The sequence below is a fragment of the Zea mays genome, chromosome 3 (genome assembly GCF_902167145.1).
Source record: "Zea mays cultivar B73 chromosome 3, Zm-B73-REFERENCE-NAM-5.0, whole genome shotgun sequence".
Classification (NCBI taxonomy): domain Eukaryota; kingdom Viridiplantae; phylum Streptophyta; class Magnoliopsida; order Poales; family Poaceae; genus Zea; species Zea mays.
This window is the reverse complement of record NC_050098.1, coordinates 14,879,943-14,951,856: the sequence shown is the minus strand read 5'-3', so window position 1 is coordinate 14,951,856 and position 71,914 is coordinate 14,879,943. Positions and strand designations below refer to the sequence as shown.

The 71,914-nt window shown below is 43.6% G+C and overlaps 5 protein-coding genes across 7 annotated transcripts; all 5 read left to right on the top strand.

Moving 5' to 3' along the window:
* Positions 1-18,774: 18,774 nt before the first annotated feature.
* Positions 18,775-19,355, top strand: LOC100278092 (uncharacterized). The gene has a single exon (XM_008675463.3). It carries the CDS (start codon positions 18,896-18,898, stop codon positions 19,118-19,120), a length of 225 nt encoding a protein of 74 aa, XP_008673685.1. The 5' UTR covers positions 18,775-18,895; the 3' UTR covers positions 19,121-19,355.
* An 18,846-nt stretch (positions 19,356-38,201) lies between these two features.
* LOC103649728 (L10-interacting MYB domain-containing protein-like) lies at positions 38,202-40,199 on the top strand. The gene is made up of 3 exons (XM_020550667.1): positions 38,202-38,211; positions 39,334-39,654; positions 39,733-40,199. Exons 2-3 carry the CDS (start codon positions 39,334-39,336, stop codon positions 40,171-40,173), a joined length of 762 nt encoding a protein of 253 aa, XP_020406256.1. The 5' UTR covers positions 38,202-38,211; the 3' UTR covers positions 40,174-40,199.
* Positions 40,200-45,127: 4,928 nt separating this feature from the next.
* On the top strand, positions 45,128-45,612 carry LOC100276036 (uncharacterized). The gene has a single exon (XM_008675460.2). It carries the CDS (start codon positions 45,170-45,172, stop codon positions 45,404-45,406), a length of 237 nt encoding a protein of 78 aa, XP_008673682.1. The 5' UTR covers positions 45,128-45,169; the 3' UTR covers positions 45,407-45,612.
* A 4,638-nt stretch (positions 45,613-50,250) lies between these two features.
* LOC118476633 (uncharacterized) lies at positions 50,251-55,782 on the top strand. The gene is made up of 2 exons (XM_035966149.1): positions 50,251-55,074; positions 55,361-55,782. The coding sequence occupies exon 1, from the start codon at positions 50,690-50,692 to the stop codon at positions 52,550-52,552; it is 1,863 nt and encodes a 620-aa protein (XP_035822042.1). The 5' UTR covers positions 50,251-50,689; the 3' UTR covers positions 52,553-55,074; positions 55,361-55,782.
* An 809-nt stretch (positions 55,783-56,591) lies between these two features.
* Positions 56,592-59,310, top strand: LOC100382374 (uncharacterized). 3 transcript variants are annotated; one of them, XM_020549854.3, is made up of 4 exons: positions 56,592-57,233; positions 57,382-57,402; positions 57,463-57,780; positions 58,273-59,310. In XM_020549854.3, exons 1-4 carry the CDS (start codon positions 57,204-57,206, stop codon positions 58,744-58,746), a joined length of 843 nt encoding a protein of 280 aa, XP_020405443.1. In that variant the 5' UTR covers positions 56,592-57,203; the 3' UTR covers positions 58,747-59,310. The 3 variants fall into 3 exon arrangements, with proteins under 3 accessions (XP_020405443.1, XP_020405444.1, NP_001168590.1); XM_020549855.3 differs by lacking the exon at positions 57,382-57,402 and having other exon boundaries at positions 56,737-57,233; NM_001175119.1 differs by lacking the exon at positions 57,382-57,402 and having other exon boundaries at positions 57,119-57,233; positions 57,442-57,780; positions 58,273-59,266.
* The last annotated feature ends 12,604 nt before the right edge of the window (positions 59,311-71,914 follow it).

Here is a 71,914-nt window from a genome sequence, read left to right as displayed (position 1 = left end):
CGGCGAGGGCGCGGCGGCGGTGAGGGCGCGGCGGCGGCGCGTGTGAGTGAGGAGAGTGAGAGAGTGAGGAAGAAAGCGCTGACCGTTTGGTATGTACGCGTGCTTTGCCGAGTGCCCGTGATCCGGCACTCGGCAAAGTTTTTTAATTTTAAAATACGCTTTGCCGAGTGTCAACCAGCTGACACTCGGCAAAGACTCTTTCACTATTCTTTGTCGAGTGTTACCCAGCTGACACTCAGCAAAGCCTACTTTGTCGAGTGTCAACCAGCTGACACTCAACAAAGTACATTTGTATTTTTTTTATTTTCCCAACCAAATTTTTTGTGGTGTGTTCCTACACTACGTAGACCTACATGTACCATTTTGGGATAATTATAGCTGTGTTTTCAATAGCTAGTAGATTTAGTTCATTTATTTGGATTTCTTCGGAAAATTCAGATTTGAACTGCAGGTCACTCGAAACTTGGAAAACCGTGCATGCAAAAATGATATCCATGCTACTTAGCACAAGTTACGACCGATTTCAGGAGCGGACCGGAAACTTCGAGCACCATGCTCACTCAACATGGCTGTGAACTTGCCATCCAGGTGTTTAAAATTTGTATAAAACACAAACAAAGTCAGAAAATCATGAAACCTGTCCACGTGTCATGATATCATATGTAGAGGCTGTGATAAAAATTTGAAAAAGTTTCGAGAAAGTTGTGAGACATTATGTGTAGAAACCTAAGAGAACTACTGTAGCATCCCAAAAATTCAAATCTTGAAATTTTCTCAAACTCGCTCTAAATTCAAAATAAATTTCAAATTTCATTTCAAAATGTTTGTTTGCGAGTTGATATCAACAAATAAAATATAGTGGTCTATATTCTCTCCAAAATCCTCCTCAAAATATCCTACAAATATTTCTCCGGTGATCCCCCTCAAATTCTTTCCAGAAATACTGTCCAGATATTTCCCTAGTAACCCCCTCAAGTTCTTTCCAGAAATATTGCCCAGATATTCCACTCATATATCTCCAAGTATTTTCTTCCTGAGAAATACCTTCCGAATCATTTTTGAAGTCCCCACAAATATTTTCTTTATAACTTTCCTCATGCTCATACGTATACGTATGCCTCCAGTGTCATACGGTGAGCTCTACAAGCTAATTACACTCATATAAGACAAATCCATGCTAATCTCCCACTAATCCTCTCATCCTCCCCCTAATCCTCTCATCCCTCCCCCTAATCCCCCACCATGGCTATAAATAGAGGGGCAAGGGCCTCCTCTCATCCCACCCAAGCCATTTCATGGCAACTCTCTTCCCCCACACACCCACTCCATGTTCCACACAAGCACACACTAGCACAAGGATTGTTCGGTCGTTCTTCGATCGTTCGTCCCCCTGTTCTTAGATTGTTCGTTCGTTCGTCCGATCGTTCGATCGTTCGTCCGATCGTTCATGATTTGTTCGTCTGTTCATCCAATCGTTCGATCGTTCGTCCAAATAATCTTTTCCGTGTCGTTATGGTGCCAAAATTCCGATCGTTCGTTCGTTCGATCATTCGATCGTTCATCGTTCGTTCATAGTTCCTATTCATTGTTCATCGTTCGTTCATAGTTCTTATTCATCGTTCATCGTTCATTCATAGTCCCTATTCATCGTTCATCCAGATAATCTTTATCCTGCCGTTATGCTGCCGAAATTCCGATCGTTCGTTCGTCTGATCATTCGATCGTTCGTCTGTTCGTTCATAGTTCCTATTCATCGTTCATCGTTCGTTCATAGCCACTATTCATCGTTTATCGTTCGTTCATATGAACTATTCACATCACTATTTACCATTACTATTCACCATCACTATTCATCATTACTATTCACCATTACTATTCATCATTATTACTATTCATCGTTCGTCCGATCGCCCCCAAATTTCAACTACTCATCCATCATGCTGTCCAGTCCACCTAAGACCTGCCAGACTAATATTTCAGTCATACGAACTCCGTGACTATGATTTTCCTTCCAGTAGGGAACTTCCCATCTGGTCACCCATCCTAGGTTTCTCCAAGTTGAGCATGCTTAACTTTGAGATTCCTTCGAACCAGGCTTCCAAACTCAGATTCCAATAATTCTTGTTTCTAAATTCTTATCGAATTATTCCCTATACAACCATGTCATCCCTTAAGCATTGTTCATATTCTAGAAAACTCCAAAAATACTCTTGTCCCATATTCTGCCTATAACTCTCCTGTTCATACTAAGTCAGACGATTCATTCGTCACTATTCTCACCAACAGTGAACTTGAAAGGGAAATGTGCCCTTGGGCCATTTCTATAAGATTTTGGTGATTAAGTGCTCAACACAAATGCTTTGAGTGATATTTGTGCCAAAGACTCAAGAAGTGCAAATCAAGATTAAAGGTATGTTTCTAGACTTAGTACATTGTTTTGAAGACTAATGTATTATGTCTAAGTGCTAGAAACAGGAGAAATCATTTTGGAGAAAAGTTGGCTATGTACAACAAGAAGGCTGCTCGGTCTGGGTGCACCGGACTGTCCGGTGGTGCACCGGACAATGTCCGGTGTGCCAGGACCAGTCCCGATGAACATCCTACTCTCGGGTCTCGACGGCGGCGTACGGTTATAAATCACCAGACTGTTCGGTGGTGCACCGGACTGTCCGGTGAGTCATCTGCAGCGAAGTCGCCGCTCTCGGGAAACAGTCAACAACGTACGGCTAAAATTCACCGGACTGTCCGGTGGTGCACCGGACTGTCCGGTGAGCCAACGGTCGACTGCGCCAACGGTCGACCTCGCAATCCGCGCGTGACGCGTGGCCGAGCCAACGGTCAGATGGGGGCACCAGACTGTCCGGTGTGCACCGGACAGTGTCCGGTGCGCCAACGGCTCCAAATCTTCAACGGTCGGCTGCGCCAATTTAGGAAAGCAATCTACACCGGACAGTGAACAGTTGATGTCCGGTGGTGCACCAGACTTTCCGGTGCGCCACCCGACAGAAGGCAAGAATTGCCTTCCTGGATTGCTTCCAACGGCTCCTAGCTGCCTTGGGGCTATAAAAGGGACCCCTTGGCACATGGAGGAGTACACCAAGCATACTTTGAGCAATCTTAATCTCTTACACTCCGTCTTTGCGCACTCGATTGATATTCTTAGTGATTTGAACTCTGTTCTAGTGGTAAACTTGTTGCAATTCATTCGAGCTCAAGTCTTGGCCGTGTGTGTGCGTATTGCTGTGGATTTGTGTGTGTTGCTTCCCTCCCTTACTCTAGTGCTTTCACTTTGATCCTCATTGTAAGGGCGAGAGACTCCAAGTTGTGGAAATTCCTTGCAAACGGGAAAGAGTAAAGAAAGAAGAACACAGTGGTATTCAAGTTGATCATTGGATCACTTGAAAGGGGTTGAGTGCAACCCTCGTCCATTGGGATGCTACAACGTGGAGGTAGACAAGTGTTGGACTTGTTGAACCACGGGATAACTCGCGTGTCTCTTGTGATTGCTTTTTGTGTGATTGTTGTGATTCTCAAGAGCTCGCTTTATAGTCACTTGGCATTATCTCTCTAACACTTAACCAAGTTTGTGGCTATAAGTTTTAAGTTTTTACAAGATCAACTATTGACCCCCCTCTAGGTGCTCTCAATTGGTATCAGAGCCGTTCTCTTCACGAAAGGGACTAATCGCCCGAAGAGATGGATCCTAAGGGAAAAGGGATGATGATCAATGACAAGGAGAAGGAGTCCTTCCTCAATGAGCCAAAAGACGACAAGCCCACTGACTCGGGCTCAAGTCACAAGAAGAAGGACAGGAAGAAGAAAAGACGCATTAAGAAGATAGTCTACTACGACAGTGACGAGTCCTCTTCTTCCCAAAGAGACGACGACGACAACGAGAAAAAGAAAACGGTCAACTCAAACTTTTCTTTTGATTATTCTCGAATTCCACAAAATTCCAATGCTCATTTGCTTTCCATTCCTCTTGGCAAACCTCCACACTTTGATGGAGAGGACTACGGATTTTGGAGTCACAAAATGCGTAGTCACTTATTCTCTCTTCATCCAAGTATATGGGAGATAGTAGAAAATGGAATGCAATTTGATAGTACAGATAATCCCATGTTTATCAATGAACAAATTCACAAAAATGCACAAGCTACCACTGTTCTTTTAGCATCCTTGTGCAGGGAAGAGTATCATAAGGTGAGCGGCTTGGATAACGCCAAGCAGATTTGGGACACCCTCAAGATCTCGCATGAGGGGAACGACGTCACCATGATCACCAAGATGGAGTTGGTGGAGGGTGAACTAGGAAGGTTCGCAATGATCAGGGGGGAGGAGCCAACCCAAACGTACAACAGGCTCAAGAACCTGGTCAACAAAATAAGGAGTTATGGAAGCACGAGATGGACGAACCATGACGTCGTCCGGCTTATTCTAAGGTCCTTCACTGTCCTTGATCCTCATCTTGTAAACTCTATTTGTGAAAATCCTAGGTACACCAAGATGACGCTCGAGGAAATACTCGGAAAGTTTGTAAGCGGGCGAATGATGATCAAGGAGGCGAGATATGTTGATGAGGCGTTGAATGGCCCAATGCCAATCCACGAGCCTCAAACCGTTGCTCTCAAGGCAACAAGTAGCAGGGAGGTGCTACCTAGCAAAGTGGCGCAAGTTGAGGCGGTCGGGCTTAACGAGGAAGAAATGGCTCTCATCATCAAGCGCTTCAAGACGGCGCTAAAAGGTCGCAAGGAGCATCCCAACAAGAGCAAGACGAAGGGAAAACGCTTCTGCTTTAAATGTGGTAAGTATGGTCATTTCATAGCAAATTGTCCTGACAATACTAATGACCAGGAACAAGAGAAAGGCGAGAAGAGGGAAAAGAAGAAGGCCTACAAGAAGGCGAAGGGCAGGCACACCTCGGCAAAGAGTGGGACTCGGATTGTTCATCGTCCGACTCCAACAACGAAGGACTCGTCGCCTCGGCCTTCAACAAGCCGTCGTTGTTCCCCAACAAGCGCAATACGTGTCTAATGGCAAAGGAAAAGAAGGTAAACACTAGAGAAACTCCCAAGTACTCTACTTCTAGTGATGAGGACTCTAGTGATGATGAAATTGATTACACTAGCTTGTTCAAAGGACTAGATAGAGCCAAGGTAGAAAAGATTAATGAGCCGATTGATGCATTGAATGAAAAAGATAGACTACTAGAGAGGCAAGAGGACATCTTGTATGAGGAACATGACAAATTTGTTAATGTTCAAAAGTCTCTTGCCTTAGAAATTAAAAGGAATGAATTATTATCTTCTGAATTATCTATTTGCAATGAATCTATTTCTAGCCTGAAAATTTTGAATGATGATTTAAATGCTAAGCTAGAGGTAGCAAATAAATCTAGTTCTTATGTAGAGCATGTTGAAATTTGCAATAGGTGTAAAGATTTTAATGTTGATGCTTGTAGTGAACAGTTAATTTCTATTTCTAAATTAAATGATGAAGTAGCTAGTTTTAATGCCCAACTTAAGACTAGCAAAAATGATTTTGATAAACTAAAATTTGCAAGGGATGCCTACACTGTTGGTAGACATCCCTCAATTAAGGATGAGCTTGGCTTTCGAAGGGAAGCCAAGAACTTAACAAGTCAAAAGGCTTCCATTCCCAACAAGGAGAAAGGGAAGGCCCCTATGGCTAGTAGGAGTCAAAAGAATCATGCTATCATATATCATGATAGAAAATATGCTAGGAATTTTCATTATAGTAGGAGTTATAATGCTTTTGACTCACATGCCATGATTGCTTCAAGTTCAAACTTTAATGGTAGATCTAGGAGGAATTTTGTGTCTCATGCTCCTAGGAAAGTGTATAATGGATCTACCACTGTCTTTCATGCTTGCAATGCTAAATTTGTTCTTTCATGTAAAAATGAAAAAGTGACTGCTAAAAAGGTGGGGGCCAAATGCAAGGGAGACAAGACTTGCATTTGGGTCCCTAAGGCTATTATAACTAACCTTGTAGGACCCAACAAGAGTTGGGTACCTAAAACCCAAGCCTAATTTGCCTTGCAGGTTTATGCATCCGGGGGCTCAAGCTGGATTATCGACAGCGGATGCACAAACCACATGACGGGGGAGAAGAAGATGTTCACCTCCTACGTCAAGAACAAAGATTCCCAAGACTCAATCATATTCGGTGACGGGAATCAAGGCAAGGTTAAAGGACTAGGAAAGATAGCTATTTCATCCGAGTATTCCATTTCTAATGTGTTCTTAGTTGAATCGCTCGGGTATAACTTGTTGTCCGTTAGTCAGTTATGTAACATGGGTTACAATTGCTTATTTACAAATGTAGATGTGTCTGTCTTTAGAAGGAGTGATGGTTCATTAGCTTTTAAGGGTGTACTAGAGGGCAAACTCTATTAGTTGATTTTTCGAAGGAGGAGGCTGGTCTAGATGCATGCCTAATTGCTAAGACTAGCATGGGCTAGCTGTGGCATCACCGTCTAGCACATGTTGGGATGAAGAACCTTCACAAACTTCTAAAGGGAGAACATGTGTTAGGTCTAATAAATGTGCTTTTTGAAAAAGATAGACCTTGTGCAGCTTGTCAAGCAGGTAAACAGGTGGGAAGCGCTCATCACAACAAGAATGTGATGACTACATCAAGACCTCTGGCTGCACATGGACCTCTTCGGACCCGTCGCCTACCTCAGCATCGGGGGAAGTAAGTATGGTCTTGTTATTGTTGACGATTTTTCCTGCTTCACTTGGGTATTCTTTTTGCAGGATAAATCAGAAACCCAAGGGACCCTCAAGCGCTTTCTAAGGCGAGCTCAAAACGAATTTGAGCTCAAGGTGAAAAAGATTAGAAGCGACAACGGGTCCGAGTTCAAGAACCTTCAAGTGGAGGAGTACCTTGAGGAGGAAGGAATCAAGCACGAGTTCTCCGCTCCCTACACACCACAGCAAAATGGTGTGGTAGAGAGGAAGAACAGGACGCTCATAGACATGGCGAGGACAATGCTTGGAGAATTCAAGATGCCCGAGCGGTTTTGGTTGGAAGCTGTGAACACAGCTTGCCACGCCATAAACCGGGTCTACCTTCATCGCCTCCTCAAGAAGACGTCGTACGAACTACTAACCGGTAACAAACCCAACGTTTCATATTTTCGAGTTTTTGGGAGTAAATGCTACATTCTTGTGAAGAAAGGCAGGAATTCAAAATTTGCTCCCAAAGCTGTAGAAGGGTTTTTGTTAGGTTATGACTCAAATACAAAGGCGTATACAGTCTTCAACAAATCATCGGGTTTGGTTGAAGTCTCTAGCGACGTTATATTTGATGAAACTAATGGCTCTCCAAGAGGGCAAGTTGATCTTGATGATGTAGATGAGGATGATGTTCCAACGGAGGCAATTCGTACCATGGCGATTGGAGATGTGCGACCACAATAACACCAAATGCAAGATCAACCTTCTTCCTCAACAATGGTGCATCCCCCGACTCAAGATGAAGAACAGGTTCCTCAAGAAGAGGCGTGTGATCAAGGGGGAGCACAGGATGTCCAAGATGAGGAGGAAGAAGTACCACAGGCCCCTCCAACTCAAGTTTGAGCGATGATTCAAAGGAATCATCCCATCGACCAGATATTGGGTGACATAAGCAAGGGAGTAACCACTCGCTCAAGATTAGCTAATTTTTGTGAGCATTACTCTTTTGTCTCTTCTATTGAGCCTTTCAGGGTAGAAGAGGCCTTGCTAGATCCGGACTGGGTGTTGGCCATGTAGGAAGAGCTCAACAACTTCAAGCGAAATAAAGTTTGGACACTGGTGCCACGTCCCAAGCAAAACGTTGTGGGAACCAATTGGGTGTTCCGCAACAAACAGGACGAGCACGGTGTGGTGATAAGGAACAAGGCTCGACTTGTGGCAAAAGGTTATGCCTAAGTCGCAGGTTTGGACTTTGAGGAGACTTTTGCTCCTGTGGCTAGGCTAGAGTCGATTCATATTTTGTTAGCCTATGCCGCTCACCATTCTTTCAGGTTGTTCCAAATAGACGTGAAGAGCGCTTTCCTCAACGGGCCAATCAAGGAGGAGGTGTACGTGGAGCAACCCCCTGGCTTTGAGGATGAACGGTACCCCGACCATGTGTGTAAGCTCTCTAAAGCACTCTATGAACTTAAGCAAGCCCCAAGAGCATGGTATGAATGCCTTAGAGACTTTTTAATTGCTAATGCTTTCAAGGTTGGGAAAGCCGATCCAACTCTTTTTACTAAGGCTTGTGATGGTGATCTATTTGTGTGCCAAATTTATGTCGATGACATAATATTTGGTTCTACTAACCAAAAGTCGTGTGAAGAGTTTAGCAGGGTGATGAATCAGAAATTCGAGATGTCGATGATGGGCGAGTTGAACTACTTGCTTGGGTTCCAAGTGAAGCAACTCAAGGACGGCACCTTCATCTCTCAAATGAAGTACACGCAAGACTTGCTCAAGCGGTTTGGGATGAAGGACGCCAAGCCCGTAAAGACTCCAATGGGAACCGACGGACATGTCGACCTCAACAAAGGAGGTAAGTCCGTTGATCAAAAGGCATACCGGTCTATGATAGGGTCTTTACTTTATTTATGTGCTAGTAGACCGGATATTATGCTTAGCGTATGCATGTGTGCTAGATTTCAATCCGACCCAAGGGAGTGTCACCTTGTGGCCGTTAAGCGAATTCTTAGATATTTAGTTGCTACGCCTTGCTTCGGGATCTGGTATCCAAAGGGGTCTACCTTTGACTTGATTGGATACTCAGACTCCGACTATGCTGGATGTAAGGTCGATAGGAAGAGTACATCAGGGATGTGCCAATTCCTAGGAAAGTCCCTGGTGTCGTGGAGTTCTAAGAAACAAACCTTCGTTGCCCTATCCACCGCTGAGGCCGAGTACGTTGCCACAGGACAGTGTTGCGCGCAACTACTTTGGATGAGGCAAACCCTCCGGGACTTTGGCTACAATCTGAGCAAAGTCCCACTCCTATGTGACAATGAGAGTGCTATCCGCATGGCGGACAATCCTGTTGAACACAGCCGCACAAAGCACATAGACATCCGGCATCACTTTTTGAGAGACCACCAGCAAAAGGGAGATATCGAAATGTTTTATGTTAGCACCGAGAACTAGCTAGCCGATATCTTTACCAAGCCTCTAGATGAGAAGACCTTTTGCAGGCTGCGTAGTGAGCTAAATGTCTTAGATTCGCGTAACTTGGATTGATCTAGAGCATACATGTGTTTATGCATTTGATCATGTTCCTTTATGCATTTTATTGCTTATTTATGGTGCTCAAGTTGTGCAAGGAATCCCCGGACCTCACAAGTCCATGTGTGAATGGTGCACATATTTAGGGGGAGAAATGCTACAACTTGACCCTTTGAGACTAACCGTGTGCTTGAGTTCTCTTAATTTAGTCTCAAAGGTGATTGAAAGGGAAAAGGTGAACTTGGACCATGCAAGACTTCCACTGCGCATGGAGGAGTACACCAAACATACTTTGAGCAATCTTAATCTCTTACACTCCGTCTTTGCGCACTCGATTGATATTCTTAGTGATTTGAGCTCTGTTCTAGTGGAGAACTTGTTGCGATTCATTCGAGCTCAAGTCTTGGCCGTGTGTGTGCGTATTGCTATGGATTTGTGTGTGTTGCTTCCCTCCCTTACTCTAGTGCTTTCACTTTGATCCTCATTGTAAGGGCGAGAGACTCCAAGTTGTGGAAATTCCTCGCAAACGGGAAAGAGTAAAGAAAGAAGAACACAGTGGTATTCAATTTGATCATTGGATCACTTGAAAGGGGTTGAGTGCAACCCTCGTCCATTGGGGCGCCACAACATGGAGGTAAACAAGTGTTGGACTTGTCGAACTACGGGATAACTCGCGTGTCTCTTGTGATTGCTTTTTGTGTGATTGTTGTGATTCTCAAGAGCTCGCTTTATAGTCACTTGGCATTATCTCTCTAACACTTAACCAAGTTTGTGGCTATAAGTTTTAAGTTTTTACAAGATCACCTATTCACCCCCCTCTAGGTGCTCTCAGAACTTCACTGTGCTACACCACATACACCCAGCTATAAATACACCCAGCTACCCTCTCCCTCTCCACACACACTTAACACCCTCAGCCAAGGCAAACACCCCACCCACTCAGTTACCCCGCTCTGCCGGCTACACGCATAGTGTCGCTTCGCCTCCAGTCCACCCTCCTGGTAAGCACCTCCGCTCCACCACTAGTAGTATCTCAACACCACATGACACAGATTCTACTCAAGACTCTACCCATATATATATCGCTATTCTGACCACTATACTAAATATTTGTTGGTATACTTGCTGGTTTGTATGTTTGCTTGTTCATGTTGCATAGTTATCGGTGCGTTCGTGCCGTCTCGTGGAGGCCAGATTTGCAAGTCTACGCAAGGCAGTGGAGCTAGAAGCCAGTTCCGCGAGCTCCCCTTCCCCTTCGCCGGATAAGCACGACAAGCTCACTGGATCCCTTTGATGCATAAATTACCTATGATTTTTCAACCACAACCCTCAGCCTGTTATTTTATGCATGATATGATTTTGAGACAAGTTATTATGGCCACTCAACCGCTTGCCGCAATCAATCCTTGATATATTTGTTCCAAATGATTTGAGAAAAGGCGTGAGTTTTCAAAAGAAAATGCTTTTTAAAATGTGTATGATGAAGGGTTTTCACCCTTATCACCTTTGAATAGGGATGACCAGGGACTCCTTGGTTTAGGGGAGGGCCTAAGGTGATGGCTCAGCTGGTTTAGGCGTGAGCAGAAGGATTGTCCCCTCTTATAAGGACCAGTTTGTCATCTTTCACTACCTGTACTCATGATAAGTACAACCACTCGAGACTGTGTGGGCAGTCACTCAATCTGAACTCGTACGGTCCAACCCCAGGGTTATGAAGGCTGGGGAGCACCGAGAGGATAAGGAGGGGGAATGTTTTGTCCGGTTTGGACATGGCGGTGGCCTGACTCCTTCCGGTATAACCGTTAAGGTTAGGACGTGCGAGGAAGGAAAGGGATTCGGATTTGGATCTCATTGATCATGAGATTGCAGAGCCGGACTAGTGGGTAAAGTGTACACCTCTGCGCAGAGTTTGAAAACCTATCCGAATAGTCTGTGTCCACAGGAATGGACGAGTCTGGTGTGGTATGGCAATTAGTGTTTTGTTTTCCAAAAATAAAAAGGTGCTTTTGAGAAAAGTGGTTTTTAAAAGGTCCAGCGGTTGAGCCGTGAGCTATGGTGGATGAAAAGTCCAGTGGCTGTTTTTGAAAATGAAAACCAGTGGGAAACTGCTAAGATACCTGGATGGTTTAGTCCAGGGGATTTCGTTCTATACTGAAAAACTTCCTGCTCCTTTTGGAGAGGATGCGCCTTGTAAAATACAAAATGTTTTTCAAAACAACCTTGCATAAAATATTGCTGTTTCTGCAAATATCCTGAGCTCCACATATTCCATGCATTATATCTGATTTCCTCATTCCGCAGGTGAAGGTGGGCTGCTGAGTACGGTTGTACTCACCCTTGCTTATTTGTTGTTTTTCAGAAAAAGGAGATCATGTAAGAGTTACACCTGTTCCCAACCTTGCCTGTGACTGTTGGACCGCTGATTTGCTTCGCTGCGTATATCGGGCTGCTTCAGCCCCACTCTGATGATATGTCCCGAGTTGTGGACCAACTCTTAAAGTTGATCACCACCTTTATAGGTTTGTCTCGTTTAAGCAGATCTAAAATCATCTGTTGTATAAATGTGTTTACTAGCCTCCTGGGACTAGTAATTGTATCACATTTGAGTCTCAAAGGATTGGGGCTTCAACTACACATAAAATCATAGAGTTTCAATGTGGATCTCTTAGGTTTGTACACATAGTGCGTTATAGTTTTCTCGAAACTTTTTTAAATTTTTATCACAGCCTCTACATATGATATCATGACACGTGGACATGTTTCATGATTTTCTGACTTTGTTTGTGTTTTATACAATTTTTAAACACCTGGATGGCAAGTTCACAGCCACGTTGAGTGAGCATGGTGCTCAAAGTTTCGGGTCTACTCCTGAAATCGGTCGTAACTTGTGCTAAGTAGCATGAATATTATTTTTGCATGCACTGTTTTCCAAGTTTCGAGTGACCTGCAGTTCAAATCTGAATTTTCCGAACAAATTCAAATAAACGAACTAAATCTACTAGCTATTGCAAACACTGGTATAATTGTCCCAAAATGGTACATGTAGGTCTACATAGTGTAGGAACATACCACAAAAAGTTTGGTGGCCAAAATGTAAAAACAAAAATATGCTTTGCCGAGTGTCTATAGAAGGCACTCAGTAAAGAGTTCTTTGCCGAGTGCCCAGTATTTGGCACTCGGCAAAGAAGCCTCTTTGCCGAGTGCCAGCCCTCGGCTCTCGGCAAAGGCTGACGGCCGTCAGCTTTAGGACGGCCGCTGACGGGCGTTTGCCGAGCGCCTTCTTTGCCCATGTCTTTGTCGAGTGTGGTCCTGTGCCGAGTGTCCTGCGCTCGGTAAATCAGCTCGTTACCGAGAGCCGGACTTTACCGAATGCGGCTCTCGGCGAAGCCTTCTTTGCCGAGTGCCCGACAAAAGACACTCGGCAAAGAGTCCGACACTCGGCAAAGCCTCGGATTCCGGTAGTGCGTAATGGAGGTAGAAGCTACACAGACGAGTGCAAGGTAGGTTATTTTGAAGAACGTTGATTGCATCCGCAAAAGACGTGGAAAAGACCTGTATCCTGCCGTGCAGTGCAGGCTCGAACGGGCCTGCGCGCCTGAATCTCGGCATCCAAACACGCGACATGTGTCCAAAGGCCGATGTGCGTATGATATGTTAACTGCATCAACACCGCTAGTGGGCAAGAGGAGGTAGCAAGTTGGCTTTACGCTTGCTAGCTACTTAGCTAGGATGCTTGCGGATTCACCGTGTATATGCAAGTTCATGGCCAAACCAACCACCAACATGCTAGTGCATTCCTAGACAAACAAGCCAACATGCTTCACGTACACCATGATCGAACGAGAAATAGCTAGGAGTCCCACGTCCAGAAGACCAGAACAAGCATGCTCTCCATTCTCTAAGCATACTACGCCCTAGAGCTAGATCCGCTCTCATCCACTCATAATTTAGACAACCACCTCCCATTAAAACCGCACTTTAATTTGGTCTGCCTCGCCAAGCAACAAATTAAACAAACAAACAAACTTGTTCCCGTGCAGATCAGCTGAAAACACAAGCATCTATCCATGGAGAAGAAGGTGATGAAGAAGCGGCTGGCTGTGGCGGCCGTGGTGCTGTTATTTGGCCTGCTACTGGCCGTGCAGGAGGCCGCCGCCGCCGAGGAGGCCGCGGAAGCGGCGCCGACGACGCCCGGCAACAGCAAGGCCGACTGCGAGGTCCCCGGCACTTGCGACCGGAACCTCAACCAAGCCGCCGACCCCAAACGCCCGGGTGCGGCGGCCAACCCATACACCCGCGGCTGCAGCAAGATCACTGGATGCCGCGGCTGATCGATGGCATGCAAGCATATATATACCTGAGTCGATGATTGTTCCTGAGTACACTTGTTTCTTAGAAATTTTTATATATTTGGAAATCTAACAGTTATCACCTGTATGTATGATAGATTGATAGTGTCGCACGGCAGACAGAATTTCTCTGAGAGATGATTTGGTGACAAGGAATCACGGGGATTGGAGTGGATTGAGATGGAAATGAACTAATTTTTTCCTCAATCCCTTTCAATCCTTTCGTGATCCCTGGTCACCAAATCAGTCCTAATGAGCCGTTTGGATCTCTTTATTTAAGAGGAATTAGAATTCACTTAATAAAGTAACCAATTTAGTTTAGAATTTGACATTCCACCATTTTTCAAAGTTCAGATATAAGCCTATTTTAAATTCATGGGGTGGAAGATAGAAAATGATTTTATGTATTACTAGAATTTGTTTCTACTCTGTAACTTATAAAACTTTAACTTATAGAACGTTATTTAACTCACTCCTCTATAGTAAAAATATAACACATAAATATCTCCGGCGTCTTGCTAATAATAGTATACAGATATATTTTGTATAAAACCGAATTAGCTTAATTGATATATGACTAAATTACTATTATTAGAATGGAATTCAATTCTAATGATCCAAACGGGGTGTAAACTAAATGTTCCCACTCTTAGTTTCATCCTTGCAAGGTGTTTATGCTACTGATTTTTTTATAAAAATTATGTTGTTTTATAATATTCTTATGATTAGTAACTTTAATATGTATGATGTCAATTTTGTATATATAATTTTTTATATTTGAGCTATCATATATATGATTATATATTTCTTATTTTATTGGTTTGTTAAACGATTCAATAATTAATATTATTGAAACAAACCATTCAACAAATATCCGGTATCTATCCGAATAATATCTAATGTCTTACCCGACCGAATTATTACTCGATTGTATCCGTCCCGAATTTGAATTTTATTAGATTCCTTCTAAGCTACTATAAGCAGACCACGAGCTGGAGGGATAGGAAGGTAACAAGAAAAGTTATCGGAGATAGGGACTCGGTTCTGAGAAGGAAGCAAAATACATATAGGTGTTGTTTGGTTCACAAAATATATATAACGTAATGGTAACAATAAAAATTCACACTTGAATATCAACAGTAATATGTTTGAATAGATCCGTATCAATTCCTAGTGTGGTACCTAATTACGGTTAGACTAAACAAATATGCTTTAACATTAACAATTACCTATTACGTTACAAATATGTGAATCAAACGACACCATAAAGCAAGGAAGTTGCACCCCAGGCGGATCAAACCCCAGGCCACCAGGTCAGTGCCTCGAAACTTGATCCATGTAGCTTTATAAAATGGTTAAGATGAAAGTAAAAAAAATGAAATTCAATAGATTTAGCCTAGGTCATAAAAAATTCTAGATTTGTCCCTGTTGCACCCCAAATAGAAACGACCATACATAGCAAAGGCAACAAAAAGACAAAGGCTCCAACTAACTCATCAACCCGAAGGAAAATGTTCCACCCACACATGGAACATCAATAATCTCTGTAGATATTACATCGAAATATAAGAGTGAATTTGTACATGGAGCCACCTAGAGAATTGTTTTTTTGTTTTTAAAATCTCTAAAATTTAAGGCTATGTACTCTTTTTCTCACAAAGAGACTCCTAGTAGACGCGAGGTTTTTAACAAGACAAAACATATATAAAAAAACAAAATAAGGTCAAAATCGGATAGCAACAAAGCTGCAATATTAGAAAAGTGTATGCAAAACAAAGGCCCCTTACTCAAGAACCAAAAGTTCATGAGAGCGAAATAATCTATGGGGCAAAAGAGCTTTCGTACAACAAAGACCGGCCCAACATTGAGGCATCATGATTCATAAGCTCGAAGGTCCAAAAATGATCACTTAAGAAAGACTTATCCAACGTTCATCATCAAAGTTCCTAAGTTCAATGACCCAAAAACCTTCACTGGACGAAAACATGTACAACATTCAAGCATCAAAACTCCTAAATTCGAAGGCCCGTACACCTTCACCCGACGAAAGCCTGTCGAATTTTCAGGCGTCATGACATCTTGATTTTGAAAGCGGTGTCGCGGGAAACTGAAGGACGATCGTCCGGGTGGCCGACATACGTGGAGTCGAGAGATACACTGCTGCTGGTGCGATCGTCTCTCCTGAAAATGGCTCCAACCACCACTAAGTTCTAGAGGGGGTTAGGGTTCCAGGTGTGCCACCTGGCTCGATCTGTCAACCAAGGAGGGTTATTCAGTGATCTGTGAATCTCCCTACAGGTACGCAACACCAAATAAAACATCAAATTATAGCTTGATCATGTGGATTGCCCTGTGTTGGTCGCACTGGTCGGCTCTCTTGAGACGATTGTTATCTTTTGAGTCAGCAAAAATAACTAAATAAACATAAACTAAAAGCAAGTGAAAAGGAAGTAAAACTGTTGGGGGCCTTCGTCTTCCGAAGGTCCTCAAAAACATGGCTAACCATTTGTTTTCAGTATATTATTAAGTATTACAGGAGCTTCGTTACCAGAAAAGCTTCGACATAGATCAATGGAAGTACGACGAAGCAAGCTTTGTCATGATGAAGTAGGAAGGCGACATAGGGAAAAGGTGTTGTTCAAGCTGTTAAGTGCAAATGACAATACTGACCCTGTGACATTTGTAAACCTTGTATGTAGTTTTTGAGGGTATGAAAGTAATATCATACGAAGTTGTACGATTGCCTATAAATAGATGAACAGTACCTCCATACTGTTCACGTTGGATTTTTTTCGAACACGCAGGAGAACTGTGCCCCATTATATATTAAGCAGAATAAAGCAAAAAAAACAAAGGTCTACAAAAGACTTGTTCACATTGGATTGTAATTGCATTCACGTCATTGCCTACAAACAAGCCAAAGGTACCAATGTAATATAAGTTTTAATGTTATTAATTCATTCAGTACGAAATGAATATATGGCATGATATTACATTTGTGACTATGTTTTTATATCCGTGAATGATGAAGACTTGTTCTTCATGACCTTCGTCCAAGATTCGTTGTACCCGAAGGGGAACAATGCTTCGAAGGACGAAGGTCTTTAACATATAACAAATGTGTTGTCTTGTTCTTGATTCATAGTAATCGAAAGCAAGTGACCAACATTGGCGCCCACCTTCGGTGAACTCAAACGACCACCTTCATCAAGAGAACTCGAACGACCATCTTTGTCATGCCACCGAAGAAGACAACGGCGCTAGGGGCTGCCCTTGCACCCCTGGACACCAATCAAGATGGGCTCCTTCTAAGGGAGGCTAAGAAATTAGGGATCTAGAAGCTATTCATCAACAAGTGGAGAGAATAAGGGAGAAGATGCTTAGGCTAGCTGAGCTCCAAAAAAAGATTGATGAAGTAGCGAAGAGATGCGACACATCACACAAGACAACGAACAGAGCATAAGCCACAACAGAGAGAGCTTTGTCAAGAAAGCCCAAGCCATGATGACATATGGTATGACGACTTTCATCATGATAACATTGCTTTTGATGAAGCTTCCCTCCTAGCTAAAGAATTGCAGGCTACCCCATGGTCACCTTCATGCAAACCACCCTAGCTTCCCATGTATGACGGGCATTCGGACCCGAAGCAGTTGCTCATGAGTTACGAAGCAACTATATCATCATATGGTGGCAACACCGCTGTCATGGCAAAATTATTCGTCATGGCAGTTAGGAGTGTTGCTCAAACCTGAAATTCTTCTCTTAGGCCAGGAACAATCACATTATGGCAGAAGTTGAAGGATATGTTAGTCACCAGCTTTCAGGGCTTTCAGGCCTGGTAAACTTTTGTTAACTGTTCAAAACGATAAATTTGGATTCCTTGTCTTCTTTATTCAGATCTGGTGGTGCATATAAAACTCTTTTTTCACTGAGATAAATGTGGTAAGCTTCTGTACAAACTTTTTATGCTAATATAAGATTCTATTACATGTTGTGCAACAAAAATTTCACTCACACCCTTGGTTCCTTGTTGCCATTCAATAGGGTGTTGCTATATCAATATCTTGAAGGATTCCCACAATTGTGTTGAAAGAGCAATGCATCACAACTGCCATGTTTGCTTCGAGGTGGGAAACCTCCATTTCAACAAACCATTCACTCTGTTTTTCCAATCTCTTCATCTTGAAAAGATTTTCCTCTGTTTTTAAAATATCTATTCAACTCCATAATGGACATCAATATGCTGCAATGTGGGCATACCATTCATTTGGAGTGCATGAACAAGATGAGAGCACACCGTCAGTAAGTATACCATTCTCTTCAGAGTTGAGAAACGGTGTCACCTGACAACATCCTCTTTTAGTAACAATCATCTCAATCTCAACCATGTTTGATATTTCGCAGCTTCTCGTGCCTAGGTCAGCGGTGTGACACTCCTAGAAGGATCTAGAAGGAACATGAAGAGTCTAATCTGATGAAAAGGAATAATCTGAAATTAAATAGTGAGATGAAGTTTGAATAGTTGATGTAAAATTTGGGAGTAACATTGTAATGATAATTGATAAGAATTTTTGAGATATTAAGGTTGATGATAATATATGTGTTTCTGTTTTTATACATTCGTTGTGTACTAACATTTTATCACTTAATTTGTATGTCGTAGCAAGGAACATATAAAAACTCTTTGGCAAACTATGAATAAAACCATGCATAATATGATATTTTCCCACAGAGGTTTTGCATATCATAGTGATATTTGTCGTTCCATATCTATATTTAATTTATTCTAATTTTTAACTATCGTGGCAACGCACGGGCAAATAACTAGTAAATATACTAGATGTAAACATGCTCTGAACAAGAACAACTTTTGTTGCAATCGAAACTATATTCTGCATTAACATCTTGTTAAATAATTTATGTGTCGTTACAATGCATGGACATTATACTAATATTAGCTAATCTATCATAAAGAGAGAGAAAACCCATCCCGAACCTTGGAAGAGCCATGATCTCCTTCTCCATTCCAAAATGAGGGAAACTCCTGCTACCAAGATTAGAAACCATGAGTTGTGTGTTTCTCTAAATATAGTTTCTGCATACAGGATCTACATCTGCTTTCATCCACAACCACAAATATGTTAAGACGTTCAACCAGCCTCTCTACAAAACCCGCATCGCATTGGCCGACCATTACACCACCAAAAAACTGCCCTAGCTTGCTCCTCGATCCATCAATTGCAAGAGGAGCAAGATACCACCACCGTAGCACCACACGCAGGTACGAAGAAGGCGACGAACATGGCGAGGCTGGCCTTGGTAGCGGCGGTGGTTCTGTGCCTCCTGTTAGCGACAGGGCCGCAGGGGGCCATCAGCGCCGAGGGGATGGTGTCATTTGACAATTTGATCAGCTGCAAGGTACTGGGCAACTGCGACAAGAACCTGGGCCCCGAGGCCTCCCGCCCAGGGAAACCCGCCAACGACTACACCCGCGGCTGCAACCCGATCACCGGCTGTCGCGGCTGATCATATCTCTCTGGTCGATGTGCGCGCAATGTCAATGTCGCACGCGCGTGCAGGTACCAGGCCTCAGCGTGTGGTGCCGCGTGTGTGTATATATTACACACATGCATTATACATTGGTCGTCGATCGTTACTGTATGCATGGCAACTGATGTTTCTTGCCTCGCATATCTGAGGTGTATACTGATGTATGTGGCTCAACTTTTGATGATTAATGTATAAGTATGACAACCAAATATGCAGATAAGAAATATATATACATATATATATATATATAGGGGCGAGCTTAGTACCGGGAAGCCCATGCCAGGTATACCTCCGCAGGTAGATGTGCATCCGATCGTGCACGGTTCTGGCTCAGGCAGATTTTAGCGTAAAATGTGAACCAAACCAGCGTAAATGATAACGAATTTTAGCATAAATCGTATATCTGTTTCATAACGACGAATGAGGCCCAAAAAATTCGTCGTAAAAATCACGCGCGTCCGATCGTGCGCGGGTTCTGGCTCGAGCAGATTTTAGCATAAAACGTGAACCAAACCAGCGTAAATGAGTACGAATTTTAGCGTAAATCATAGATCTGTTTCATAACGACGAATGGGCCCCAGAAATTACGGCGTAAAAATCGCGGGGGTTCTGGTTTGAGCGAATTTCTGCGTAAAACGTGAACCAAAACAGCTTAAATGGGTACAAATTTTATCGTAAATCATAGATCTGTTTCATAACAACGAATGAGGCCTAAAAATTACAGCGTAAAAATCACGCGTGTCCGATCGTCCGCGCGTGCCCGGGTTCTGGCTCAGGAAGATTTTTGTGTAAAACGTGAACCAAAATAGCGTAAATAGGTGTGAATTTTAGCATAAATCGTTGATCTGTTTTGTAACGAATTATGACGTTTAAATCGCGCATGTTTCGCGTTAGTTTCCATGCATGTCGCTTTGAAATTTTTGAACCTAAAACGCATCGATTGTATCATTTATTATGTAACAACTCAAAAGGCAACACATGGTTTAGATTAAAAAATAAGAAACCTGTCATTTCATATCCGTGAACCCATAAATGATATACAAAAGACGATAATGAATGACACAATGATTGTCAGGATGCTAAAAAGATCCATCATTCATGTCGCACACATCAATCAAGAACGATGTCATAAATATAACAAAGATGGCAGATGCCATGCCATAAATCATGCTAATATATGTGCATGCTGAACCAATAACAGAAAACACAATTGAAAAAACAAATCATCAGAACACTTGGCTTCTGCTATATCGGCCATTGCTGTGGAACTAAACTATATCTTAACTAGTAAATTGTGCGCACTCCGCGGTCTAGAAAACATTTAAGTGTGTTTAGTGTATAAATGGGTCCACAAATAGTGGATGGTAGAAAGATATGACAGAGCCACTGCCATTTAACATGGAAGAAAAGCCCCATATGCATTCCATTCCCTGAAAGATTTCTAAAGATCTCACAGAAAGAAATAAGGTCGTGAATCCATAACACCACCCGGCTGTATCCTTAGGCTTGTCTGCAGTAGGAAAAAATCGGAGCTAGTCATTAGCAAAAAATCAAGACCATTCCTCAAATAAGATTGCTATTCCAACCTATGAACTGAAAATTGTCATGGTGTCATGGATGAAGAATACAATATTACAAACATTATTAATATATGCATGATATAGCAATAAACAATGTCGTATAAATTGCAGTTATTTAATTTTCTAGAGATCACTTCACTCAAATGCAAAATGTAGAGGTAGCAATGTATATGCGCGCACACATAATGGAGACAAGGTTGTAACTACAACTGCATTTTCACTATTTGTAATGCTAGTTGTAAATATTGTAAATTGAAAGTAGTGCAAACCAATTATGATTCAGTTCTAATAAATAGACTGTAAAAACTTGATGGCTTGATATACTATTAAAATTAGAATAGGTAAGCGTAAATATTTCATTATGTCCTAGTTACTGAATTAACTTTGACACCCAATTTGTATATGTAATGAAATAAAACTCATGATCAAACCTTTTTCATTAGAATTGTAGGTCCTCCCTTCTTATATTATCACTGATGAACTCCTTACATAGTTGATCAAGTCATATATTTTGCTTACTGTAGAACATTCATGACTAGATCAAAAACAAAACACAAAGTGTACATGTAGATAACCCCAATTTGTCTAATTTGTGAGACAAAGCTTACTAGACAAAGGACACTGAATACTAAAACAAATATGTTGTGGTAACTGCAATTCTTATTCTATATGTACAGTAATGCATACAATGGGACAAGCATTGTTCAGTGGCCTGATATAGTAAAATAAATACAGTAGGAATGAATCATGGTTTGGTCAATAAAAACACAAAGTAAAGAGAACCAATGACATAACACAGATGGAAAACCCTTCTGAACTATTTTGGCTCCAAGAGATGCTTAAATTGGAACAAATGATGTCAGCTCCCTATAATGCAACTAAAAGAGTCAAATTTACACTCTAAATAACCAAAACGCCAGCTCAATCCCAAGAGCAGAAGTAACTGCGATATTGAACTGGAACGCAGTTTTAGCTAACCTCAATAATATACATTTTCCATTGGAATTACATCCACAACAAATAATTCACAAAGCAAGAAAGGTGGATTAACTCCTATGAGTTCACTGTGCAACCACATGAAACTCTCTTTTAAGGCCTCAAATATCTTGAGAGAAGAATTTTTACCCATGATAGATTAACTCTACACCTAGTTTTTTGTGGATTGCATGTTAGGAACTTCAGAAAGTTACAATGAACACTTTCGATGAACTACTGCCAGAACTCCAGAGGTCCAATGGGTAAGCATGACAAAGTGCTATGAAATATAACAACATCGATAAGCAGTACCTACTTCCTACAACAATTGGCACAAAACACGTATGTAACGGTTGAGGGACGTGGGCTTTGTATCCTCCTTCTTGCTTCTCTATACTAGAAACACTTGACAAGGTCTTAACATCGGTATCAAAATCTTGTGTGGTTGAGCCATCGGAATCCTGAGTCATCCAAACTAGTCACTGTCCTATCCACTCCTTCCTCAGAAGTAACGGTGGAACCATTCGAGGCCTCACATTCTATTGAATTCGTCTCCATCCTCTGCACTCTCTTTCGTCACACAAGATTCCATCCATATCTGTGAATCCTCATTGGTCTCACCAGCTTTATCAGAGCCCAATACCGCACATCGCCGCACCGCCTTGCACCCACATGCCCCCATGTCGCCTGAGCAGTCGTGCGCTAACTCGCACGCTCGCTGTCGCGCCACCTACACACCCGCACGCCATCGCGCGCTAGATCGCCCACGCCCCTCCGCCGCGCGTGCTCGCCTGCTGGCGCGTCGCTGTGCACCCACACACGTTGAATTGGTGATTTCCCTGGTGGTGGCGCTGCAGCAACACCGCGCCCTAGCTTCACTAGCCCTATCGTCGGCCGCCACCATGAGGATCGGGGCCCGCAAGGCAGGCAGATCTGAGGAGCTAGATCTGAGGATGAAGAGGCGACGGGCGAGGGTTTGTGAGGTGATGGGATGTAAGATGAGGGGAAGGAAGAAAACAAGGGAAAGTAGGGAAGGCACCTAGAGCGATGACCTGATCGTCGGATGGGGTAACCGGGTCGTCGGAATACGTTGAATCGTAGGTTAGAGAGGGAGAGAAGGCGATCCGCCATGGATCTCGACTAGGGGATGCTCGTCTACCGCGGTCGTGAATGTTTCGATGCCCTGGCCTCGCGGAACTGCCGCCGCTAAAACCCTAGTATCAGCCGTCATGGAAGGCTGGTTAGGCGGTTGGTTTTATACGATGGCACAGGAGATGGAGGTGGTTTCTATCAGTACTCACTAAATAAGCGTAAATTTGTGTATAATAAAGCGTAAACTTTTGTTGACAGTCAATTGGGTGGTGCGCCTAGAACACGTGGTTAGGCAGCCAGGTGTTGTGACCATGGCTTTCTCCGCTTAGACAGAGCCCAGGGCTCCAAATATATATATATATATATATATATATATATATATATATATATATATATATATATATATATATATATATATATATATATATATATATATTAGAAGCCCTGGGTTCCCAATAACTAGGGGAAGCCGTGGTCGTGCCTTCGGTCTGGCTGAGCAAACATAACATGTGCGTGGTGGAGGCCCAACTGGAAGAGCCCGAGCGCTAGCCCCATTCACCCCATAGGGTCACATTAGATCGCCAACCACCCTCGTTCCCTCACGCCAATCCAAACCTAGCCGTCGCCAGCCTATCGCTCCCTCCCGGTGCTCGCCCAGCAGTGCGCCGGCGCAGCGCCCTCGCCCCCAAAGTCGTGTCCACCGGCCTGTGGATGTCCACCTCCTAGGCTATGGTGGTCTCGGACGTCGGCGCCATGTCGACCGCGCGGGGCGGCGACTCCTTGGTGCCGGGCTCTGGTTTCCTCCCATAGGGTGTTGGCCATTTCCCCATGGACTCCAGCTTTATCGAGCGCACCGCGCAGCGTCTTGCTTCGGCGGTGGCGGAGTGATGGCCGCTAGGTCTGCCTTCGGTGCCAAGGCTGGTCAGACCATGAGTTCCTTGGAGGCGTTGTTGGATCACCAGAGGAAGGATGTCGTCAACAAGAAGGGTGAGCTAGAGCTCTGCCAGGATGAGGTGCGGAGCTCGGGAGGCTACTGCTGGTGGGGACTGCTCATCCAAGGGAATCTTGGACTCCAAGATGAGAAGGCCCAGGTCAGCACTCTTCTTGCATCTCGTTTCAGAAACTTGTCGATGGTGTCCTTGACGCCGCTATTATATCCATGCTGAGGTATTTCAATCTACCATATTGCTCTGAGTTTAGAATGTATCTCTCGAACAGGGGCCCTAAGAAAAAAATTGACCAGTCAACCACCAAAAGAGATAGGAAAATATATACGTGGTGGTGCGAACTCATCAGATCTAAGCAAATCTACTAATGTCACTATATGGCTTTGTACATCTACGTCAATATTTCTTTTCTGAAGTAACTAAAATACATGGTGTTTAACATATTTGTTTAAGTTAATGTTCCCTGTGTCATATTAATTTGTATTTCAGTTCTTTGCACTGCACTGACCAAAACACAACATTTCTTTGTATCAGGTCCAACTTTTTATATGAAATCCAAAAGGCACTACAAGATTATGCATTTGTGTGAGCAACCCATATCTTGTTGATGCTAACTGTTTCAACTTGAGGCTATAACGTAAAGGAGGTGAATGGTTCCATTACACATTTGTGGGTCTGACACCAAAAATGAGATTCAAGGGGAAATGGTTTTGCCCAACATGTAGGAATCTTCAGTAAGAGGTTCTCCAAGTAGGTATGATGCCACTGTTGATTTCGAGAAATCTGAATTTTATAAAACTGAGCACATTGTCAATAAAGGGCATAGTAATTTTAAAACTATATTAAGTCGTTCCCTTTGTACAGTCTTTCATCATTATAAAAGAAAATTTTCATATAATATTACTCGTTCATATTAACTCCAGAATTCTGTAATAAATGACAATGCAAGGTAAGGGGTTTGGTCTTGGAGAGGCCTCTTGATCTCCCCTTGTACTATTTTTTATTAAATGAAATGACATGCAACTCTTTTACGTTGTTAGAGGGAAAATCCAAAATGAGTGTCTCCTCACTTTTTTTTGTCTATTTCTATTTGTACAAGGCAATCTAAAAAGTTGAAATAGAGCCATCACATTATATTGTAATGTTAAAATAAAGGTAGAAGTTTTAAAAGTAGCATCCAATTGGAAAACAAAATTAGAAAACATAATGTGCTCATATGTGGACATAACTCAAATTCTAGTATAAGATTGTTAAGTGGAACTCTGCTGTAGTTATGATATACATTTCTCGAACCGAGATGCTTATATTTATAAGGCTTTGGTTTGTTGCATATTTGACATTCTCATTAACTTAAATTCTAGCCCTGTACAAGATGTTGTTGATTCCTACAGAACTGGAGCTACAACTAATGTCATTTTGGGCTTGCTTTGGGTTACAAACCAGTCATTATCCCAATTTTTATTATTGTGTTTAGTGTCTTCCTTAGCTTCAACCTTTCTGCCATGTATGGTGGTGTTGTCTTTGCTCTTGGAATGTTGAGTACCATTACCATATGCCTTACTATTGATGCCTATGGCCCTATCAATGATAATGCTGGAGGCATAGCTGAAATGGCTCGGATGAGCCATAGGATTTGTGAGAGAACTGATGCTTTAGATTTTGCAAGAAACACCATTGCTACATTTGGAAAGGTAGACTACATGCTTGTCTTATCAGAGATTCATGTGGTTGCACAGTGAACTCATAGGAGGAAAATATCACTTTTTATGCACTACACAAAAACATTTTATGCTAGTTTAGATAGAATATATGATCCTGCACTAGATGATTGGGCTTAAATTTTGGCATAATGTGCATTAAACAAGTGTCTTATATGATTATTGTGATTTATGCATTTCAAACAAATTTTATGATACACGACAACTATAGCATGTGGCAGTAATGCTACTGTAGCATGTACAGTGAAGCAACCAAAGACACTGCAAAATATAAACATGGAAGAAAACGCATGCTAGTAAGTAGTGTAAACTTACATGTTTACTAGAATGAACTATTGTTTTTCCTGACATTATAAAGGACATATTAACATTAGTATTTGTATCCTCCATACCTTAAGCTTTCTTTGTCAACATAGTAATTTGGTCTTCCAACGGTTGCTTTTCAGTAACCAGGGCATAATGAAATATTTACGCTTACCTATTCTAATTTTAATAGTATATCAAGCCATCAAGTTTTACAATCTATTTATTAGAACTGAATCATAATTGGTTTGCGCTACTTTCAATTTATAATATTTACAACTAGCATTACAAATAGTGAAAATACAGTTGTAGTTACAACCTTGTCTCCATTATGCGTGTGCGCATATACATTGCTACCTCTACATTTTGCATTTGAGTGAAGTGATCTCTGGCAAATTAAATAACTGCAATTTAGACGACACTGTTTGTTGCTATATCATGCATATAGTAATAATGTTTGTACTACTGTATTCTTCATCCATGACACCATGACAATTTTCGGTTCTTAGGTTGGAATAGCAATCCTATTTGCGGAATGGTCTTGCTTTTTTGCAGATGACTAGCTCCAATTTTTCCCCACTGCAGACAAGCCCAAGGATACAGCCGGGTGGTGTTATGGATTCACGGCCTTATTTCTTTCTATGAGATCTTTAGAAATCTTTCAGGGAATGGAATGCATATGGGGCTTTTCTTCCATGTTAAATGGCAATGACTCTGTCATATCTTTCTACCATCCACTATTTGTGGACCATCTATAAACTAAACACACTTAAATGTTTTCTAGAACGCGGAGCACACATAATTTACTAGTTAAGATATAGTTTAGTTCCACAACAATGGCTGATATAGCAAAAGCCAATTGTTCTAATGATTTGTTTTTTAATTGTGTTTTTCTGTTATTGGTTCAACATGCACATATATTGACATGATTTATGGCATGGCATCTGCCATCTTTGTTATATTTATGACATCGTTCTTGATTGATGTGTGCGACATGAATGATGGATCTTTTTAATATCCTGACCATCATTGTGTCACTCATTATCGTCTTTTGTATATCATTTATGGGTTCACGGATATGAAATGACAGGTTTCTTATTTTTTTAGATCCGAACCATGCGTTGCCTTTTGAGTTGTTACATAATAAATGGTCCAGTCGATGCGTTTTACGTTCAAAAACTTCTACACGACATGCACGGAAACTAACGCTAAACATGTGTGATTTAAACGTCGTAATACGTTATGAAACAGATCAACGATTTATGCTAAAATTCACACCCATTTATGCTATTTTGGATCAAATTTTACGCAAAAATCCGCTCGAGCTAGAACCCGCGCACGATCGGACGCGCGCAATTTGTGATAGAACCTCCCAAGTCATTAGGCCCACCTACAGTTGTCCTTGTCCAACGGACCTCATACAACCCTGCAGGTGCCCCTGATCACTTGACAAATTCGGTATCTGTATTCTTTACCTTGCCCGAGAGCGTTTCACCTGTCACACAGACATTACAATACATCGAGGGTACGAGAATGCAGAAGCAGTTACAATAACGTACTTTATTTTAAAGTAAGATAAAGTAGTATTATTACAGACCAGAGCGAATATAGGAGTGCAGGAGTAATATTATTACATAACCTGGGAGGCAAAAACCCCTCCCGATAAACAGTAAAATGTTTTTCTTAAAGGAGGACACTTCCTCCCGCGGCTTCAGTCTTGATTTTCTTCTTTAGGCACCACCTTGGAACAGAAGCAACAAAAATTTGTTGCTTCTTCACCTAAAACAACATGGGACAAAGCACTGAGTACGAAGTGTACTTTCACAAGTCTTACCCGTCAAAATAAAAGACTCTCAAGGATATGCTGGCCTTTAGGGATCAAGGTATGGCTTATCAATAATCAAAGACTCTGTTTGCAGAAATGCTTACTAATAGTGGGTCCTTAAAAGTCCAGTTTTATTAGCAAGTTAAGTCATTACCTGAGCTCTAGAGTTCTTTCTACCCTAGTTCAAGCACTTGACCTATACTAGCCAATTTCTTTTCAACCCTTCTTATTCACTAGAATGCTACGTGTAGGGCAGTGACCAAGTCTTCATGTCCACGAAGTTACGACAATCCGAATCGATTATACTCAGCTGAGGATCTCCAATCACACGACATATGTAGCACTTAACCCTTGCATATGTCAACTCGCCACCGAGGTTCTTAAGACCATATCAGGTCCACGCCAACCGAGAGCACAGATACACCACCATCTAGCATCTTGCCACGGAGGGTACACACTACTCTCGTCATCTCTCCACTCCCATTGTGTGTTATCTTATTCTGGTATTAGTCTGCCCAAGGCAAAGCTTACCCATGATAAGGCATGTGACCAGTTAAAGGGTCCTCGATCATCAAGCCTACATCGACAAGGTCCTTAATCGACTCAGACGGAGACACTACACCGAGACTCTCTTCTCGTGCAAGTCACTCGCCCGGTCTCAGCTTTATCATTTCAAACCCAAAGTTTGGTACCTGGCAGAGGTACCTCTTTTACGATGTTGAACCCATCATGGCCATGATGGATCCACCATCAAGTTTTATTTTTGAAAACATCCCACCCACTTGAGGCATCATCTTTTGTCAAAACAAAACATTTTGTTTTTCTAGAGCAACGCTAAGCATAAGAAAAACCTTTTTGTAAATCAAGGGATTAAGGAGAAGTAATCAAATCCAAGGAAGGAAATGCAGCAACTGGTTTAGCACACAACTCCTATCACTTAATGCATCAAGTGAGAGATTTCAAAATAGCAAGGAGGTGGAAAATGCATCGGGGCTTGCCTTGTGTGATAGGTGAATCAGGCTCTGTTCCACAGATGTCAAAGTAAAAGCAGTTTCCTGCCTAAGGTTCTTCAGGTGGTGGTGTAGTCCTCGCTTCTTCAACTTCTATCTCTTCCTCGTTTTCTATATATAGCCATATATAATCATGAATGCTCATGGAAGTGCAAAGATAATAAAAGTATATTATCTAATGTCTTGAATATAATTTTCCTTCACGGATCTCCGGGAAACTAGGGTTTTTGGAGTCTATAGTGAAGTTCATAAAGCAGGGGACTAGGGTTTTGGGTTCTAGGTATCAAACATGGTCCAAATCATGCCAAACTTTACCCAAGGCTTCTAAATAATATTTAAAGCTTATCTAAAAAGTTTGGTGAATTTTGGGATTATTAACTACTCTCTAAAATTCCAGAAGTATGGGTTTTGGCTATTTTAAATACCCCATAATTCCCTATTGGAACTAAAAATCATGAAGCTATTTTTATTAAATACTATAGAAAATTAGGAGCCTAGCAAAATTGGTCTGGTATTTTTAGCATTTTTCTGTAATTTTCTAGGAATTCTCTAAGTTTAGAAGAAAAAGAAAAAGAGAAAGGTGCTACAGTTCTGGGCTGAAACTGGCCCAATACGGCCCACGTCCAGGCGAAATGTGCCGCACGCGCGCCCGCGATGGTGGTTTTGCAGAAATGCCCCTATCGGTTTGAATAACTGAAAAAGGGTCACACAACTATTCCCCTGTCTCACTGACACTTGTAAAAACACCCCCGCACTTCTATTACTTCACAACTCGAAGTCCACGATGTCGCACGGCGGAGAAGCAAGCTCCGACGAGCTCATACCGGCCGGATCAGTCAACTACCGGTGCTCTAATTCGGTTGAGACCTAATCTAGCCCTTAACAAGTGTTTCCCCTCGCTTAATTGCTGGATTGGAGTTCTACATCACCCTGTCCACGGTGATAGCGGGCACAACGGACATCACGACGTGTTCCCGGCGATCTAAGGGGTCCTAGCCTAATTAGCGGGGTCGGGGAGCATCAGAGACACACAAAGACACTGAAACGAAAGAGCAGTGGGCATGAGCGGACCTGGAGTAGGATGGCCACAACGAGGTTGTAAGGTGCGGGATTTCGGACCGAATTGGGGGAAAACCGAAATTGGGGCTTGCTGGTGAGTAATTGGGGGCACGACTTGGTGGATCAGTGTTTGATTACCCTACGGACCCGTCGGTGTGCTCAATTTATAGTGTGCTTGAGCGGTGGTGTTTAATTTGGACGAATTGCGCTAGCGGCCGAGAGGGGCATGAGTCACGGCGGCGATCTACCGTGGCAATCGCATAGCGACTGAACTACGGTGGTCACTGGATGGTCACTACGGCTCATACCAACGTGATAAACTTCCTGAAAGGGAAATAGGCTTACACCTTTTCCTAAATTGATTTTGGTGGTTGAATTGCCCAACACAAATAATTGGACTAACTAGTTTGCTCTAGTCTATAAGTTTTATAGGTGCCAAAGGTTCACAACATGCCAATAAAAAGACCAAAGATGGGTTCAAATAAAGAGAGCTAAAGACATCCCAAAAGGCACCCTGGTCTGGCGCACCGGATTGTCCGGTGTGCCACCGGACAGTGTCCGGTGCACCAGGGAACTTGATGCTGAACTCGCTACCTTCGGGAAAATGGGAGGCCGCTCTGCTATAATTCACCGGACTGTCTGGTGTGCCAGTGGAGCAACGACTACTTCGCGCCAACGGTCGACTGCAAACGCATTCAATGCGCTACAGTGCGCGCTAGAGTCAGAGCAGCGACAGACGGCGCACCGGACAGTCTACAGGACCTGTCCGGTGCACCACCGGACAGCCCAGAGGCCCCACCAGTCAGAGCTCCAACGGTCAGAACCCAACGACCGACTGATGTGGCTGGTGCACCGGACAGTGTCCGGTGGCGCACCGGACTGTCCGGTGCGCCATGCGACAGATAGCCTCCCAACAGCCACTTTTGGTGGTTGGGGCTATAAATACCCCAACGACCCCACCATTCATTGCATCCAAGTTTTCCAACTTCCAACACCTTACAAGAGCTATAACATTCAATACAAGACACTCCAAAGAGATCAAATCCTCTCCCAAGTCCAAAGACAACTCCAATCAATAGTGACTAGTGAGAGAGTGATATTTGTGTTCATTTGAGCTCTTGCGCTTGGATTGCTTCTTTTTCTCATTCTTTCTTGAGATCAACTCAATTGTAACCGAGGCAAGAGACACCAATTGTGTGGTGATCCTTGCCACAATTCGTCGACGTCGCCTCGGGCCGCCACTCGCATCCAGCGTCGCAGGAAGCCGTCGTCGATGTTCGGCCACCGTTCGTCGCCGCTCGCGCCTCAAGCAGTTGCAACCACCGCTAGGCCCCAAAACTCTAATTCCCAGGGGTCCAGGCTGCTTTTTATAGACGCCCTGGCTTGGACCAGTTCAACCAGATGGCACCATCTGGCCTAGGCTTTCTCTAGTTATTGAAAGCCCATGGCTTATAATATACAGAATAAATAAATACACACATATATATACTCTATTCATCACCTAGGGTGATGGACCCAACGATCCATCACCAAGACCACTCTGCGCGCGCATGTGCCCGCCCGACCCTGCCTCCCCACATGGATCCGTCCCCCACACGGCTCCGGCCCTAGCCACGCGTTAGCTCCTCCCATGCGCGACTCCCTCTGCGCCATGCGTCGGCTCTATAGGGGCTGCCTATTAAGCCACTTTCCCTTTGGTTTCAGACATTCAAGCGTACATTAAGTCATTCTAGTAAATATTAAGTCATTTTGTAGAAAACATTAAGTTATTATTGTTTTCAGTCATTTTTTCTAGTTTTTTCTCAGACATTTCTTATGTTATTAGTTCAGTCATTCTAGAAAATATAAAGACATTCCAATAAACATTAAGTCATTCTAGTAAATATTAAATCATTTCAGAAAACATTAAGTTATTCTTGTTTTTCACCCATTTTTTCTTGTTTTTCTTAAACATTTCTTTGTTATTGGTTCAGTCATTCCAGAAAATATTAAGTCATTCTAGCATCCAGACAACATTTAAGTCATTCTAGGTAACATTAAAGTCATTCCAAAGTCTAGGCATCATTAAGTTATTCTAGTAAACATTTAGTCATTTCAGTAAACATTAAGTCATTTCAGTTGATGTGGCTCGGTTCATGCTAAATGACCGGCTTGGCTCTTTGAGGGGGTGTGGCGGCTCAACTCACGGTTGCAAGGGGAGGTGGGTTGATCGCGAGTGCGCACGAAAGGTGGTGCATGGGCGGGCCCGCTGGGTCGGGGACGCATTGAGGCGGCTCGCCCGGTCAACTCGGGGTCGCGGTGGGCGCACTGTGTCGGGGTCGCACGCAGGGGCGCGCTGCGTCGGGTCCAGGTGATGGACCTTTGGTCTATCACCCTAGGTGTTGAATAGGTCTACCCTATATATATGGTTACGTTATTTGTCACCTATGGTGAAGTTTCACCTAGACCGGCCTCTCGCCTCTCGCACGCCTGACCCGCTTAGACCCACTCTCCTGATCCAACTCGTCGATTATTTATATTCCATCAATAACTTCAACAGAATGAGTTTCATAGGGAAAATTAATGAAGTTCTAATAAATTACTGAATGATTAAGTAATTATTGAATAATTGTTGCTTCTTTCTGCACCATCGAAGTAATAATTACTGGCAATTTCGCTTAACAATTATTGTGCATGTGTTGTCTTTTTATAGAAAATGTTGTCATTCATCCGTAACTGAGATGCCTTATATTTACTGAACGTTTCAAAAATGACTAAATAAAATTATTTAGATTTCATCAGTGATTTAAACAGAATGATTCATCGGGAAAATTACTAAAGTTCTAATAAATTAATGAATGGTTAAGTAATGATAGGGTAATTGGTGTTTCTCTCTTCACTGTTGAAGTGATAATTACCGATGGTTCTGTTTGATAATTACTGAGGTAGCGTTGTTGAAAGAGAAATAGGGTCAAATCTTTTTCTAAATGATTTTGGTGGTTGAAATGCCCAACACAAATAATTGGAATAACTAGTTTGCTCTAGATTATATATTCTACAGGTGCTAAAGGTTCAAACAAACCAATAAAAAGATCCAAGTTAGGGTTCAAAAAGAAAGGAGCAAAAGAAACCGAAGAGACCCCTGGTCTGGCGCACCGGACTGTCTAGTGTGCCACCGGACAGTGTCCGGTGCACCAGGGACCGTACAGGTTGAACTCTTCACCTTCGGGTTTCTGGAGAGCCACTCCGCTATAATTCATCGGACTGTCCGGTGTGCCAGCGGAGCAACGGCTAAGAAGCGCAACGGTCGACTCCAACGGTCGCCTGCAACGTGAACAGTGCACGGACAGTTCGCGTAGAGTCAGAGCAGCGCCAGAAGGCGCACCGGACAGTGAACAGTGCATGTCCGGTGCGGCACCGGACTGTCCGGGGCCCCAAGCTGTCAGAGCTCCAACGGTCGAAACCGTTAGAACCCTAACGGTTGGGTGACGTGGCTGGCGCACCAGACTGTCCGGTGTGCCCATCGACAGACAGCCTCCCCAACGGTTGGTTTGGTGGTTGGGGCTATAAATACCCCCCAACCACCACCACTTCAAGTATCCAAGTTTTTCAGACATCTCATTCAATACAAGAGCTAGTGCAATCAATACAAGACACAATTCAATAGAATCAAAGCCTCTCCAAGTCCCAAATCCACTCCAAACAAATAGTGACTAGAGAGAGAGAGTTTTGCTCGTGTTCTTTGAGCTCTTGTTCTTAGATCGCTTTCTTCTTCCTCATTCTTGTTCTCAAGACACTTGTAATCAAAGCAAGAGACACCAAGTTGTGGTGGTCCTTGTGAAGGGTCTAAGTGACCCGTTTGATTAAGGAGAAAGCTCACTCGGTCTAGGTGACCGTTTGAGAGAGGGAAAGGGTTGAAAGAGACCCGGTCTTTGTGACCACCTCAACGGGGACTAGGTTCTTTGGAACCGAACCTCGGTAAAACAAATCACCGTGTCATCCGCTCTATTTCTTTGGTTGATTTGTTTTCCCTCTCTTTCGATTTTATTTCTAACGCTAACCCCGACTTGTAGTTGTGCTTAAAGTTGTAAATTTCAATTTCTGCCTATTCACCCCCCTCTAGGCGACTTTCAGTTGTCCTTTTAATAAAAATATTGTCACTCATTCATAACTGAGATGTCTTGGTAGTTACTGAACGTTTCCATAAATGACTGAATACAATTATTGAAAGTTTCTAGAAATGACTGAATAAAATTACTAAATGTTTCTTCAATAATTGTTCTTTTTGCACTAATAATTACTAAACATTTTGTCATTAATTATTCTTTCTGCACTAACAATTATTGTTACTAAAATTGAGCGATGAATGATTGAAGGAGCACAAATTACTAAGAGCACCTAGAGGGTGGTGAATAAGTGATCCTGCAAAACTAGCTGTAAACAACACAAACTTGGTTTATAAAATGTGTTAGTGAGAACTAAAACCAAATTATGATGTGAAGATAGGAGAAAAGAGAACTCTTCACTTGATTGCTTCTTTAGGACGAGTATTAAACTTAGGAGCAATATTAGAAGTGAATATGAGAACTCAAGAAGACAGTGATAGCAATAACTAAAATGGACGAAAGACACGACGATTTTTACCGTGGTTCAGCCAATGACTCCACATTTTGGTGACCTTCTTCGGTCAAGGGTTGCACTCAACCCCTCTCAAGTGATCCAAAGATCAAACTTGAGTACCATGGTTGTCTTCCTTATATCAATATCCCAGTTGTGAGGAATCTCCAAAAATTGGAGTCTATCATGCCTTACACAATTGATCACAATTAAATCCGGAGTAAGAAAGGGAGTAGAAATTCACACAAGAGCACAATTGCAGCAACACCACACACACAAGCAAAGAATAGAGCGCATGAATCAAAACGATAGAGTCAACTCAAAAATGCGCTAAAATCTCTCTCTAACAAATCAAAAGCGTGGTTGCGGAGTCTCGAAGTTGTAGCATGCTCTTGTGATGCTTGGGTCACTACTCCATACGCCTAGGTGTCCCTTTTATAACCCCAAGGAGCCTAGGAGCTATTGGTTTTTCATTTGGGAAGCAATCAGTCTTCCCTGTCTGCATGTGCACCAGACTACCCGGTGCACACCGGACACTGAACAGTTAGCGATATGTTTCCCTCTACGGCAGAGCTGACCGTTGCCGACCATTATGCTCCTTTGGTAGCTTGGCACACCGGACCGTCCAGTGGGTCCTATTGACCTTTGTCGAGCTAATTAATGTGGCAAGCACCAACTGTGCGTCCGACCGTTGGCACAGATGAGCGGCTATCACACTGGACCGTCCAATGCACACCGGACTGTCTAGTGAATTATAGCCGACAAAGTCCCGGAGAAACACGAGAGCAACATGTTCAGCCGCTCACCAGCCCGGGCACCGGACATTATCCGGTGCACATCGAACTATCCGGTGAAGCCCAGACTGGCCCAAGTTTGGCAAAACTTAGTCAAACTTCTTCACTCCATTTTAGCTCAACTTCATATGATCCCTAGCCCTTAGACAAACATGATTAGCACCTAAAACAATTGACTAAGTAATAGAAACATACTTTTATCACTTTGATCATAGAGGTTTGCAATATGCCCACATTCTAGCCTAAAAGTGATTTTCTTATTTTTCCTCAATCTTTTGGACTTGATTTCTTCAATTTGCTTTCTAAACATATGTGCTCATGCTCGTATGAGGAGTGTTAGTTCATAGTGGTGTGCTAAACAGTTAATCACGAAAACACTTAGAAATGGCCCAAGGGCACATTTTCTTTCAATTACTGGCATGTGACGTGGCGCATGGGTAGGCTCGTGTGACTCACAATGGAGTCACGGGTCCATAGAACCAATGTAGTGTGCACTCCTTGCAAACCTGTTACTAGGTGCGTGACCCGTTAATGGTCCATCACCCGCATCTAATGGTGCAGTTGAACCAATTAGACATATATGGCTAATTCGATGGGATGTGTTGGATTAGATATAGGTGATAGACTATTAGTTTATCACCGGTAAATAGCATTGTCCTACACACACTATAAAACACTAGTTTCCTTGGTTCCACTGTCATTAGATTTACAAAAAAAATCTTTTCCACGCTTCCAGGTGTGCCACTATATTGAGACCAATATGTTTCCTTGGTTCTACGTACTATATATAAAAGACCAATATGTTTCCACGCTTCCAGGTGTGCCACCATTCTCCTTTACTCTTTTTGCAAAATTGAGATAAAATTGTGCACAAGTGGGATTCGAACCTTGATTGTTGGTTCCACATTCATACCCACCTAACCAACAGAACACACATATTTTTAATGTTTTATTAAAACAAAGTCTACATATGTGATATATAGAAACCGTAGCAATACACAGTTACATGACTAGTACACCTTTAAAGTGAGAGTTTCATCGTGCGTCGTCTATCTCCCCACACACGTAGCAAGAGTTCCCACACACGCTCAATGAAAAGTTCCCACATGCGCTCAACAAAGTATAAAAAGGTGATTGTTTTATTTTTTGAGGAACTTTTACATCAGTGTGATCTCCTATTAAGGATTCTTCCAACATTTCAGTTTCTATGTTAAAAGTGTTCGGAAGTTCATCGTCTTGTAAATCTCAGTAGCCCCCACCTCTAGCTCGATTTGACTTTCAGAATAACCGACATCACCACCAGGAGCATATTGTTGTTCATGAGGATTGTTTGCACACTACTCACTAATCAATCAAATACCTACATGAAATATGACATATAATACACCTACTCACATTGGTGGACAATGATTATAGTGTCGATGTCATCTATTCGGTCCTCGTGTTTGACTTCCACCATGCCATATTGGTTTTTCTCGTGTTTCACTATTGGGAGTGAATCAATCACAATCGAAGAACACCACTTTAGTTGTATGTCCCCCAAAACTTATACTCCGTTATTTGTTCATTGACTCCACTAGTAAGGTGCCCAGGTCGGTGCTCCCTCTCCAAGCGAAGCGAAGCAAATGCACTCAGACACGTCACGTGAGGTGGATCACCTAGCAAATAAATAAATAAATAAAACCAACCCCTCATTCCTACTTTGGTTGGGGGGATCAAACTAGGTTCATGCGCCATAGAAACATTGGGGAAAATTATGCTTACGCCATGGACCTTTTACAGTGCTGCTTCAAACACCGTATCCCCACCATTGTCCTAAATATAGGCTTCCATAAGGCTTTTGATTCTGTAAATTGGGGGAGCATTGGTCTCATTCTGCAGCAGCGTGGGTTTTCCTCCCAGTGGTGTGGCTGGAATGGATGCACGATATCCTTAGCTCTGGTAAGTCCTCTATTCTCCTTAACGGAGTGCCTGGTCCTTGGATTTTTTGCAAAACCGGCTTGCGCCAAGATGCCCCGATCTCTCCCTACATCTTCATTGTTGTCGCTGACGTCTTACGCAGCCTCATTAGTTCTAGAGGTGTGTGGCCCATGATCTTTGCCATCCTGATCCTGTTCTCGAAAACGATCCTTGCCCCGTCCTTCAATGCGCGGAAATCTAAGATCCTCAATGCGCGGGCAGATTGGTCTTGGTCCAAAGTATTTTAAGTGATATGCCCCTCCACTATATGTCAGCAACGAAGGTCTAGGTGCGGAGTTGAGGAGGACAACATGCACATCTTCACATGCAAGAAGAACATTCTGCCAGACATCTTCATATGCAAGATCACTGGTCAACCCTATGCAAGAAGAACATTATGCCAGACGGGGGATGTACCCACTGTGGTGCGGAGTTGGAGGACAACATGCACATCTTCATATCTTGCCCCCATGGTAGCAGCTTCTGGCATCTGATCGGCTTCCAGGTCTCCAGCTTGGTTGGCGCGCCGCTCTTTCCCCTGATCAATCCATCGGATGCTATACCACGAGAAATTCAGGCTGCTGTACTCGGCACTACCCTTTGGAGGATGTGGGTAGATAGGAATAATTTTGTCTTTAGAAACGAGACCCCACCTGTGCACACACTCTCCTTGTAAAAATCACGAGTGATCTTAATATGTGGCGTCACGTTTCCCACTTCTTGTGCGGGAGGTTATTGCCCCTGTTTGGTTGGGATTCTGGGTGGATTCTGGCGGCTAGAAGCAGAAGCCGCAGCCAAACGCCTAGCTTCTGGGCCAGCTTTTGACGGCCGCGCTTCCCACCGAAGCCGCCCGCGTGCAGGAAACCAAAAGCCGCCCGACCCATGCGTCCTCTGGAAGTCGGGGTATTCGTGATAGGGTTTCCACCGCGCCCTCGCCTCAGCTCTCGCAACGACCGCCGCCGCCTCCTCCGCCGCAGCGGGTCGGGGGCCTCGACCGCATTCCCCTCTGCTCATCCGCCGCATTCGTCATCGTCTTCTCAGGTACGCGGTCCATTTCTTCCATTCGGTTCCGTATCCGCTCGTCGACCTCCGCCGGCTCCCTTGATTGCGAAAATGTCCCTGACCGTAGACGTCGCCAGGGTTTTCCCCGCGCCGCCGCAACTCCGTCGGCAAGGTTGGACTCCTCCGTATCGCAACTCGTCTTCGCAGGTACTTTCGTAACTTCCATTTGAACCCTGTCTCCTCCCCCATGTGCTGTTACGGATCCGGTCGTACCCCATGTACTAATGTTTGTTTAGGTTGCATCCACGTCAGTAGTTCATACTTCCCCCTGTAATCAAGACAATTTCAGCACTGCTTACTAACGATTATCGTGTTCCATTTCATTTTCAGAATTCGGTGACTGAGCGGTTTCCCCTGTTGCATCCGAAGCTCCACTACTACGAAGGTGATGTTCACATCATTTTCTTTGTCCCTTTTACTGCTTTAATTGGTGTGTATGTATACGAAGATCGAGTTGCAAATATGTTGACGTTTTTGGGTAATCCATTGACAGTGTGTTACTACTTTTTATTAGTAGACACTAGTTGTTAGGAGCCGAGCCACTGGACATGTGAGTACGCCAAATTTTTGTAGATACTCCCCTTGTCTGCTATACTAACGACCTAATAAATCCATATCAGATGGATTCAGCAGACTCCATAGCCGACAAGGCAATTGGAAGGATGCAAGAGATTGCATACAAGATTTTTTCCGTAGCGAGGGAAACAATCCGTCCAGGATGCGGGTTGACCTCATTTGACGCTACCAAACTTCGTGTAGCATTGGAGGACATAGCTTGCATGCTTGAGCAAGACTCTCTGGTGTTGCAAGAGAATTTGGACAACGTGAACAACGTAAACAACCCGGGTGACAGCAGCTATGAACCGTCAGCCTTATCCTCACCACCCCCAGCTGACGACTACCTTAGTCCGGACTGGGACTTTGCGGAGCACTTCGAAAACTTCTGGGGTCTTGAATATGACTCCGACCAGATGCCTTCGTTTAGTGACAATGAGGTTTAAGTTAGAACATGGTCAACCTTGGAGTCAGGTGTTAGGGGAACAGGGATAGATCAGCCTTTTGCTTAATGCGCAGTTGTAAAGTGTTCCCTGTGCTTTTGTGTCCACCAGCACTTGAATTCCTTCAATCTATATATGTAATTATGGCAAACCGAATGTGACTCCTTATGGTACTACCTTATGTTATTATGGTCCCTTATCTGTTCATTTTGTTTTCTTAGTAAGTGCACTTCAATACGTATTTTCAATAGTCTACACTTTTTTGCACTAGATGGACAAGTCTGGCAAAGTGATTGCAAAGTGGGATAGTAGAGCAACAAAAATTTACACAGAAATTTGTGTAGAAGAGGTCAATGCACGGAACAGGCCACAACATTTTCTAAATGCCGAAGGGTATGCTAACCTCATAAGGAAGTTTAAGGAACGCACTGGTCGCACTTACACCAGGGATCAAATGAAGAATAGGTGGGACTCCTTAAAGAGAATGTTCACCCAGTGGAAAACTCTTAATGAAAGGGCTACAGGTCTTGGTCGAGACCCTCATACTGGTTCAATCAGTGCTCCAGATGAGTGGTGGACTAAGCAAAATGAAGTAAGTAGACTTTTTTTTATTTTTTAGATTAACAATAGTAATGGTCATCTGAAAGTAGGAAATACCATGTTGCTGTAGGCAATGCCAGGGTGTATTATGTTCAAAACAGCCCCCCTAGAGAATGAGGACGAGCTAAAGGTTATGTTTGGACCCATTGTCTGCACAAATGAAAGAACCCTTGTTCCTGGCGTCGAGGATGCAAATTCATCATCTGATGATCATGTCGAAGCCACTTTAGGTGGGGGTGAAAACAGCACACCTGACCCATGCTCAAATGCGACTGGGAAGCGTAAGGTGCGTCATGATTCTCCTAAACCAAAGAAGAAAAAAGATATGAGGGAAGAGTACATGAAACGCCTAGTGGAGGCTTTTGAGTCGCGTTCAATGACCACTAAAAAGTCCATCACCTCTGCTAATGCCGACCCTGTTCGTGTTGAGGTTATTGCGCAGTTGCAACAAGTGATCGATGATGGTTCACCAGAAGGCAGCGACCTACATTTTTTTCCACTCATCTGTTGATTGAGAAAAAGTATAGAGATGTATTTGCATCACTGAAGACAAAAGAAGGAAGGAACGCTTGGTTGCGCCGTGCTTTCGATATGGATCTAAAAAAGTCGACTTAGATGGTGGTCGTCCGACAACAGAGGCTGATGTTCACTATTATGTTAGTCGTGTCAGTATTATGAGTCTTGTCGTGTCACTATTATGAGTCTTGTCGTGTTACAAAATAAACATTTCGTACGCATTATTTTCCCTTTCGAACAATTTTGCAATTATTCGAGTTGAACATGTATTTGAATAATCTGAGTTGTATGTTTGTGAACAATGTCAATCTGTGAACTTTCTGTCACCTATGATACATGAATATGTGTGTTATATATTGTGCTTATACATGAATATGTGCCTGTTGTTTGTGTGCATGCAGATGTGTGACCCTGCCGCACACACATATGATCATGACACGGATGACAGAGATGCACAATTGCTTGTTGCCCTATATGCTGTAGACATTTGGGGCAGGCCTTCCAGTGAGGTTTCTAGAAGAACAATGGTTGAAACAGGTATTCAATGGGTTGAGCGAACTTTGGAGAATAGTAACGACTGCTTTGACATGTTTCGCATGCGACGTACTGTTTTTAGACGATTGCATGATACGTTGGTGGAAAGTTATGGTCTGCTTCCAAGCCGTGGTGTCAGTACTATGGAAGCTCTAGGTATTTTCTTATGGGCATGTGGGGGTCCACAATCATTTAGGTAGATAAGGAATAAGTTTGGTCACTCCTTGGAAACTATAAGTCACAAGTATAGTGAAGTACTTAATGCACTACATAAGATGTCAGCTGACGTAATCAAGCCCAAAGACCCAAATTTCATAGAGATTCATCCACGTTTGCGAGAGGGGAGATTTTGGCCCCACTTCAAGGATTGCATAGGAGCAATTGATGGTAGTCACTTTCCAGCGTCTGTCCCGGCCTCGGAGCAAGCCAAATATATTGGTCGGCACGGTTACGCATCACAGAATGTAATGGCCGTTTGTGACTTCGATATGAGGTTCACATTTGTTGTCACAGGTTGGCCAGGTTCAGTACATGACACTAGAGTATTACAAGATACTTTGATAACTTATGCGGACTGGTTCCCCCATCCACCGGAAGGTAAATATGTTGTACTTTTGTATCATACGATATTCATTTATGTCTTAAGTATTGAACTTTATATTTCTGTTTGTGCAGGTAAATACTATCTTGTGGATTCAGGTTATCCAAATAGAAAGGGGTACCTTGCACCTTATAAGGGTTAGAAGTACCACATTTCTGAATGGCAAAATGCGAGGCAACCTATTGGGAGCAAAGAAGTATTCAACTATGCACACTCGTCGCTACGCAATGTTATAGAGCGATCTTTTGGTGTGCTTAAAATGAAGTGGAGAATTATGTTAAGTCTCCCTTTATTTTCGCTTCAGAAACAATCCAAAATAATTATTGCATGTATGACATTGCATAACTTCATTAGAGACAGTGCTCTACACGATAGAGACTTTGATGAAGTAGGACCTAATAGACTTGGTCATGATGTATCTGTAGGTGAGAGTAGTAGTAGCACATCTGATGAGTTAGACATGAGTGCATTTCGAGATGGAATTGCTAATGCATTAGTGTCGTAGTTACATATGTAAATGTAACGGTAGTTATGTTGTAATGAACTCCACTAATTATGTGTAATGACCTTTTGTTGGTTCGGTGTAATTGTGTATAGTTTGTTCAAACAGAATCTGCTATCTGAGAATCTGTATATCCAAACACCTAGATTCTAACGAACAGCTTTTCTGCACAGCTGGCGAACCAAACACCTAGATTCTAACCACCAGCTTTTCCCAACAGCCAGCTTTTCCCCACAGCCAGCTTTTCAGAAAAGCTATTCAGAAAAAAGCCGAACCAAACACGCCCATTGTCCAATGGTGTATGCATGTAACCTCTGAACTTCTATATCATGGCTAGCACTCTTCTTGAGTGCTGATGTCTTTCAATCCAGTAATGATAGGTGGGCGACGATCTCGGCCTTGAGGCTGAGGCCATGGCGGTGCGCGCCGGGGTCCAGGGCCTATTTGTGTTGTGGATGGCAAAGGAGAACCTCCCGCACGCAGTGGCGGTGGGGGCGACGCCAGCGGTGGGTCCGTGAGCGTCATCATTGGGCACGGAGGCTCGAGCGGCACTAGGAGCGACCAAGGGCGTCATGGACGACCTCGTCGCGCTGGTGAAGGAGCGACGGGGTGTGTGCGTGAGGGCGTGGTTGGGGCGCGCGTGAGGGGTAGGATGATTCAAACGTTCTTGGCTATTAGATGTGAGTGAGTGAGTGAGAGAAAGAATGAGGAAGAAAAGATCTCAACAGTTCAATGTGATGGAGGAGGATTTTTTGTGTGTACAAAACAGAGTGCACGAAGAAGACACATCTTAGTGGAGGTCATTTGTTGGGTGGATCTAGATTAAATAGAACTGGCGTTTTTTATTTAGGGGTATATTAGGTGAGTCAGTGAGTGCTCGTGGGATGCAACGGGGACATATAATACAACAGTAACTTATGTACAAAATGTGTGTTATACTGTTATGAGAAAATGTTTCCTAATCCATTTGTGATCCAGTTCATACATAAATTTTGTTGTTTTAATCTAGTTGTTTCACGACTACATTGTAACCATCAGCATCATGCCAACTTAGATATACGCCACGATTTTCATGGTCTCATCATTGGAGAGCACGTCCCACGCCTGCCGGAAGAAGTTCCCTCATACATCGTCAGTCATCAGGCATGTACCACCATACACGCTTGCTCAAACAAAAAAGCAATTGTGTGTGTTTACGAAGAGAATTAAAGGTACACCAGCACAAAAATCTACTCGACAGTGGGGAGGATGACGAACTGATCATTGATGTCGGTCCTCCACCGCGTCACCTTCGGCGCCGAGATGACGCCACAGTCCATGATATAATAGTCGTCGAACGCGCGCGACATATCGAGTACTGATGACTCTTGGCTGGGCTGCGAGACGAAGTGCACCTGTACCTCGGGCTCATCAGCAAGGTATTACACCTGGTCGTTGCACCACCGGATGCGCTACTCCTCTACATACATCATGTTCGAGGACACTCACACAACGTCAGCAACGATTGTCGTCCGAGCGCACAAGAATTTATGGTCGGTCAGTAGCGACTTACATGGCAGGTTGGGCTTCAGATGGATGATGAGCTGGACAGCGTGATGACGCCGTCGTTGGATGCGGTGCCCAGAACAACCCGAGAGTCGCCGACGTTGGCAACGACCATGAGGTCCCCCTGCTTGACGATGGACAACGCGGTGCAGCCGCTATGGACCGAGTCCAAGCGGCGGCTGCGTCGGAGCTTGTCATACACAGCGGCTCATGCGGCCACGTAGGACTGCTTCCAGAGGTCGAACTGGCAGTCGTCAAGCTTCTTCTTGTCGTCGATGAGCGACGCCAACGTGAGCGCCTCCTGCTAGTGGTATTTGTTCGGGGTTTCCAAGAAAGAAACATGGATTCATCCTTGGCGTTGGTTTATGAAAATGACTCACAAGTCAGATCCATGGAAAAAATATTATGGAGAATAAATGTCGCACATGCAAAAACGAAATCTAAGTTGAAAACATTATTCAAACAAAAGAAATTGCATGCAAGGCTCTTCTTTAAATACTACTCCTTCCATCCAAAAATATAATTCAAGAATCTCGGTGATACTTATCTACTACTACACATTGTGCAAGGGTAGTAGGGTAGGCTTGGGGAGAGATGTAATAGATGTTTTTCCTGTCATAAATGTAGACATAAACACACATGTGGTGTAGCGGTAGCTACTATTCGCATTTGCCTGAGAGGTGCTTTGCGAGGAGGGGGAATGAGAAAGGCAGAATATGGGAATGAGTTGTGCGGGTAGGAGGGAATAGAAAAGCCAAAAAAGAGAATAGAGAGAATGGGAATATGGCAGAACATGGAATGACAGACTACTCTTGCAACCTTAATAAGTAGTAGAGATATATAATAATTAGTTACCTTTCCTTAATCATCGACACCTATAGTTATAACTCTAGAATTAGTTGTGGCTGTAAGAGGATGAGCAACTTCAAACCTGGTAGAATGAAAATGAAAACTATTGGCATCATACTGACCATAGCTTCTGACAGTTATGGCTTGGAGGGATAGTTGTCGCGGGTTCGAATGTATATTGGCACTCCTATTTACATATTCTCGAAACCAACATATGAAATTAGGCCTTCCATCTTTTCCATCTCAACGCATCTAATCACGTTGATTCGGTGTTGTTTCACGATCACACATCTAATTTTGAGAATGAAACTCACTGTTAGTACAAGGAAACGAACGTATTAGGACAAGAAAAAATAGGCTATTTAGGAAGAAAAAAATAGGCTATAGACAATGACTATTTAGATAACTACAAAGTTTACACTATTACATGAGATACTAATTTATCTGTTCCATGTTCTTATACATGTGGAGCAAAATTTTCTATTCGTCATCTATTTGCAGTAACCTACAATTATGTCCCTTCATTGAAAAAATTTCAAGATCACTAAAGGAGATCTCCATCTACATGGTACCACAATGTAGGTGTGTTGATATTATGTTTCTCTGCAAAGTACATGCCCATGAACGATACTATCTCTACGTATTTGAATTTCTCGACCATGCACCCTTCAACTTTTCTCTTATTAACCAAAAACCGTGACTAAAGTAACAAAATGGGGCCTGACAACCCAGTCCAGACCTGAGCTCCTTCCCCATTCTGAACGTGTAAAACCCCTGCTTCCCAGAATAGAACCATGTGCTGTGCGTTTCTCTAAATATAGTGCCTGCCAACCCTACACCTTCTTTCATCCACAGATATGTTAAGACGTACAACCAGCCTCTACAAAACCTGCACTGCATTGGCCGACCATTCCATTCCCAAAAGAAACACCGCCCTAGCTAGCACCACACACCGCAGGTATGGAGAAGGCGACGAGGCTGGCCTTGGCAGCGGCGTTGGTTCTGTGCCTGCTTCTGGCGACCGGGCCGCAGGAGGCCGCCGGCGCCGAGGGGATGCTGTCGTATGATAAGTTGCTCAGCTGCAAGGTGCTGGGCAACTGCGACAAGAACAGGGGCCCCGGGGCCACCCGCCCGGGGAAGCCCGTAAACAAGTACACCCGCGGCTGCAGCCCGCTGACCCGGTGCCGCGGCGGCTGATCATGGGCCTGTTTGGTTCAGCTTTTTTCTGACCAGCTTTTCTGAAAATCTGGTTGTGGGAAGAATCTAGCTGTGGGGAGAATCTGAGTATCATTACGATTACGTGTGAGGAAGATAAAGTTGTTCATAGGGCTCAGGATCTAGAAAGTAACGGATTCCTACTATTACAATGATTCAACAGATTATATGTTTATATTGATTTTGGATGGCTTTTGTCTCAACGAATTTTATAGAAGCTGGCTGAAAATCTGAGCGTTTGGCAGTCCACAGCAGCTTTTGGTGGCCAGAAGCTGCCAGAAGCCGAAACAAACAGGGCCCATATCTCCGGTGGTTCTGGTCGATGTGCGCGCAACGTCACGCGCGTGCAGGCACCAGCGCCGGCCGGCCCTGAGGGCGGGGCAAAGGGGGCAACCGCCCTGGTGGGCCTCGTAATCTGGAGGACCCCAATTCCGTGTACGCATTAGTTATACTGCATATGAGTTTTTGCGTGTGTATTACTCCCTCCGTTTCTTTTTATTTGTCGCTGGATAGTGTAATTTTGCACTATCCAGTGACAAATAAAAAGAAACGGAGGGAGTACGTGACTTGATTATAAGAATCACACTAGACCAACATAAATTAGTCTCGAAGCGTCACGCGCTGCGTGAGAGAGACATTCTTGACCGCATGTTCTTGATGGCTTGCACGAATATATATAGTTTATATGAAAATAAAGTTTATATGAAAATCGTATAGCTCTCGAAGTGATCTACAACTTTGTAGTACATTACATTTTTGTTTGAACACATATCCATGTTTAAATTATTAAAATAATGTCCAATTTATATCAAAGTACCTGACTACATGTGATTGTCACATGTGTAACTCCAATACTCGATGCCTTATTAATGGACGGTTTATATATCACATGTGTTGGATGGCCTTGTGTTGTATTAGACTATATTATATCATTTGAAAATTATCATGTGTTGTGTTAGATTATTGTGTTATCCAAATATTGTCATTACATTCGAACTATTGTGTTGGACTATTGTATGATCTCAACTTATTGTTATATTGTCACATTGATCTATGGGCTATGCAATGCTCGCGGTGTAACTGTCTTACACGAAAACTGAATTCTAGTGAATAATAACTAATCCATGCATTATCTAACATGTATCCAGTATTTGTATGTATTCGGACATATGACACTTATTTGCCAAATAAATATCCGATCCCGTTATCCGTATTTGTATCGTTTCTAATTATCCATCTCCGATCATGAAATTCGATTAAAATACATTAAGCTAGGATACAAGATAACCTACAACGGGTAGAGGACGAGCGAGGAGGTGAGGTTGTGAGGGTGGGCAAAGCAGGGAGGCGACAACATGGGCATGCCACGACCGTGGGTTAGACTAGGCATAAAACCTGAGCCCGAAGCCTAAAACCTGAGAAACCCAAGCCTGGACCCCGTTTAGCCCGATACCTGAAAGTCGATGAGCTTATGCGGGTATCAAAACTCAAAACTCGAACATAATTCGGGTTTGTTCAGTTAGCAAGTTGTGGTACCCAAATTGCCCATTTACCCTGAATTACCCGTTCTTGCCTTATTGGTGTTATGTTTCTTTGTCGTTTGATCATTGTCATTGGTATTGTTGTTCTTACTTCTATCAACATTTTTTGTTATTGGTAAGACGTGGTTGATTGCTTGTTTTATAATATGGGACATTGTGGCACTAATGGTTGACTGATATTTAATTTAGAAGTAAATTGTTTTGGGTTAACTGTTGTTCGGGTAGAAAGGGCTACCCGAACCCAAAATTTCAGGTATATCATCTAGAGATCCCAATTTCGGGTACTACTAGATACTCGAAATTCCAAAATTTCAAAAAAGAAACCCGACCCAAAATTTCGAGCTAACCCAAACGACTAGGCTGAGCCACGAGTGGGCGGATGTGGAGTTGATGGGCGTAGGGGCATATTTTGTTGGGTCGAGCGGAAACACGGGCCCACTCGGTTTTCTTGTTTTAATGGACCTTTTGTTTTATTTGTTGTAGCTATAAATATCCTTTAGTGACCCATTAGTAAGTAGGTTCCCAATCAAATTTTGGGCTGGACCCGTTCCTGAATGGACGATGTAGGCTAGAGTGTTAGGACAATGGATATGATGTCCTTGCCTAGAAGGGAGGGGGACAATCTCTATAGTCGGCTATAGAGTAGTCCTGCACATTCCTTCTGATTTATGATACATGTCCATCTATTAATGATCGTGTGACTTGCTGGTTTTATCCTTTTTTCTCATATATTTCATCCTACTGGAGCAGAAAAAACAACTATTGATTATTGGTATTGGTAGGTGGACACGTTTCACGGATTTGAAGTAAGTTGCAGAGCTACTTCTAAATGTAGAGATAAGAGTAAGGTATGGTATCGACTACTATGTAATTAGACCTGCGTGCAAACGTGTAATCACGTTTTCTAGTTCATGTCCCTTCGATGATTATCCAATGGTGGATCAAATAGGAGGTTATTCATAAGGGCTTGTTTGGTTATTTTCAATCCATATGGATCGGAGGGGATTGATTCGGATTGAGAGAGATTTTAACTTACTAGGGATTGAAACCTCCTCAATCTCCCTCAATCCATATGGATTGAGGTAGACCCGAACAAGCCCTAAAATGGTACACGCTGGTGGAACGTACTGGTGGGAGAGCCAAATTAGAAATTATTGATCCATCTTTGGATGGGCATGGAAAGGACTAGAATAAATGATTACACCTAGGGTCTGATTGCATACGGCATGGTATAACGATGTCTAAAATGGTAATGGCCTAATGGGCCGGCCTGCAAGTATCTCGTCACGTACTCACGACGTCTCGACCGGCCCACTTGATGGCCACCTGATTCTCCAAGAAATTCGCTCTATTATTATTGTCGCCCTCCATGTCAGGTAAACGACTGTTTTGTGTCCATGAAAGGTTGAGAGCCATTGGTTTCCGTTCTTGTTAAGAATGTCCAAAAAAGAAAAGTGAGTCTAGCTAACACGTCCAGAAGGCAGCAGCAATTTCCGTCGCCGGAGAACGTCAAAAAGGTCCAAAGGATCCGGACAGATCATGGATAGGAGTTACAGGCAAATCTGAGTTATTAATATCACCCATCCATCCATCCATCCATCCATATCTCTGTCAGCTTCAGTTTGGCGCCATGTTCCTTCAGACAATCAAACTACTTGCAGACAATTTTTGACCGTTATATATGCCACTAGAAATTATTGCCTTCCTTGTTTCTGTTCATTTATACATTTGATCACTTGTATGTTTTCCACCGTCAATTTTACATATTTCAACTGTTGAATGTTGTGCACGTAGCAAGGTAGGACACCGATATATGTATACTTGTTCATGAGTTCAATGACATGGAAGGATTGAAAGACCCATTAAAAAAACTTTCTTATGCTTTATCTAGGGGTAAATTTGTCTTTTTTCCACTTTCGCACTAGAATAAAGTGAGTGCAAACCCATAATAGTGGCATATAAGGGGCAAGAAAGATTAAAACTCATGATGATGAAGGGAATGTATAACTTTGAATGGTATGTAAATGATATGTACACTTTATGTCATATAAGGATTTGTCTCTAGATCTTGGCATCATACAAGTCACAACGACCAGAGTTTTCAATTTCGAACGGATAAAGTAAGAAAAAAAGTAAAGTGGTCTGGGTGAATACTAAACTAAGGTTTTTTTGTTTGAGATTATTATCTGTCTAGATTATATAATCTAACTTATTTAAACAACCCTGAAACTTGTAGTGGAGGTCACTGTTTGATCAACTGGTCTACAACATGTCAGCCAAAGAACAAGGGGGGGTCTGGGCATTCTGGACCTGGAACGCTTTGCAAGGGCGTTAAGAATCAGATGGCTCTGGATGCGTTGGAAGGACAGAGATAAGGCATGGATCGATTTGCAATCGCCATGCGACAAAATAGACGAAGAGTTCTTCAGTGCATCCACGGTGGTCAACGTTGGTAATGGGAGAACAACAAGTTTTTGGAAATCGAGTTGGATCCATGGTCAGGCGCCTAAGAATATTGCACCAAGTCTGTTCAAGAAAGTAAGGAAGAAAAACATTTCAGTTTTTCATGCTCTTAGAACCAATAGATGGATTCAGTTATGTCGGCCATGCATACGAGAAGACGAAATAAAAGACTTTATAACCCTTTGGCAGGCTATCAGTAACATGCACGAGCTTAACAACTTGGAGGATACCATCTCTTGGAGATGGACGATTGATGGGTAGTACAGTGCAAGCAGCGCATATAACATTCAGTTCTCAACAAATTTCTGCACAATGAAAATTTGTTCCATTTGGAAAGCTAAAACTGAACCAAAGTGTCGCTTCTTCGCTTGGACTCTTTTACACAACAGAGTGTTGACAGCAGAGAACTTCCAGAAAAGGGGATGGCATTGCAATCCTTCTTGTTGCCTCTGTAATTCGACCTTTGAATCGACGGTTCACTTATGCAAGGAATGCCCCTTCAGCAGGGAGGTGTGGGACAGAATCTTGTCTTGGGCGAACCTTTCGTCCTTTAGGGGGGTCTATGGCAATGAGTCCTTGTATGATTGGTGGAGGAAATTAAAAAGTATGTGCAGCAAGCATTTGAGAAGATCTTTTGATGGCCTTATGATTTACTTCTGGTGGAGCGTTTGGTTAGAAAGAAATAATAAAATCTTCCATAGCCAGCATAGATCAGCGGAGCAGGTCGCGTTAGTGGTCAAAGAGTTAGTTGGTTGTTTCAGTGCTAGTCTGGCTAATAGGTCTGCTCAGTAGGTTTGTTCAGTATTTTTCAATAGTCTTGTAAGTCGATTCGGTTCCCTGTAATTTCCTGTAAGTTCTTCCCTTTTTAATATATTGGAGTGGCATGTTACCACTACAGATACTACCTCAGCCTTGCCAGAGGGAGAAGAAGATCACATTCAGACTCAAGACACAGGCGTGCGAGGCAAACGCAAACGGCACGTCAACAGCCGCGTCCGAGGGCCAGAGTGGGTCTAGATGTGTGGCGTACCATACGTGTACGTGTGTATACCGTACACGTATGAGGCAGTATTACGTATTCTGAATTGGGTGAGTTGTATTTGAACCAGCCTGGACAGTGAGAAGGGTATCGAAGAAGAAAAACCTAAACTAAATTCCTCACCTTCTCTCTCTCGTGTTCCTCTCCTTCCTCTGTCTCTCCCCTTCCTCCAGTATCCCCTAACAATTGGTATCAAATTCCGTCGTTCCTCGGCTTCTATCCATGGCTCACTCTCCTTCGACTACTACCCCAGATGCTGCACTCACGCTTGCGTTGGAGCATCAGACCCGGGCGCTGCTTACCGAACTGGATAAGCGGTTCCAGTCCTTCGACACCAAGTGGGAATCTCGGGTCGGCGCCTTGGAATCCCAGGCGATCGATTCCGATCGACGCATCGTGACTCTCCGCGCCGACATCGAAGCTCATCTGACGGAATCCGATGTCAACACGGATTCCCGTCTCCGTCAGATCGAAGAGGATGCGGGTGCCCGCGTCGCGTGCTTGGAATCTGCCGTCCAGGTGTTCGATTCCTGGCGCCCCCGAGTGGATTCCTCCATCGCGCATCTGCAAGCATCGCTGGAGCATGTTCACACGTCCCTCGCTGCCATGGACCAACCTGGCGGCTTCGGCACGCGCGGCATTCTCGGTGCTTATGGATCGGCACCAGCCAGACCACCTGGATCTGCTGGTCATGCTGATGGCCCCAACTTTGGGCACCGCTTCGACAACCCTCTCTGGGATAGTGGATATCGGTATCCACCTACCGATTTCCACTACCCGGTCACGGGTACGTGGAATCACCACACTCCTACTCCATTTTCGTTTGCTCACACTGGGAATTATCATGGGGAGGATATGGATACACGCCGTGCCTTGCATCACCATATTAGTGGTCTGCCCAAAATCAATTTCCCTGTGTTTGATGGAACTTGTCCCAAGTTATGGCAGAAGAAATGTGAAAACTATTTTGAGATGTATGCCACAGAGGAAGTTGCCTGGGTTAAGGTCGCAACCATGCATTTCAATGGGGTGGCAAATCGTTGGCTGCAGTCTATAGAACCACGTTTAGCATCCTTTTCATGGCATCAATTTTGTCAAGCAGTGCATGACCGCTTTGGTAGAGAGCAGCATGAATTAGTTATTCGTAAACTGTTTCACATTCGCCAAACTTCCTCAGTTCAGGATTATGTTGATAGGTTTTGTGAACTGATTGATTTGCTAGTTACATATGAGCACACCACAGACCCCCTGTATTATACTATGAGATTCATAGATGGACTTCGTGATGGCATTAAAGCTGTTATTCTTGTACAACGTCCTCGCGATCTGGATACTGCTTGTGCTCTGGCCTTATTGCAGGAAGAGGCGGAGTCATCGCGTCGGCGTGATCACCCACGCTTGGAGGGTTCTCATTCTTTCCGGTCATTCATGAAGCACCCATCAGCCACCACTTTTCCTGACAAAAATTCTCCGGGGATTGGAGCAGATCAAGCTAAAGTTTCTACTCCTTCATCGTCTTCAGCAGAGAGTAAAGTCGCCTCTCTTCGTGCATATCGCCGCGCACGCGGCCTCTGTCAGTTTTGTGCTGAGAAGTGGGTTAAAGGGCACAAATGTTCTGCTACTGTCCAGTTGCACGTAATGCAAGAATTGTGGGATATGGTATTACCTGACAAGGATGAGTCTGATGGGGAGTTTCAAGATTCAGCTGAGCAATTCCTCATGGCAATATCTAAGGAGGCCACAGTTGTTCCTGCCAATTCTAAAGCTTTTCGGCTTCGTGGCAGTATACAAGGTGTTGACATGCTAATTCTATTGGACTGTGGAAGTACTCACTGTTTTCTGGATAATTCTTATAGTACTAAGCTATCAGGAGTTGTTGCTATGGAACAAGCATTAACAGTCAAGGTGGCCAATGGCGAGCTGCTCTATTGTAACACTCAACTTCCTGATGCATCGTGGACCATGCACGGACTTACATTTACCTCTACATTCAAGCTGGTGCCACTTCCCTTCTATGATATGATCTTGGGCATGGACTGGTTAGAGCAATTCAGCCCCATGTTTGTTGATTGGAAACATAAATGACTGACAATTCAGTACGGGGACAGACCTATTGTGCTGCAAGGTGTGCCTCCATCACTGCCTTCTGGATCTATTGTCCAAGTCTACCCGGTGTTAGAACATCAGTCTAATATGCCTCAGTTGTGCTCATTGGAAGAATTATCCCTACCAGCACCAGTCCTACAACTGTTGCAGCAATATGCTTCCGTCTTTGATCCACCTACATCCTTACCACCAAGCAGATTCTGTGATCACTCTATTCCATTGGTGGATGGTGCTCGACCGGTAAACATCAGACCTTATCGGTTGTCCCCTGCAATGAAAGATGAGGTCGAAGCCCAAATTTCAGAAATGTTGAATACTGGCCTAATTCAGCATAGCACTAGTTCATTTTCTTCCCCAGTGCTTTTAGTTAAAAAGAAAGATGCTTCTTGGCGATTTTGTATTGATTACCGACATCTTAATGCTCTCACGGTCAAGGCTAAATATCCGGTGCCCATCATTGATGAATTGCTAGATGAACATTTTGGTGCTGCTTGGTTCACTATTTTGGATCTTCGCGCTGGATTCCATCAGATCTTGATGAAAGAGGGTGATGAATATAAAACAGCTTTCCAAACTCATGTGGGTCACTTTGAATTTCGAGTGATGCCCTTCGGATTGACTGGAGCACCTGGCACCTTTCAGTGCGCAATGAACAATACCTTGGCTCCCCTTCTACGCAAGTGTGCATTAGTTTTCTTCGATGACATTTTGGTTTACAGTCCTACCATGGAAGACCACTTGAACCACCTGCACCAAGTATTCCAACTTCTGGACCGTGAACAGTGGAAGGTAAAACTCTCTAAGTGCTCGTTTGCTCAACGCAAGGTAGCTTATTTGGGTCATGTGGTCAGTGCTGAGGGGGTAGCCACAGATCCACTGAAAATCAACGCTATAACGCAGTGGCCTGTGCCCAATTCGGTCAAAGAATTGCGCAGTTTTCTTGGGCTTGCCGGTTATTATAGGAAGTTTATCAAACACTTTGGGGTCATTTGCCAACCTTTGACAGCTTTGCTTAAAAAAGGGGTATTATTTGTTTGGACCGATGCACATACCACGACTTTTCAAACACTGAAACAAGCCCTTGCTGCTGCTCCTGTCCTCGCATTACCAGATTTTTCAACTTCCTTTGTGGTGGAAACTGATGCTAGTGATTCTGGCATTGGCGCTGTGTTAATGCAAAAAGGACACCCCTTAGCATTTCTCAGCAAGTCATTGGGCCCCAAGTCGCGTGGTTTATCCACTTATGAAAAAGAGTACATGGCACTCATTGTAGCGGTTCAACATTGGAGAGCTTATCTTCAACACGCTGAATTCATTATTGTCACTGATCACAAAAGTCTCTCCCAACTTAACGAACAACGCCTTCATACACCCTGGCAGCATAAGGTCTTTACGAAACTCTTGGGGCTACAATATAAAATCCATTACAGATCCGGTTCTGAAAATCGAGTGGCTGATGCACTATCCAGATGTGCTCAATCTTCTATCCAGGCTATATCAGTTGTGGTTCCCCAATGGTTGCAGGATGTGCAATCCAGCTATGCCAGTGATTCTGCAACACAGTCTATGCTCACTAAGCTGTCTGTGGACCCTAATGCAGTCCCTCATTTTGTTTTGGACAATGGACTCTTGCGTTACAAAGGACGTGTGTGGATTGGTGATGATGCACAGCTTCATACTCGTATTGTAACTGCTCTTCACTGTTCGGCGGTGGGTGGACATTCAGGTATCCCGGTTACTTACAGCCGCATCAAACAACTGTTCGCTTGGAAAAATATGAAACAATTCATTCATACTTTCATTCAGCAGTGCCAAATCTGTCTTCAGGCTAAACCGGACCGAACAGCATACCCTGGAAAATTACAACCATTACCAGTTCCAGAAGTAGCTTGGGATACTATCTCATTAGACTTTATTGAAGGCTTGCCGAGGTCTAGTACTGCTGATTGTATTCTCGTTGTTGTGGACAAATTCACAAAGTATGGCCACTTTATTCCTTTGTCCCACCCCTATACAGCACTGACGGTGGCTCAATGCTTCATGACTGAGGTATATCGCTTACATGGACTTCCATCAGCAATCATTTCAGATCGTGATCCAATCTTTACAAGCCAGTTTTGGCGTCATCTGTTCCGACTGACTGGCACTGATCTGAAGCTCAGCTCTTCCTACCACCCTCAAACGGACGGCCAGACAGAACGCGTTAACCAATGCCTTGAGACATATCTGCGCTGTTTCGTGAATGCTTGCCCAAAGAAGTGGAAGTCTTGGTTGCCTACTGCAGAGTTTTGGTATAATACCAGTCATCATTCAGCACTCAATTGTTCACCCTTTGAGGTTCTTTATGGTCGTCGACCACGCTCACTTGGCTTGACAGTTGATGCCACAACACCATCTGATTTATCTGATTGGTTGCATGAGCGCCATACTATGCAGAACCTGGTCCGTCAGCACCTGCTTCGTGCCCAAGATCGCATGAAACGTCAAGCTGATAAGAAAAGGTCAGAACGTATTTTTTCTGTTGGGGATTGGGTGTACCTCAAACTGCAACCCTCTGTTCAGTCTTCCGTCATGCCGCGTGCTCATCAGAAATTGAGTTACAAATACTTCGGCCCCTACATGGTACAAGCTCGGGTCGGGGCAGTAGCATACCGTCTTCAGCTGCCTTCTACCAGTCGTATCCACCCAGTTGTCCACGTATCTCAGCTAAAACAGGCTGTTGGTTTCCATGGCACCCATTCTGCTGATATTCCTGCCACAATACCTGAGCACAGTTTTCCCTTGCAGATTCTTCAATCACGTGGCATTACTAAAGGTAATAGATTGGTGCAATAGGTTTTGGTGGAGTGGTCCGGTTTACCTCGTGATCTGGCAACTTGGGAAGACCGCGAAGCCTTGCGCCAATGTTTTCCAATGGCACCCGCTTGGGGTCAAGCGAATTTTCAAGGGGAGGGGAATGTTACCACTACAGATACTACCTCAGCCTTGCCAGAGGGAGAAGAAGATCACATTCAGACTCAAGACACAGGCGTGCGAGGCAAACGCAAACGGCACGTCAACAGCCGCGTCCGAGGGCCAGAGTGGGTCTAGATGTGTGGCGTACCATACGTGTACGTGTGTATACCGTACACGTATGAGGCAGTATTACGTATTCTGAATTGGGTGAGTTGTATTTGAACCAGCCTGGACAGTGAGAAGGATATCGAAGAAGAAAAACCTAAACTAAATTCCTCACCTTCTCTCTCTCGTGTTCCTCTCCTTCCTCTGTCTCTCCCCTTCCTCCAGTATCCCCTAACATGGCAAGTCTTTTGCCTCTCCTTTTAAAAAAAACTTATTTTCGAAGACAGATTATAATTTCAAATAAACACCCCATAAATTTATTCACGAATCAGGTTAACGACAACGGTTGCCACGGTAAAGGACGCATGAATTCCAGATGCCTAAACGCATGCTGAGGCACAAGGGACAAACAAATCACACAAGGGCTTTGTTGTTTCCGGCTCTGAAACAGTCGTCTCCACGGTTTCTTGGGCAGCTTGTCGACCAGCAGGTTCACATGCCGATAGACGGAGAGCACTGACATACTCCTACTCCTACCAAGGACGAAGGAAAGGAGGAGCCCGAGAGAAGCGTCTCTCTATTAAAATTAAAACCCCGCACAGTTTTGGCGTCGTCCGTATCCTTGTTCGCTGGTCAAAGCGCCAGCCGTTTGAGTTGCTGCGTGCCAGATCTCTCAACAGTCTGAGAATAAAATGCTCTGCTAGTGGCCACAAAGCCGTGCGAGCCCTGGATTCTGGCGTCACATGTTTTCAGTCTGGTGAGAGCGTTCATTGGTGTAAGACAGAGTCGAAACTGAATCATATGCAGGAAACAAGCTAGGCAAGGCAAGTGGAGCTAGCTAGTCACCAGTCTGAAAGGATACATACAGAGGCAGGCCTCTCGTCTTCGTCTCATGGTCCTGGCATGTTGCTTGTTTAAGGAGGGCAGAAACTGTCGGAGCGTTACAGTTCATGAGCAGTCAATTAATGGCGTCCCTGTCCCTGTCCGTCTCTCTCGCTCGTGGGGCAGAGCGCGGAACATTAGTCAATGGACCGCGAAGACTTCTTCCTTCCACGGTCGCCCAATTCCATAAGAGGAATCTCGTGACCTGTCTTGCAGCATGCATACTTTCATCAGTTCTTGGCTGCTTAATTAATTAGATGTTGCGAGGAAATTACTGCTACTTTATAGACTTCTTAAGTATCTGCCTTTTTTTTTTCTTCCCCCAAGCGCGTTTCAGTTCACCTAATTTTGACAGCAGTTGAAAAGAATCTTTACCCGAGTTACCAAACACATGTCTGGAGTCGTATGAATCCTTGTCACCAGAACTGAAACTTGTTAGGCCGCTCTTGAAAAAACCCTCCATCTGGCAGCCGTTTTCTCTCATGCATGCACACACCTCATCCATCTTCCTAGTGGGAATACATGTGGAGAGAGGAACACCAAGATATATATATGTTAGAGTGGTTGGCCAGTAAAAGGCAGAGCACACTATACACCGCAGTACGCCTGTCTGTCATCACTCATATCATAAGAAGATGATCACATCTCGCACACAAGCATATGCATATCACTCATTCCAGAGAATGAGATGACAAGACGTTGTTGCACCACTTTTATTGTAAGCAACAGGATAAAGCGCTCTCTCTCTCTCTCTCTCTCTCTCTCTCTCTCTCTCTCTCTCTCTGCTTGTTGGTGCTGCGTCTCATCTCCTGTTATTCTGATCCTTATGCTTGCTTGATGCACCAATTCTTTCTTCCAATTTGCAGCCGCAGTTGATGCTGGCTCAGGTATTCTTTCAACGGTCCGGTCTCTTTGTTTGCATGCAGTGAAACGAACCTGCACTGCAGGTGAGGATGATGCCTGGTTCAATGGCTGCGCGCCAACCTCTGCAAGGGAAGCAGGAGCTGCAGCCATACGATGGCCGTGACCCTTCAGCGCTCGGGGCCGGGGGTAGTCCAGTTCTTCTGCCCCGGCAGCAGGAAAGCGCCGCTCCACCGGCCGTGCGGGTAGCGCCGCCGCCGGACATGTCGTCGTCGTCGGGGTCGGGGAGGAGTGCGACGGAGGCGAGGGCCCTGAAAGTCCACAGCGAGGCCGAGCGGCGGCGCCGGGAGAGGATCAACGCTCATCTGGCTACGCTCAGGAGGATGGTTCCTGATACCAGGCAGGTCGGTGTGTGATCCTTCCACCCTCAATGATTCACTTCATCACTTGTGTGAATGAATCATCTGGCACACACACTTTGTGAAAGACTGAAACAATATTTTACCAGCATTAATCTTCTTGGTTTTTCGCAGTCCTGATTTTTGTAGAAATTCGGCTGGTTTAGTGAGTATTAGTAAAAGTAGGCGAAATACTGGAAGTAAAATTGGAAAGAAGTTAATCTCCATCACCACTCAGAATGTCAGTGATATATCTCTCTCTCTCACTCTCTCTACGTCAAACGTCTCTCCACGGGAATAATTTATCGACAAGTTTGAGGTCCGCAAGAAAGCCATATGAACGGAACCTTGGCACTCACATCTGTTCACATTTCAGAATTCCATCAGGCTTTCGCTTTGGAGTTCTCTAGCTAGCGAGACAAAAAGTACAATGCTGTGACTGTGACTTTCTAAGCAAAGGCTTCACTTTTACACTCTCTCTGCACTGCACTACTGCAGATGGACAAGGCCACCTTGCTTGCCAGAGTGGTGGAGCAAGTGAAGCTCCTGAAGAGGAAAGCAAGCGAGGCCGCCACCACCACCACCCAGAGCACGCCCCTGCCCCCGGAGACCGACGAGGTCTCCATCGAGCTCCACACCGGCGACGCCGGCGCCGACAGGTCCGTCTACATAAGGGCCTCGATAAGCTGCGCCGACCGGCCGGACCTCGTCGCCGGGCTCGCCCAGGCGTTCCATGGCCTGAGGCTGAAGACGGTGAGGGCCAACATGACCTCGTTAGGAGGAAGGGCGCGGCATGTGTTCGTGCTGTGCATGGAGGAGGGCTGGGGAAGTGCAGGTGCAGGTGCAGGTGCAAGCCTCAGGTCTCTGAAGGAGGCTGTCAGGCAGGCGTTAGCAAGGGTTGCTTCCCCAGAAACGGCATACGGGAGTAGTCCCTTTCAGAGCAAGCGGCAGATGATTCTTGAGTCGCATTAGGGTCAGGGCTTTGGCACCGAAAAAAAAACCAGAGCCTGCCAAACAGCGGTTTTTAAAAACACCTCTTTCGAAAAGTACTTCAAAAATCTGAGCATTTTATACTATGGAGGAAAAGACACAAATCCTAACTTCACTAGCTCTCTGCTCCTTTCAGTAAGTGGTGTTTTATAAAATTGAGGATAAGCCATATTTGTCAAATAATTTATGAAATGGCTTTAGCTCCACCCAAAAAGATACTTTCAAAAAAAAAACGGAGTCAGAGTTTGGGCAAGCTAAGGCTTGCCAAACAGATCCTTACTCGATCATGTCCATACAACAGGATAAAGATTGCTACTGTGCTAGTATAAAAAGTATTTAGAAAATTGGAAGAGACACGTAGGTCTAAGACCGCTGGATCATAACGTCGACACAATGGTATGTACATACAAGGTTTATAGAGATTTAGTCTGCTTGAGCGCACGTCATATGTCCTCTGGATAATTAATGTTTAAATGCAAGAGTGAGCAGATATCACGTGATCAGTCAAGACTCAAGAATGAGCAGATGTTTATTCCATTTGATAAACACACCTACGGATCCTAATATCTAATTACTTAATTAGTAGATCTAATTATGCATTGAATTGGTTAAAGCTAACTGATCCAATTGTTGCCTCCTAGAAGGTAATAATTAGTAACAGACGTTCAGACAAACGGTTTATACAGCAAGATCTAGTAGAATAGAATGCTATATATCTAATTGAGGTCCAGAGTGAGTGCTAATTGAGTTTTGATGTTCTAGTTAAGGGCTTTTTACCGTTAAGTCCTAGGTTCGATCCTCCTCTCGGGGTGACTTTTCAGGCTTGGTTAAAAAAAATCCTCTCGTTATGTCTCATCCGCTCTCGGCTTAAGATGTCATGTGCGGCACCCTCCGTTAGACTGTTGCAGAGTGGACGGTTGACGTCGGCCTGTTAGTTATAGGGCCAGGGTTCGAGGATTTTATCGTTCGGGGCTACTGTTTCGGTCTCTTCTTAATATAATACCGGGACGACGGATCTTCCGTCCCAGCTTTAATTGTGTGTGATTTGATTTGACCTTGAACTGTGGCTAGTGCTGAAATAGTCTGAAACGCCACATGGGGCGTGCTGTAGTCTGTAGACGTGTAGTGTGGGTGACTGTATCATATGGATGCAGAAATGTAGCTCTGCAAAGTCAGATGATTGGCTTGGCATTTAGTGTTTGGGTGAAAAGACCCAAACACATTTTGAGTTTTGATTGGCTACTTGTCTAGAATATGTTGTATCTTTTACTTTATCCGTTGTCTGAAAATTTCGGGTTCAGGAGCTTTCAGGCTTTTTCTACACAAATGCCAATTTCAGTAGGGGTATCGGGTATCCTCCCTGCTTCCTAAACAACAATATATAATTATAAGGTATTTGGATAGTCAAAATAGCTTAAATTTGATCAAAATTATAAAAATTATAAAAATCTATAACATCAAATAGATATACTATAAAAATATAATTAATAAAAAACTAATGATACTTATTTGATATCATAATTATTATTATTTTATTATATAAATTTGGTCAAAGTTTTGACTCTCGTGTAAAGTCGGAATGACTTATAATTTAAGACGAGGGAAATAGAATTTTGCTCTCAGGAAACTGATATAACAAAGAATAATAAAAAATAACAAGGTTACACACTTTGTTGAAAAAAATAAGAGAAGAAAAAGAAACTTGCTACAGTTTCTGGTGGCTCAGCTGTCACATGGAACTAGAGGCAATCTACTTCACATAACCAATATTCTTCTATGCAAATGGGCCTGTGCATGAATTTGTTCATAGTTTGTTTAAAACAAATTGCTCTCTGTGACACGTTCTTTTAAAAACTACGAGCTGCTGCCCATAGGTTTATAAAATTTACTTTCTTCCACAGGACCAGAATTTGTTTTCTTAACGATCTAGCTTTCACTTTACATGAGAAAATTGTTTATGTGTCAGAACCAACTAAAAAAGATTACTACCCTTTCAGTTATTGTAATAGTATGTCTTCAAGTCATCTGCCTAACCTTATTGTTGTAGCCCTTTTGGCCTTTGCAACGAGCACTACACTTTAGTTGCTAACAGAGAGAGGTAGATATACGAGTACACGTGTTAGACTAACTCTGTTTCCTTCGTTTACTGAAACTCCTTTCTTCCATTTACCATTGCAAAAGGTTTATATATTAGTAGGAGAGAGCTCATATGAGCAGACCTAGGGATTATTCAGTTAGGAGTGAATTAAAAGAGATTAGAGATGATTAAATCTCTTGGTAATCAATATTGAATAGAAAAAGATTTAATCCCCTCAATTCTCTCCGATCCCCATACAACCGAACAAGATCTTAGAGTGAATATGCTAAAACTTACGCCATGACTCCAGGGCTACCTTCAGAGCCTCGTTCAGCTTCTCCTCAGATCGAACCTGCGAGCAGAGAATGCGAAATGTCAGCTGCAGTGTGGCATACTGACATTTCATGACCACGGAATTGCACTAATGCATCATAAATTAAAGTTACCTCCTCCACCACTTGACATCATCGTCTCGGTCAACCTCGATCTGACATCATGACCAAGTTCGATAGTAGTTTAGAGATATCTTATAGCAGGGACCATTTTGGGAGTATGTGTCATGTGTGTCAGCTAGGCCGCCATGTGTGTCTCTCTTTTGCTACCTCTATTTCTAAGGTTGAGCGGACTTTTGATCTTGTTCGTCGTGATCTCTGGACATCTCCTATACCCAGTCTTTTAGGATATAAATACTACCTCGTGATTTTGGATAATTTCTCTCAATTTATATAGACTCTTCCTGTGCGTTTGAAGTCCGACACCTTTCACACCCTCACACACTTCTTTAGTTGGGTCTCCACCCAGTTTCATCGCCTAGTTCGTGTCCTTCAATGTGACAACGGCCCCAAGTTCGACAACTCCACCTTGTTCTTTCTTTCTCTCACACGATGTTCAGTTGCCTTCTCTTTCAGACATCTCTCCCCGCTAGCTATTGGGTAGAGACCCTGACCACTGCTACCCATCTCCTCAACCGCCTTCCCTTTAAGGCGGTTAGTCACTAAAAGTCACCTAGAGGGGGTGAATAGGCAAATCTGAAATTTATAAAGTTTAAGCACAACTACAAGCCGGGGTTAGTGTTAGAAATATAAACGAGTCCGAAAGAGAGGGTGAAAACAAATCACGAGCAAATAAGAGCAGATGACACGGTGATTTGTTTTACCGAGGTTCGGTTCTTGCAAACCTACTCCCCGTTGAGGTGGTCACAAAGATTGGGTCTCTTTCAACCCTTTCCCTCTCTCAAATGGTCACTTAGACCGAGTGAGCCTTTCTCTTCAATCAAATGGGACACTTAGTCCACTACAAGGACCACCACAACTTGGTGTCTCTTGTTTTGATCACAAGTGAGTTGGAAACAAGAATAGAGGAAGAAGAAAAGCGATCCAAGCGCAAGAGCTCAAAAGAACACAAAAGTCTCTCTCTCTAGTCACTAATTTGTTTGAAGTGATTCCGAACTTGGGAGAGGATTTGATCTCTTTGTTTGTGTCTTAGAATAAAGTCTAGAGCTCTTGTATGAGGTTTGATGGCTGAAAACTTGGATACATTGAAGAGTGGTGGTTGGGGGGTATTTATAGCCCCAACCACCAAAATGGCCGTTGGGGAAGGCTGTTGTCATATGGCGCACCGGACAGTCCGGTGCACCACCGGACAGTCCGGTGCACCACTGGACAATGTCCGGTGCGCCAGCCACGTCACCCAACCGTTAGGGTTCAACCGTTGGAGCTTCTGACATGTGGGCCACCGTACAGTCCGATGGTGCACCGGACTGGTCCTGTTCACTGTCCGGTGCGCCATCTGACGCCTGCTCTGACTTCTGCGCGCGCAGACGCGCACTGTAGCGTTTCATTGTTCCTTTGCAGACGACCGTTGGCGCAGGTAGCCGTTGCTCCGCTGGCACACCGGACAGTCCGGTGCTACACCGGACAGTCCAGTGAATTATAGCGGAGTGGCTCCCAGAATTCACGAAGGTGGCAAGTTTGGAGTTGATCTCCCTGGTGCACCGGACACTGTCCGGTGGTACACCGGACAGTCCGGTGCGCCAGACCAGGGCAGCCTTCGGTTGTCTTTTGCTCTTTTTATTTGAACTCTTTCTTGGACTTTTTATTGGTTTGTGTTGAACCTTTGGCACCTGTAGAACTTATAATCTAGAGCAAACTAGTTAGTCCAATTATTTGTGTTGGGTAATTCAACCACCAAAATCATTTAAGGAAAAGGTGTAAGTCTATTTTCCTTTCAATCTCCCCCTTTTTGGTGATTGATGCCAACACAAACCAAAGCAAATATAAAAGTGCAGAATTGAACTAGTTTGCATAAAGTAAGTGCAAAGGTTGCTTGGAATGAAACCAATAATTATTTCTACTAGATATGCATGGATGGTTTTCTTCTTATTTAAAATTTTGGACCACGCTTGCACCACTTGTTTTGTTTTTGCAAATTCTTTTGGAAAATCTTTTCAAAGTCTTTTGCAAATAGTCGAAGGTAAATGAATAAGTTTCGGGAAGCATTTTCAAGATTTGAAATTTTCTCCCCCTGTTTCAAATGCTTTTCCTTTGACTAAACAAAACTCCCCCTTAATGAAATTCTCCTCTTAATATTCAAGAGGGTTTTAGATATTAATTTTGAAAGGGATTATACCAATTTGAAAATTCTATCAAAAATAAGATATCAATTGAAAAACTTCTTAAATACAAATTGAAAGACTACAAATTTTTGAAATTGGTGGTGGTGCGGTCCTTTTGCTTTGGGCTAATACTTTCTCCCCCTTTGGCATGAATCGCCAAAAACGGATACTTAGAGTGAAATATAAGCCCTTTTTCAAACTTTCTCCCCCTTTGGTACATAATATAGAGTGAAGATTATACCAAATTGGAGAGCGGTGTGGAGCGATGGCGAAGGATGAATAAGTCGATGGAGTAGAGTGGAAGCCTTGTTTTCGCCGAAGACTCCATTTCCCTTTCAATCTATGACTTGGCATGAAATATACTTGAAACCACATTAGTCATAGCACATGAAAGAGATATGATCAAAGGTATATAAATGAGCTATGTGTGCAAGGAATCAATCAAAGTTCCTAGAATCAAGAATGTTTAGCTCATGCCTAAGTTTGGTAAAAGTTTTCTCATCTAATGGCTTGGTAAAGATATCGGCTAATTGTTCTTTGGTGCTAACATATGTAATCTCGATATCCCCCCGTTGTTGGTGATCCCTCAAAAAGTGATACCGAATGGCTATGTGCTTAGTGCGGCTGTGCTTAACGGGATTATCCGCCATGCGGATGGCACTCTCATTATCACATAGGAGAGGAACTTTGGTTAATTTGTAACCATAGTCCCTAAGGGTTTGCCTCATACAAAGCAATTGCGCGCAACAATGACTTGCGGCAATGTACTTGGCTTCGGCGGTAGAAAGAGCTACATAATTTTGTTTCTTTGAAGCCCAAGACACCAGGGATCTTCCCAAGAACTGGCAAGTCCCTGATGTGCTCTTTCTATCAATCTTACACCCTGCCCAATCAGCATCTGAATATCCTATTAAATCAAAAGTGGATCCCTTGGGCTACCAAAGGCCAAACTTAGAAGTATAAACTAAATATCTCAAGATTCGTTTTACGGCCCTAAGGTGAACTTCCTTAGGATCGGCTTGGAATCTTGCACACATGCATACAGAAAGCATAATATCCGGTCGAGATGCACATAAATAGAGTAAGGATCCTATCATCGACCGGTATACCTTTTGATCTATGGATTTACCTCCCGTGTCGAGGTCGAGATGTCCATTAGTTCCCATGGGTGTCTTGATGGGCTTGGCATCCTTCATCCCAAACTTGGTGAGTATGTCTTGAATGTGCTTCGTTTGGCAAATGAAGGTGCCCTCTTGGAGTTGCTTGACTTGAAATCCTAGGAAATACTTCAACTCCCCCATCATAGACATCTCGAATTTTTGAACCATTATCCTACTAAACTCCTCACAAGTAGATTTGTTAGTAGACCCAAATATGATATCATCAACATAAATTTGGCACACAAACAAATCATTTGCAATTGTTTTAGTAAAGAGAGTAGGATTGGCTTTTTCGACTTTGAAGCCATTAGCGATAAGGAAAACTCTTAGGCATTCATACCCTGCTCTTGGGGCTTGCTTGAGCCCATAAAGCGCCTTAGAGAGTTTATAGACATGATTAGGGTACTGAAAGGGAAATGTGCCCTTGGGCCATTTCTAAGTATTTTGGTGATTGAGTGCCAACACAAGTACTTAAATATGAATCTTTGCCCATGGATGAACAAAGTGCAAATCAAGAGCTAAGGTATGTTTCTAAGTCTTAGTACATTGGTTTTGTGTACTAATATACTTGTCTAAGTATTGGAAACAGGAAGAAAAAGAGTTGGCTGTGTACAGCCAGAAGGCTGCTTCGGTCTGGAGCACCGGACTGTCCGGTGGTGCACCGGACAGTGTCCGGTGCGCCAGGCTGCCTCGGCCGAAGAGGCCGCTCTCGGGAATTTGCTGACGGCGTACGGCTAAAATTCACCGGACTGTCCGGTGTGCACCGGACTGTCCGGTGAGCCAACGGTCGGCCGGGCCAACGGTCGGCCGCGCGATCTGCGCGGGACACGTGGCCAAGCCAACGGTCGGAAGGGGGCACCGGACTGTCCGGTGCGCCAACGGCTCCCGCATCTGCAACGGTCGACTACGCTGTTTAAGGAAGGAAATCGGGCACCGGACAGTGTCCGGTGTGCACCGGACTGTCCGGTGCGCCCGACGACAGAAGGCAAAGATGGCCTTCCAGATTTGTTCTCAACGGCTCCTAGCTGCCTTGGGGCTATAAAAGGGACCCCTAGGCGCATGGAGGGACACACCAAGCAACCCTAGAGCATTCTTGATCATCCACACTCAGTCTTTGCGCATTCGTTTGTCATTCTAAGTGATTCGAGCTCCGTTCTTGTGAGAACTTTGAGATAGTCTTTGAGCTCGATTCTTGGCCGTGTGTGTGCGCATTTTGCTGTGGATTTGTGTGTGTTGCTTCCCTTCCTTACTCCGTGATTCTTTGTGAACATCAAAAGTGTAAGGGCGAGAGGCTCCAAGTTGTGGAGATTCCTCGCGAACGGGATAAGAAAAGAAAAGCATAACACTGTGGTATTCAAGTTGATCATTGGATCACTTGAGAGGAGTTGAGTGCAACTCTCGTCCGTTGGGACGCCACAACGTGGAGTAGGCAAGTTTTGTACTTGGCCGAACCACGGGATAAATCACTGTGTCTTCTCTGTGTTGAATTCTTTGTGCAAGACCTCCTCTCTAGCCACTTGGCAATTATTGTGCTAACACTTAACAAGTTTTTGTGGCTATAAGTTTAAGTTTTACAGGATCACCTATTCACCCCCCCCTCTAGGTGCTCTCAATTGGTATCGGAGCCGTTCTCTTCAAGAAGGGACTAATCGCCCGAAGAGATGGATCCTAAGGGGAAGGGAATCGTGATCAACGACAAGGAGAAGGAGTCCTTCGTCAACGAGCCAAGGGATGACAAGTCCAATGACTCGGGCTCGGGCCACAAGCGCAAAGACGGAAGGAAGAAGAAGACAAGGCGCATCAAGGAGATCGTCTACTACGACAATAGCGATGAGTCTACCTCTTCCCAAAAGGACGACGACAACGACTACAGGAAGACGGTCAATTCGAACTTTTCATTTGATTATTCTCGTATTCCACATAGTTCGAATTCGCATTTGCTTTCCATTCCTCTTGGCAAACCTCCACACTTCGATGGGGAAGACTACGGATTTTGGAGTCACAAAATGCGTAGTCACTTATTCTCTCTCCATCCAAGCATATGGGAGATTGTAGAGAATGGAATGAAATTTGATAGCTCGGATAGCCCTATGCTTATAAATGAACAAATCCATAGAAATGCACAAGCTACTACTGTTCTATTAGCATCCTTGTGCAGGGAAGAATACAATAAGGTGAGCGGCTTGGACAACGCCAAGCAGATATGGGACACCCTCAAAATCTCTCACGAGGGGAACGACATCACCATGCTCACTAAAATGGAGTTGGTGGAGGGCGAGCTCGGACGATTCGCAATGATAAGGGGAGAAGAGCCAACCCAAACCTACAACAGGCTGAAGACCCTTATCAACAAAATAAGGAGCTACGGAAGCACGAGATGGACGGACCACGACGTCGTCCGCCTAATGCTAAGGTCCTTTACCGTTCTTGATCCTCATTTGGTGAACAATATTCGTGAAAATCCTAGGTACACCAAGATGTCGCCCGAAGAAATTCTTGGAAAATTTGTAAGCGGGCGAATGATGATCAAGGAGGCAAGGTACGTGGACGACGCATTGAATGGTCCAATCCATGAGCCTCAACCCATTGCTCTCAAGGCAACAAGGAGCAAGGAGGCGCTACCAAGCAAGGTGGCGCAAGTTGAGGCGGCCGGGCTAAATAATGAGGAGATGGCCCTCATCATTAAGCGCTTCAAGACAGCGCTTAAAGGTCGCAAGGGACAGCCAAGCAAGACCAAGACAAAGGAGAAGCGCTCATGCTTCAAATGCGGTAAGCTTGGTCATTTTATTGCTAACTGTCCCGATAATGAAAGTGACCAGGAACAAGGGAGCAAGAGGGAGAAGAAGAAGGCATACAAGAAGGCAAAAGGCGAAGCACATCTAGGCAAGGAGTGGGATTCGGATTGCTCCTCCTCCGACTCCGACAATGAAGGACTCGCCACCACTGCCTTCAACAAGTCATCCCTCTTCCCCAACGAGCGTCACACATGCCTTATGGCAAGGGAGAAGAAGGTATGCAATCAAAACAATGTCACTTATGATTCTTCCAGTGATGATGAGTCTAGTGATGATGAAATAGATTACTCTAGTTTGTTCAAGGGATTGGATAGAAATAAAATTGATAAAATCAATGAATTGATTGATGCATTGAATGAGAAGGATAAACTCTTAGAGAAACAAGAGGATTTATTGTATGAAGAGCATGATAAATTTGTAGAAGCTCAACGATCTCATGCTCTAGAAGTTAAAAGAAATGAAATGCTTTCTTGTGAATTATCTTCTTGCCATGAGACAATTTCTAAATTAAAGAGCATTAATAATGATTTAAATGCTAAGTTAGAGATTGCTAGTAAATCTACCTCTTGTGTAGAAAATGTAGTAGCGTGCACTAGGTGTAAAGATATTAACATTGATGCTTATAGTGAACACCTAGTTTGCATTTCTAAATTAAATGAAGAAGTAGCTAGTCTTAATGCCCAACTTAAGACTAGCAAAAGTGATTTTGAGAAACTAAAATTTGCTAGGGATGCCTACACTGCTGGTAGACACCCCTCAATTAAGGATGGGCTTGGCTTCAAGAGGGAAGCCAAGAACTTAACAAGCCATAAGACTCCCATCTCCACCAAGGAGAAAGGGAAGGCTCCTATGGCTAATAGTGTTAAGAAGAATCATGCTTTCATGTACTATGATAGGAGATATTCTAGAAATGCTTTTAGAGGTCATGATGTTTTTGGTTCACATGCTTATGACTCTTATGCTATGTCTGCTTCTAGTTCTCATGTTATGCATGGTAGAAATGTGCTTAGAAGAAATGTTGTTCATCAAATGCCCAGGAGAAATGTTGTTAATGCTCATAGAAAAGTTCATGGACCTTCTACAATTTATCATGCCCTAAATGCTTCCTTTGCTATTTGTAGAAAGGATAGGAAAATAGTTGCTAGGAAGTTAGGGGCAAAATGCAAGGGAGACAAAACTTGCATTTGGGTCCCTAAGGAAATTTGCACTAACCTTGTAGGACCCAACAAGAGTTGGGTACCTAAGTCCCAAGCCTAAATTTGCCTTGCAGGTTTATGCATCCGGGGGTTCAAGCTGGATTATCGACAGCGGATGCACAAACCATATGACGGGGGAGAAGAAGATGTTCACCTCCTACGTCAAGAATAAGGATTCCCAAGATTCAATTATATTCGGTGATGGGAATCAAGGCAAGGTAAAAGGGTTAGGTAAAATTGCAATTTCTAATGAGCATTCTATCTCTAATGTATTTTTAGTAGAGAGTCTTGGATATAATTTGCTATCTGTTAGTCAATTATGTCATATGGGATATAACTGTCTATTTACAAATGTAGATGTGTCTGTCTTTAGAAGAAGTGATGGTTCACTAGCTTTTAAGGGTGTATTAGACGGCAAACTTTATTTAGTTGATTTTGCAAAAGAAGAGGCCGGTCTAGATGCATGCTTAATAGCTAAGACTAGCATGGGCTGGCTGTGGCATCGCCGCTTAGCACATGTGGGGATGAAGAACCTTCACAAGCTTCTAAAGGGAGAACATGTGATAGGTTTAACTAACGTGCATTTCGAAAAAGATAGACCTTGTGCAGCTTGTCAAGCAGGTAAACAAGTGGGAGGAGCACATCACAGCAAGAATGTGATGACCACTTCAAGACCCCTGGAGCTGCTGCATATGGACCTCTTCGGACCTGTCGCCTATCTGAGCATAGGAGGGAGTAAGTATGGCCTAGTTATTGTTGATGACTTTTCCCGCTTCACTTGGGTGTTCTTTGTCACACCCGGGTTTCGGGGCACCAAGACCCGGGCGCGAACATAAACACCAGATATGCTGGGACCAAGTCTCACACATATGATGTATAGTGGCACAGGATCGAATGTCACATCTTTATATATAACAGGAGTTCTATACAAAATAAATAATTACATTATAAGGAGACAATGGTCCAGCAACCCAAAGTTGACTGGGAGACGACGACCTAGACCTCTCACGAACACATCGCAGCATCCTCCAAGCGCCTCATCCTGCAGTACCTGTTCTTGACCTGTGGGGGTGTGAGACAGCAAGAGTGAGCTCACATACGTTCATCGCTCAACAAGTTGTGGGGAATAATGTGTATGAACTCGCCAAAGGTGGGAGCTCATGTGAAGTGTAAGGCTTACCAAAGAGGATGGTTGAAGCTGAGCATTGCTTTTAAGGTTGGTCAAAATTTTATTAGCCATTACTGAGTATAAGTAAATACCAACCCAATTAAATAGTAGAACAGAAGTAACAACATCACCTGCGATGCAATGCATATGATAAATTGAATTTAGTTCCATAAATTAATCATGTGAGGGTCCGAGCCGCTCATGACCGTGAGCACGGCTAGTATACCAGTTTTACACTCTGCAGAGGTTGCGCATCTTTACCCACAAGTCATGTTACCCATCTGCCAAGGGATCGCGACTTCCCATACACCTCTACCGAGGAGGCGAGGCAGGGTAACACTACGAGGCCTTTACAAGGTTCCACTAGCTTCAGAAAACCCGCTACAGTTTATAGGAAGCTCCAATGCAGGAATCCCTTGCAGGACCGCCATCGCAGCAAAATCCTCCCGAGGGCCTCCCTACACTGACCACTCCCCTACTGCCCTTGCCCCTTTCGGGTAAGGTAGTCTTCCACTAGCTTTCCTAATTAATCGGCCAAGGGCGTCCCATTAAACCCTTGTGGTAGCACTGTTTTCCCGGGTGGTTCTCCATGTTCCAATTAACATAATGATCTTATCATGAACAGTAAATAACAATTGATAATAAAAGTGTAATCATGAATAATGTATCTCCATACCCAAAACCACATATAGCACTAGCAAGTACTACCCAGAAAGTTCAGTGGTAAACAAGGTATAAAGATAAACAAACTAGGGTATCCTATTGGGACCCATCAAAATTAACCTATGCAGATCATTATGATTAATTAGAACATGAGTGGGTAAAAAGAAGTGATCAAGGGCACAACTTGCCTGGGACTTGAGATTCCAGGTACGAGGATGATCTTCAGGTGACTCGTAACCTCACGCTAGTCGTAGCAATACAAACAAACATGGTATAGGCAAGATTAACATCACACCAATCATAAGAATAACTGAATAATAATAATCTACGCGCTGCTACGAGATCGGGGGATCGAGAACCACTAAATTTGGGGTTACGGTTAAAAAGATATGATTTTCCGAAGTCATAGGTGATTAAAGAATAAAACTATATTTTATTAATATAAGTTATGTGGGAAAAGACATAACTAACTCAACTTTTAATCTAAGTTACAACATAATCCTATTTAAGAAGTTGATCTATACTGAAATCCCATATTAACTCAGATTAAACATGTTAACCTTATTTAGTAAAATCGATCTACTATTCATAGGGTACATGAATATCTAATTATAAAAGTATGTGATATAACAAAATAAGGTTCGCCACCGTGTAGACAATTTTATTACAAAGCCAACGCAACTTGGACGGGCTAAATCGGAGTTAAAATGCACAAGTTATGAATTATCTAAGTTTATAGATTTATTTTTATATTTAAAATCGATTTTCCATTTTTATTTTCTATATTCTGACCTCTCTGGACCGCGCACAACATTTGCACAAAGATCAGGGGCTAACCCGCAAGATTCCTAAGACTCATTACATAGTGAATATGGACGACGGGTTAATTTGTAAACATTACGGGGTCTCTTTAGCAATTTTGACAAGGCGAAGGGGTATCGTAAGATCATGGGCCGCCAGATCGAGTCTGGATGGTTGAGATTAGATTCCCATCAATCCGAATGGGTACACAATGAAAGGCGTCTGATTCGAAATGGACGGCCCAGATCAAATTAGGGTTCAACACCAATCCAACCACTCGATCCCAGATCTACGGTTCTGATTCGATCACGCGACGAGCACCGTCAGATCAAGCGATCTACGGCCACGTTTTTAAAGCGCCGAAGGTTAGACTTTACTTCTAATCCTAACCGCCCAAAGTCAATCGGATGGTCCCGAGATGTCTTCCCACACGCCGGGCAGAGCGGCAGCGCATAGGGGCCCATCGTGGCGGCGGCTCACCGGAGAGCAGCCCAATCCGCGCCCTAGCCTACTCTAATGACCGAGGCTAATCGAATACGAACGGAAGAAGGTAGGTGAACTCGAGGGAGGCCTTAATACCTGGTTTCGAGCAACGGAACACACTGCCAATGGAGCCATGCGGACCCGAGGCATTCACAGAACTCCGGCAAGCAATTCCATTGCTCCCGACCACCCA

Excerpts from the sequence above, each read along its gene's own strand:
- LOC100278092 (XM_008675463.3), top strand. The coding sequence starts at position 18,896 with ATGGCGAGGCTGGCCTTGGTAGCGGCGGTGGTTCTGTGCCTCCTGTTA.
- LOC103649728 (XM_020550667.1), top strand. The coding sequence starts at position 39,334 with ATGGACAAGTCTGGCAAAGTGATTGCAAAGTGGGATAGTAGAGCAACA. Across the intron at positions 39,655-39,732 it reads GGTGGACTAAGCAAAATGAA|GCAATGCCAGGGTGTATTAT; the intron begins GTAAGTAGACTT and ends ATGTTGCTGTAG.
- LOC100276036 (XM_008675460.2), top strand. The coding sequence starts at position 45,170 with ATGGAGAAGGCGACGAGGCTGGCCTTGGCAGCGGCGTTGGTTCTGTGC.
- LOC118476633 (XM_035966149.1), top strand. The coding sequence starts at position 50,690 with ATGGCTCACTCTCCTTCGACTACTACCCCAGATGCTGCACTCACGCTT.
- LOC100382374 (XM_020549854.3), top strand. The coding sequence starts at position 57,204 with ATGACAAGACGTTGTTGCACCACTTTTATT. Across the intron at positions 57,403-57,462 it reads CGCAGTTGATGCTGGCTCAG|GTGAGGATGATGCCTGGTTC; the intron begins GTATTCTTTCAA and ends CCTGCACTGCAG. Across the intron at positions 57,781-58,272 it reads TGGTTCCTGATACCAGGCAG|ATGGACAAGGCCACCTTGCT; the intron begins GTCGGTGTGTGA and ends GCACTACTGCAG.